The sequence below is a fragment of the Dromiciops gliroides genome, chromosome 3 (genome assembly GCF_019393635.1).
Source record: "Dromiciops gliroides isolate mDroGli1 chromosome 3, mDroGli1.pri, whole genome shotgun sequence".
Lineage (NCBI taxonomy): Eukaryota > Metazoa > Chordata > Mammalia > Microbiotheria > Microbiotheriidae > Dromiciops > Dromiciops gliroides.
Window position 1 is genome coordinate 506,405,168 of NC_057863.1, and position 72,089 is coordinate 506,477,256.

The window sequence follows — 72,089 nt, forward strand, 5'->3', positions numbered from 1 at the left end:
CCTGTTCTTTTGTATTTTTGTTGATTTTGTGAAATATTTCCCAATTACATTTTTGTGGGACGATGAAGTTTATGACTTGCCCAGGGTCATCCCAATTACATTTTAATCTGGTTCCTATGTATTAAGGAGTGTTGCAGTTTTATGTTTGACACCCCTCCTGTACAGCATAGCAAGAAGATGGGAGGTTGAGTATTTCAAGCTGGTTCTGTATAGTGGACTCTCTCTATTTAGTGAGGCAAAGGGTCAGGAACTAAAGGTCTATTTGGCATGGGCGCAAAACAAGTTCTTTACTGTAACATAAAGACTGTTATCCTACTTGGAGCTCCTTATATAAATAAAATCAAAGATATAGTGAAAAAAGTGAACATTGTGAGCAAACTAATATATAAATGAATGGTTTATTTATTGAATTATTGACTTTAAATTTGTAAGAGAGCCTTAGCAAAATAGTATAGAAAATGTTTTCATTTTCCTGAGTTTCATTTTTTCCAAAAAAAAATTTCCTTATTTCAAAATCTTCAGAATTGGCATATTTCTAGGAACCAGCTAGTTCTAAATTCAGTCTGGCATCTGAGTATCTGATCTGTTTGACTCTTACCTCTAGAACTTTAGAGAGTATGAAAAAAAGACTACTCCATAAGGAAACCTGTTAAATAGCCAAGCTGCTAATAGAGCTCCCTGGTTAAGGGTGAGTTGTTGGGTGGTGGGAGGAAGGGTGACCATGGAACATGGTTGAAAACAACAATGATTTATTCCCAGATGAGCCTGGATCCCTGATGATATAAGACCTTGGGCAAACTGTGAGCTTCTAATAAGGTCCCTGGAAACTATCCATTAGTAATAAAACTCTAATATCCCATCAACTGGCAGTTACAGTGAGATTGAATGATGATATTTTCTACCTTAAAGTTAGAGAGAACCATTAGGTTAAAGTAATAATAAAAATGGCATCCCTTGGAACTCTTAAGGCAGCTAAGAAATCAAAGACCACACTTGTATTGCAAAAGAACAAAAGGAAGCAGAAGAGTCTATGAAGATTATTATTCTTGACTTCATTGCTACATGTTCCAAAGACTCTTTCAATGAAGATGCAGCAGTGGAGGGTGAGTGCCTTAATTCAACTGTCCTGATCCTTTCTACCAAACTCACCACAATGGGGGCCCATTTCTTGATGAAATCTCACTTTCTCATCTTTACTGGCCCATTTCTAACCCCAAGTAGCATAGAACTGGAAATGCATCTGTGGGTAAGAGATAAATATCCAAAGATACTGGGAATCATAGAGGCTTCAATCCCCCAGTCCATTGGATAACTGCTTCAACAGAGAAGGCTCTTGTGTTTTCATTTAATGATTTGGGACAGTAATTGACTATCCCCAATAATCTGATTTCTTTTCTCTGAATAAATGACTGAAGCTATGGCTCCCATCCTAATGGATACCAGTCATCTTTATTTGCTTCTGTGTAGAGTTTCAGGAATGTGAATAAGAGCTAAATAGATGAGGACCCCAATGTGTGGACAAATGGAGAGCTGGCAGTTATCCCTTTCATCCCTGAGCTCTCATTGTTATCAGCAGATTCAACTGTCTGCTTCAATAATATACTCATCGCTTAGGTAGAATAAGGAAAAGTTGAGTGACTTTTCCACCAGTTTGTCCAGATGACCCATCACTATAATACTATGTAATGTAATTCTATGTAATACATGTGAATAATGGTACTGATTCCTTCACCCAGTGATCAGGGACAATGGTCATAGCCCTCCAGGATCAAAATAGTCCTGGATTCCAGGATTTAGAATTGTCCATTCTCTGTAAACATACTTTGTTGGGGAGGGGAGAAATCCTCTCTAATGTACTACTTCTTTTACAATCCCACAGGCCTGCCATCCAGAGAAGGGAAATCACTCTGCAGTGACTGAGTTTATCCTCGCAGGCTTGACAGACCGACCGGAGCTTCAAGTTCCACTTTTCTTCCTGTTCCTAGGGATCTATGTGGTCACCATGGTAGGGAACCTGGGAATGATCATTTTAATTGGACTTAGTTCCCACCTTCACACCCCCATGTACTATTTCCTCAGTTGTTTATCCTTCATTGATCTCTGTCATTCCACTATCATCACCCCCAAAATGCTGGTGAACTTTGTGTCAGAGAAGAACACCATCTCTTACTCCGAGTGCATGGCTCAACTCTATTTTTTCATCACTTTTATTATTTCTGAATGCCATATGTTGGCAGTGATGGCATATGACCGCTTTGTTGCCATCTGTAGACCTCTACTGTATAATGTCATCATGTCCTATCAATTGTGTTCCTGGTTGGTGGGTGGAGTGGGTACAATGGCTGTGGTTGGTGCCACAGTTCACACAGGTTGCATGCTTAGAGTTTACTTCTGCAAGGACAATATCGTTAACAACTTCTTTTGTGATCTTCTTCCCCTCTTTAAGCTCTCCTGCTCTAGCACCTACATCAATGAAGTAGTGCTGCTAGCTTTTAGTTCATTTAACCTTTTTGTCCCAACCCTAATAATTCTTAGCTCATATGTTTTCATCCTCTTCAGCATCCTCCACATTCAGTCCAGTGTAGGCAGGTCTAAAGCTTTCAGCACTTGCAGCTCCCATATCATGGCTGTTTCTTTATTCTTTGGCTCAACTGCATTCATGTATCTGCAGCCTTCTACCAACTCCATGGACCAGGGGAAAGTATCCTCTGTTTTTTATACCATAGTGATCCCCATGCTGAACCCTCTGATTTATAGCCTCAGGAATAAAGATGTCAAGGTTGCACTGAAGAAAATTCTAGAGAAAAGGGTCTTCTCATGAATAGTAGAAAGGTCATTGGTGATGGGTTCAAAGGCTTTTCTGATGCTATTTTCCTTTTAAAGGGATCAGTCATATTGCCTTCTCAAGTGGCAGGATCTACTCACAGGGTCTTCCTCACAATCCCTCTCTCTCTATCTCCCCAACTGCTTGTTTTCCTTCTTATACAAACAAACTTTTATGGGTGAATCACAATTAGAAGCTCTATTAATAATAAATAGGAGTGTCATGTATTAAAGAAATGAGCTACTGGCTAGCACTTCAAGGTACCTCCTCCCCTACAAGGACTGTTGTCTGAATAAAATGAGATAATATTTGTAAAATTATTGCAAACTTTAAAGTCCTATCCTTTCCTGCCCTATATCTATCATCCTCTTAAAAATCCAGAAAAGCAACTGATTACAACACCAAAGGAAAACTGCAGGCTTAGCAGCCACTCTGGTCCTAAAATAACAGTAGTTCATCTGTTTAGCTAGCTCTTTCTCTTATACCACACTGCTGACCAGGGTCTTGTCCCTCTCTTTGGTCTGCTGGTTGTTCTAGAAACCAGGAAGATCTGGGTTCAAGTTCCACTTCTGATCCACACTGGCTGTGTGACTCTAAATTAGTTACTTAACTAGTCAGTGTTCTTGTTAATATTCTAAGTTGCTTAGAAAGTGTTGGCCTGCATTGGGAAAGGGAATTTCCTCACCTTGGAGTTCCTTATATCAATGAAACTACAGGTCTAGTCCCTTTCCTTGTCCCTATTTATTTATGGCATGCTTTAAAAAACAAAAACAACAAACAACAAACAACTTCCCTAAGGCAAGATATATGATTCATTGTGGCAACCAGGTGGTACAGTGGATAGAGCGCTGGCCCTAGAGTCAGGAAGATCTGAATTCAAATCTGATCTCACGCACTTTTACCAATTGTGTGACCTTGGGTGAGTCACTTAACTTGCTTAAGTCACTCTGCCTCAGTTTTCTTAACTGTAGAATGGTGATAAGAATAATACCTAGGGGCAGCTAGGTGGCGCAGTGGATAGAGCACTGGCCCTGGAGTCAGGAGTACCTGAGTTCAAATCCGGCCTCAGACACTTAACACTTACTAGCTGTGTGTGACCCTGGGCAAGTCACTTAACCCCAATTGCCTCACTAAAAAAAAAAAAAAAAAAGAATAAAACCTAACTCCCAGGCTTGTTGTGAGGAGCAAATGAGACAACATTTGTGAAGCACTTAGTATAGTGCCTGGCACATACTGAGAGATATAGAAATACTATTATCATTGTTGTTGTTTTATTTCTAATGTATGTTTCAACTCTTTATTTGTTGTGGTCAGACTTCTTGGTCCCCTTATTTCTTTCAATTACTTTTCAATTCAATCTTTAAAAACCAAAATTTTAGCACTTAGTAGATATAAGGAACTGTTCTAGGATAGAAAAACCATAAACACGCTAGCCCTGGCTCTTAAAGGACCTTGTAGTCTACTTGTGGGAGTGGGGAGTGATGATGATGCAGAAGTCTCATGTACAGAGGGTGGCAAAAAAGAACATCATGGGAGCAAATGGGAGATAGAGACCAGAGGTGTCAAACATACCACATGTGACCTGAAATATTCCCATGTGGCAGGAACCAAGTTAAAATGTAGTTGGGAAATATTTTATGAAATAAATAAAATATAATAAAACAGATAAAATTATAATTTGATACTAAATCAATGCACAACCCATCAGGATCCCTATCTTTGAATTAGTGGCTCCAATCTATTTGATTTTGAAACCATTGATTTAGGTAATATGCTCCAGGAAAATTGGGAGAGAAAACACTTTTGGCTAGAAGAAATAACTGACATATTTATTGTATTTACAGGGTAGTAACTCTCCCAATTATTCTGGGGTCCTCAGGTCTTACCTATAAGCACAAAGTTGATTGAAGTGGCAGGCAAAGGTCACCTTTTTTCTATGTAAATCTAAGAACGACCTGCAGATTTGCTTCAAATCATAGATTCTCTGTTTAAAAATGCCATAGGGGTTCATGCAAAGTCAGTAAATCCCAAACCCCAGGATTGCTGACAACTTCTGGTATATTAAGTTCTAATTTTATAGGAATGAGAAGGGCTATTAGAAGATTTGCATTTTCTTGCACAGATGTCATACACACTATTGTCATCTATATAGAATATATGAAGAGATTCCTGGCAGAATAGCTCTTCTAAAGACATTTCTCACCAATGGAAAGGGTTCTCTGCATGTAATAGCTGTCACTTATGTGGCTGGCTTTTCAGCTAAGAAGAAATGTTATGGGGAGATCTATACCCATGCACATGTAATCCAGCTCCATCTTATTGTGGTTTATGAAGTATGGCAACCAAATCTGGCTCCTGGTTGAAGAAAATCTGTCTTAAGCTGTGTTTCTGAGTATCTCACAGAGGGCATCCTTATTGTTATAATCTGCATTATCATTTTGTTTTCGAAATTATTAGAGAATTTTGAACAGAATGGTAGCATCAACTTTGCTTTTTTTTGTAAAGCCTCAGACACAAGAACTCAAAGAACTTTATTTTAAATTCTAGTCATATATAAGACTTAAAATAAAGAAAAGATTTCCTGAAACTAGCAGGTAACTTTCTGGTATTGTCAAAAATGAGCTCAGCTGTTTTGATAAATCTAGAGGAAGAATATCTTTGTACATGCAACAGCTATGGAAATAGATTTTTCCAGACCCAATAAGGAAATCTAGCTATGATCTTCATCCTGCTGTTTTCTTAGACTATTGATTTTTCATATTTTTTGAGTTCTATTAACCTGCCCTTTCTACCAACTCCATGACCCTCCTGGCTCAAACCTTCCATAGTTGTGCATTGCTATTTCAGCTAAAGTTAAATAAAACAACTTATTTTGAGACCTTCTCTATAGCCCTTGAAATAAATAGTGGCCCAATGAGGAGTTATAAAAGTAGGATTAGCTTTCTTTCTCCCAGAAACATTGTCTATGTTAGTATCATTCAGCTTAACCAGTTATTGAATCTGGTTCCATGATTAGTTGCCCTACTATTGTCTTGCTCTACCATGTGAAGATTCCCTTCTGATTCTGCCCTGAGTGAAATGATGAAGCAGTATATTGGTTTGGGCTGATAAAGGTAGGACTGGATATAGTTCCATTACATAAATGCTCATCAAGGAATTAGGGAATGTGGAAACCTTAATCTCCAAACCATCAAATGACCATGAATCTGTATGGGTATAGGTCTAGCAATGGAAAAGCTGAGTTAAACAGCATATACTCTTTTATAACTTTTGATGTATAATTCAAATTGCTTTCCAGGTTAGTTGTACCCATGCACTGGTCTACCAAGAGAGCCTCAAATTTTCTGTTTTCCCACAGTCCTTCTAACATTTTAATTTTCTGTCATTTTTACAAATTTGATAGGTGTGAAGTAGAAGCTCAACATTTCTTTACTTTGCATTTCTCTAATTAGTAGTGATTTGGAGCATTTTTCACATAGATTTAGATATCCTGGGTTTCTTCTCTTGACAGCTGACCAATTATAACCTCATTTCATTTATCAGTTGGAGAATGGTTATTGTTCATATATATACATATATATATACATACATATATACACATATACATATATATAAACATATACACACATATGTATATATAATATGGTATTACATGTATGTGCATATAGATTCTTATATATCTTAAAATGAGACTTATAACAGAGAAATCTTATACAAAGATTTTCTTTCACACAGTAATCAGTTTTATTGGATTTGATTGTATATAACCTTTTAAATTTTAGATAATCAAACAACCATTTTTTCTTCTGTGATCCTCTCTAAATCTCGGTTGTTCAATAACTTTTCTTAGATTTGATGACCAATATTATTCATATTTCCCTAATTTGTTTATGATATATGACTTTTTATATCCATATAACCTATTCATATGCCATTACTAGACCTATAGCTTAAAAAGACCAAAGAAAAAGAAAGTCTTTATATGTGAAAATATATTTATGGCTTCTCTTTTTGTGATGGCAAAAACTATAAACTAAATAAATGCTTATCACCTGATAAATGGCTGAATAATTTGTAGTTTATGAATATAATGGAATATTATTTTACTATAAGAAATGAGGAAATAGATATTTCAAAGCGGCATAGAAAGACTTAAATGAATTGATGCATAGTGATATGAATAGAACCAGTGGAAATGTACATTATAGGATCAATTTTATAAAATGAACAATTATGAAGACTTTTCTAAACTTATGAATAATTAAATGTGAAGAACCAGAAGAACCGTGTATACAATAATAATAATGTTGTGAAGACAAACAACATTTAAATCTATAAGAACTATGATTCAATGATCCAATGACTATCCAGACAATTGATGAGGAAACATACTATCCACCTACTGACAGAGAAATGATGGTTTAGAGTGCAGAATGACATGCATGTATATACATACATATATACACATCATGTGTACATTTTATATAAATACTATATGTGTATATTGCATATACACATATGCATATACATACTCATGTATTTATATCTAGGCAAAGAGGGAATTTGTTTTGGTTGACAGGGCATGTTTTTACAAGAAATTTCATTTTATTTTTTTTCCCAGTGGGGTAGAAGTGAAAGAAAAAGAGATTTATGTTAATTAAAATGATTTTTAAATGTAGAGCTGAAGGTACTATATGAGGTCAGTGTATTGTTAGATTTGTTTTAGTTTTACTCTGTTACAAGAGAACTCTTATGGGATGGGTATAATCTGCAAATGTTGGTAATGTAAAAATAAAATAAATAAAACTTAAAACCAGAAAAGAACTTGCATGCAATACATATGTGGGTATTGTATATTCCTCTCTCTGAGGAAAGGTGACAGAATATGGTGTGTGAAAGTTAAGAAATGCCCAGACATAGTTCTGAACTTAGGGATTCTTCAGGGACTTAAGCCAATGTTGCATTGGGGGACTTTAGCCCACCTGGTAAATCAAAGAAACATGGTTTATGATCAAGAACTCCATAACCAATATAGAGCCTTCCATGTGTCTTCACCAGACCTCATGAGGGGACTCAGACAATCAAAGGATTTTTTGGTAGCAGGAGATGCAGATCTAGTCATGTCTCTCTCTAAGGCATGATCAAGGCATATTTTTAGGGGAGCTGTCTCTTTTTCATCTGTGCATAAGGCTGGCCTTTTTACAGAAGAATTAATTTCTTCTAGAATTGAACTAACTTTATTTGAATTGAATTATTTAACAAATGAATTCTTCAAATTATAATCCCAGGGATATTGCCATCAATTCCTGGAAAAATTGTACAATACATTACTAAAAGAAATAGTTTCAAAATACTTTTTAAAAATAAAGCCATAGTCACCATGTTCCAAAATGAATTTACTTTTAAAGAAAAATGCATGTGAGATAAACTTTTTTCTTTTGGAAAGGATTTTTAGATAGGTAAGTGTGGGTATTTTCATAAATATAGAATACTTCAATTTACGTGACATTTTATGTTCCTAGTGGTCTCCATGTGGAAAAGGAACAAAATACTGTAACAATTGGAATGATGCCACCTGCTGGAGACTTACTGTAGCAAAGCTCCACCATGAGGAGAAGGCATTTGAGGGCAAGACATCCAGCTCTTTGGCATCAGGAAGTGACGTTTGCTTGTGGGAGGAAGAGGGGGCAATGCTGGCGCTATCACTCCCTTTTTCAGGACTCTGGCTGAGAGTGGAGTAAGAAATGCTCTCTCCCTTTAATAGATAGAAGAATCTAGGTCCTTCTCTCTCTCTTTACCAAATTCTTATTCTCCTTAATAAATGCTTAGAAGTCTAACTTTTGCTAAAGCTTATAATTTATTGGCAACCACTCATTAGATATTTTAGACAGTATAGCTAGAATTTTAGCCCCTTACAATACAGACTAAATGATAACACAATAAGACATGTCCAGACTTGGTAAGATAACTACTAAAGTATGATGATTAATGGATTTATGATTATAAGGCTTTAGTGAAGTTCTGGAGATCTGTATTTGACACTACTCTGTCTAACATTTTATGACTAATATGAAATCATAGATGACATGCTAATGAAATATAAAGTTGACATAAGGCAGTATTGCAGAGCTTATAGGAAAGATGACAGAATTTGCATCCAAAATTATCTGGACAGGCTGAAACAGTAGGCAAATCTAATAAGATGAAATTTACATATACTTTTAGTATGATTTCATTAATATAGGGAACTCTGATAAAGAAACTCCCTCTGCCAGTGCAAATTGGTACCTGATTTAAAACAAAGATTTAGAGATTGCCTAGGGATACTGAGGATTAAGTAAATTGGTTAGTGTGGTATAGCTAAAAGGCAGCCATGGATCGATATCTTCCTGACTACAAACTCTATTGATTATGATACAATGTCCCTCATCTTGTTCTTAACGTGTGTTTAATTTACTATTTATTTGAAATCAATTACACTGAATTAAATTGGATCTTTAAGAAAGGGATTGTTAGCATTAGGCCTAGAACTAAAGTGCTATCTTTCAGAGTCTAACCTAAAACAGAAGATAGAGTAGGGTAGAATTACAGCCCTATTTCCCTATTCCCCCATGGAATTCTGGTAAACAATTGGGGAATTAAATAATTTATAAAAGTAAAGGGAATAGAAAAGTAAACACTTGTGGAATCCTCTTCCCCAGAGAGCTGGATCCCTGATCAGGCCAATCCCTGGGGGACCCTCAGTCTATGTTTTTCCTAATAAAGTGCCTGAAATCTTCAGAATGAGACTAAAACCCTCAGGTCACATCAACTAGCATCTCTATCACAACAAGAAAACTATGGTTTATCTGTTGCATCTGTGGAGGACTCTATATGCAAATTTACAACAAGAGTTAATTATCTCCACCTCAAACTCTCAGAACTGCTTTTAAATTGATTTCCATGTTTTCATTCACTTAGCAGGAAGATGTATACTTGAGATCATCACCAAGGACAAAGTGGATAAAAGTGTATCAAATACAGTACTGGATGGTGAGTATCTGACACAGTTGCCTTGATCTGTCCTTCCAAACCCCTAGACATGGTCTTTTAGAGTTTAGTCAAAAACCACTTTTCTATCCGGTTCATCCATAATTAGACTGGACTAATTTGGAGCTGGTAAGGCATTTCGGTTGAGAATAAATAACGTATAAAATAGAAATTGCAGTAGCTCCAATCCCTTAGTTTAGTAAAATCTATACTAGATGACTTCTTTGCCAACAGCAATTTCACTGAAATACATGGGAAAGCCACAATACCCCTTTAAGATGTTATTATTCTGTCTCTGAAATGGAGAGAACAGCTGTAGTTCCTATAATAACAGAATTTGCTTTCCATTTGCAGACAGAATAGTGTACTACTAGGTGACTGTGCAGAGCATCATCCACATGAATAGGAACTAGAAAGAGATGAGTGACTATAAATAATTGTTGGGGCAGCTAGATGGTGCAGTGGATTAAACACCACCTCTGGATTCAGGAGGACCTGAGTTTAAATTTGGCCTCAGACACTTGACACTTACTAGCTGTGTGACCCTGGGCAAGTCATTTAACCTTCATTGCCCTGGAAAAAAAATAAGAATTGTTGGTGGGTTTTTTTCCTCTTTATCTTTAAAAATGCTTTTTTCTTGTATGGGAGAAGGGGGGAAGAAGGGGGAAACTATGGTCTGAAAAAGAATCAATAAAAATTTATTTTTAAAAAAATTGCTGAAAGGATCTCTCTTTTCCTACAGCCCGTTTCCCTGAGTGATGCATACTCTAACCTACCAGGACACTTTCCATTCTTGTGCTCGGAAGGAAAATCAGTAATGGCTTTATCTTGCATTTAAATGGCCCATAGGATTGTAAGGTAGTAAGAGGCACTAGGTGTCTAGGAGCATAGACTCAATAAAAAATGAAAGTTCTAATTAATAAGTTTTATCAGTTTTGAGAACTGTTTCTGCCTGTGGCTAATCATGAACACATTCTTTAATGTGCTTTTTGCCCCCATCCCCACAGATACCATCCAGAGAATGGCCACAAGAAATTATTCCACAGTGACTGACTTTATCCTCGCAGGATTAACAGACCAGCCAAAGCTCAAGCTGCTCCTCTTTTTCTTATTCCTGTGCATCTATGTGGCCACTGTTGTGGGAAACTTGGGCATGATCACACTGATTGGGTTAAGTTCCCACCTTCACACACCCATGTACTATTTACTCAGTTGTTTGTCCTTCATTGATCTTTGTCACTCCACTGTCATCACTCCCAAAATGCTTGTTAACTTTATGTCAGAGAAGAACGGCATTTCCTACAATGAGTGCATGACTCAACTCTATTTCTTTATCATTTTCATTGTTTGTGAGTGTCATTTGTTGACAGTGATGGCATATGACCGTTATGTTGCTATCTGTAGCCCTCTGTTATATAATGTCATTATGTCCTATCAGGTCTGCTCATGGCTATTGGGTGGAGTGAGCATAATAGGCTTGGTGGCTGCCACTGCTCAGACAGGCTGCATACTCAGATCATTCTTCTGTAAAGACAACATCATCAATCATTACTTCTGCGATCTCAATCCCCTTTTAGAGCTTTCCTGTTATAGTACCTATGCCTGTGAAGTGGTCATACTATTCTTTGGTGTAATTAACATCATCTTCCCAATTCTAACCATCCTTAGTTCTTATTTGTTCATAATTGCCAGCATCCTTCGTATCCAATCAACTGAAGGAAGATTTAAGGCCTTCAGTACCTGTAGTTCCCACATAGTTGCCGTTTCTATCTTCTATGGTTCAGCAGCATTCATGTACCTTCAACCCTCTTCAGTTAGTTCCATGGACCAAGGGAAAGTGTCCTCTGTGTTTTATACTATTCTTGTGCCCATGCTAAACCCTCTGATCTATAGCCTGAGGAATAAAGATGTCAAGGTAGCACTAATAAAAATCTTGGAGAGAAAAAAATTCTGATGAGAAATGTTAGGGTAACAGTGTTACAGATTAGAGGATGCAATGTTAATTTTTGGAGCACTGGGATTCACTGGCATGCCCACTGTGGACATAGTCCCATTTTTATTATTTCCCTCTAATCTTTGGCTACTCTTTCTATCAACACTGCAATGCATTTATGTGGAGGAATGATAATGATTTCTTCTACTCATAGGTAGTAATCTACATCTTGTTCATTGGGTCTGAAAGGCTGTTGATATTTTAAGAATCAAACTGTTGTACAGCTATAACGGCACCCTACACAAAATCATTTTGTAATTCTATTTTATCAGCTCTAGATTTGCTACAATTTCCACATTCTAGGTAGATTGACTCTTAGCTTGGGTCTCAAATTTCCTCTTTCATACCTTGTTGACCAGGAGTTTCAATCACCTTCCTATGTTCTTTAGTAGGAATCCCATTGGAAACACTAACAATATTTATAGCCCTCTATTCCCCCCACTTGTTGAATGTACTTGTACCACAGAAATGGGCACTGAGGCTCTTAGTCACCCATGATCCTTAGTCATTTGTCAACTATGGCATTCTTTTGGTCTTATAACCTTAAGATTCACAGCAATCCAGAGGTACCTTTGTGCACCCTTTGTGTTTTTTCTTCCTGATCAGGATTTTTTAAATATCCAAATAATTTCTGATAAGTTCTCTTACATAACTTTTTTTGGGGGGGGGGTAATGGGGGTTGTGACATGCCATGGGTCACACAGCTAATAAGTGTCAAGTATCTGAGGCCGGATTTGAACTCAGGTACTCCTGAATCCAGGGCCAGTGCTTTATCCACTTCACTACCTAGATGCCCCCTATTACATAACTTTTACTGTAAGTTTACTAGAACTAAATAGGGATTAGGTTATGCAGAAATACACTACTCGAATCTATGGCATATGAAGAGGAGAACAATCATATAGCTCCTATCTCAAGGAAGAAAATAGTGGGGGAATCTCTTCTCAGGCACATGTAACATGAATTGAGCCAGATCTTGCTGCTAAAATTACTTAAATATAGCTCCCCTGTTGCACAAAATTTGAACAGAAAGACAATATAGTTCAGAGGAAAGAGTGCTGGATTAAAATCCCAGCTTGGCCACTTTCAAACTGTATCACTATGAACAAGAAACTTAACCTCTTTGATCCTGTTTCCTCATCTATAAAATCAAGTAGGTAATATTTAAGTTCCAGTCTAACCCCAAATCTTATCTTATACATTGGAGGGAGGGGGTTTCTGGCTGCTACATAGAGAGGAGGTAGTTATTGAACTGAGCAGATGATCCCTTGAAATAACCAAAAGTAATTTTATATTTATGGGAAAATCAGGATATCAAAGGAAGACTTTTTGCTATACTCATGGTGTAAAGATATGAGCATTCTTTAAAAGCGAAAGGAAGAAAGATGCACACAAATTCTATCTTCCTGTTTTCTGGAACTACTCATTACAAACACTGTTAGAGTTGTCACAGTCTTTTGTTTTAATGGGCATTCCTGCTTTATCCCTTATCTTATTGGAAAGACCTCTATTTTATACCCATTATGGATAATACTGCCTTATTTTATGTTACATAGATACTTATTAGGTTAAGGAAAGATCTATTTTATTCCTATATTATGTAATATTTTATAAAGGAATAGTTCTTGTATCTTATCAAAACCTTTCTTTGTATCTTTTGATACTATCTTATGACTTGTTATGTGGTCAACTATGTTCATTGAAACAAATTTGAATTATTGGTATAAATCTTATTTCATCATGGTGTATAATCTTTGTGATGTGTTGTAGCACTCTCCTGATTAATATTTTATTTAAATTTTTGCATCGCTATTCATTAGGGATATTAATCTGTTGCTTCTCTCTCTCTCTCTCAGCTTTCCTCAGTATGGATATCAATACCATATTTTTAAATTAAATGTTATCTAAAATTTACTTGTACATGCATTGGGTCCTAGGGTATTTTTCCCATAGGGAATCTATTTATGACACAATCTGTTTTTTGCCCTAAAAATGAGTTGTCTTTTATTTCTTGTTCTGTTAATCTGGGCATTTAAGATTTTGTAAATATTTAACTTTTGATTTAAATTGTCAATTTACAGTATACATTTGGGCAAAATAGTTCCTAATTAAAAAAAAATCCTCACTGGTTATGAATTGATCTTTTTCATTTTTCATATCATTAATTTAGTTTTTTTTCTTTTTAAATAATTATGTTAGTTAATGGTTTATTTATTTTATTGTCTAAGCTTTTTGTTTTATTTAGTTATCTGAAGATTTTTATTTTCAATTTAGCTAATCTTTTCTTTTATGTTCAGGATTTAAATTTTCATATTTAATTCGAAGGGAGATAATTCATTGGTTTCCCAGTTTGTTTGTTTTTATTTGCAGGCTCTTTCTGTTGTTTATTTCTAAGGATTGCTATGAGGATCAAATGAGATAATATTTGTAAAATGCTAGCACTTTGCCTAGTACATAGTAGGCTTTATATAAATGTTGTTGTTATTACTTATGATAGTGTTTAGAGAAATAAGTTTTCCCCTAAGGATTTGCTTTGACTATATTGTAAAAATTGTGGCATTATGTGTCATTGTTGTAATTATCTCTAATTAAATTCTTTATTGTTTCTATAATTTATTTTTGAGCCACCCATTTTTAGGATAACATTATTTATTCTAATTGATTTTAATTGTTTCTTCAAAAGCCTTTTATTAAATATGTTTATTACATTATAGTCTATAAAAGTAATGTTTAATATTTTGACTTTTCAGCATTTGTAAAGATTTTATGCCCTAAAATGTATGTGGATAATTATCTGTAAAGGTCCCGTGCACAGCTAATATTATATGTATATGTGTGTGTGTGTGTGTGTGTATATAGATAGATAGATAGATAGATAGATAGATAGATTTTATATATAAATATCCATCCATATGCACATGTGTGTATATCTAAATGTACATATGCATATATGTGATATACATTCTATTTTAATTCAATATTCTGTAGCGATCCATCATATCTAGGTCTTCTAAAATTTTATGAAGGCCCATCACTTTTTCCTTGTTTTGGGTTAGATTTTTCTAGGTCTGAGACGAGTAAATTAAGGTCTTATTTTCATGTTGCTAATTCTTCCTATAACCCATTTAACTTTTCCTTTAACCATTTAGATACTATAAATTTTGTTGCACACACACATATAGTATAGAGATTGATTTATTGTCTATGGTACCTTTCAGCAAAGTGATGTTTTCTTATTTGTAGTTCTTAATTGTCTACTTTTTGATCTTCTTTCATCCAACATCATGATAATAATCATATAAAATGAACTGGAGAAGAAAATGGCAAATCATTCTAGCCAAGAAAACCCCAAAATGGGGTCATAGAGAGTCAGACACAACTAAAGTTACTGAACAAAAACAACAAAATATATAATATTGTTGGATTCAAAAAGAATTATTCCAGCTCCCCTAGTCAATCTAATGGAAAGAACATTGGAGTAGAAGCAGCGGAAATGGATTTGAATTGTAGCTTTTAGTATTTTTTAAAAAATGTATAAGGTCTTTATAATCCCTATTAAACTAATGAATATTAGATAGAATGGATGAAAGAGCACTGACTCTGGAATCTTAGGACTGGGACTCACATCCTGCTTGACATTTAATAACTATGTGACATTGAGCAAGTCATTTACCTTCTCTGGGCCACAGTTTCATCTTAAATGTAAAAGTTGAGGGGGCAGCTAGGTAGAACAGTGGATAAAGCACCAGCCCTGGATTCAGGAGGATCTGAGTTCAAATGTGACCTCAGACACTTGACACTTACTAACTTTGTGACCCTGGGCAAGTCACTTAATCCTCAATGCCCTGCAAAAAAAAAATGTAAAAGTTGAACTATGTGAATTTTTATGGCCTTTTGAAGCCCTAATCTATGATTGTATTGTCATATTTATTTTTAATTTGTGTATTTTAAAGCACTATCATTTCTCTTTCAGATAAGAAGTTCCTAGGCTTCACCAGATTGCCAAAGGGGTCTATGACACAAAAGAAATCACTAACTCCTGCTTTATTGTGTCATAGAATTTTGTGAGAAATCATTTGCTACATATTACCTGTGTCACATTGGGAAAATATCTTGAGCTTTCTTAGGCCTTATTTTCCTTACCTATAAAATTAAGAAGTTGGACTACAATGGTTCCTGTTAGCCCTAAATCTATGATTCTATAATTAATCTATTGATAGATCCCATTTCCTGGCAGAATGCCCTAGAAAAATCTTCTGATATTTTCCTTTAATCATGCTGTGCTAATATCTTTGACAATGAGTTCTAGTAGTGGACCAATACATTTCTGAAGATGCTTTTGTAGCAGTACTAGGTCACAATAAGAAGGTTATCCATTAAAGAGTCAAAGTCTGGAAAGTAGACTCCTATCTCCTTAAATTATAATAATAATAAAAAAGATTGTATGTTAACCTGAAAATTAATGAAACAATCAGTATAGGAGAAATAAGGTCTTTAATTTGGGCAAAGGAGCTATAACTTGGAGTATTGCAAAGCAAAAATGCTAGGTATACCCAAAGATGGGGACTAAAGACAAGGTTTATATGGGGTAACAGAAACAAGGGAACTATAAGACTGCTCTTGAGTATAGAAATTACTTAACTACTTAATGTAAATGAACCTTTAACAAAGGGAACTATAAGACTGCCCTGTTAAGTATAGAAGCTAATTAACTCTAAATAGAAACTACTTAATGTAAATGGACCCTTTTATATAATAACCCAGAGTCCAGGGAGTAAGGTGGAAAATCTTTGGGAGGGAATAGTTTGTTTGGGGGAGATCCTTAAGACAATCAAGAGTCTGGAATTGGCAAAGATTAGTTAGCCCCAGACAATTCATTGACCTGAGAATAGGGAATAGGTAAGGATCAGTCAGTTCTCGGTAAATTGTCTTTATCAAAGATGAGCTTTAAAATAATGTGAAATGTAAAAGAATGAAAAACTTTCCCCAAATCCAGAGACTTGATATTAATAATTATGTACTCAAATTTAAAAGAAAGAAAAAAATGAGAGAATTTTTTTTTTAAATTTAGGGAATTAAAGAGCAGGATATTTGGCTCACTATGACACAAATCTTTGTATAAGTAAACATACCTCAAACAAGAAAAATCATGCTCCTGAATGTAGCTCCCACATATGTCCCTAGGTGTTGATGAAGGACATAAGCTGAACTGTCTATCATCTCTCCCTTTACAAGGGCATGGATTTCATTTATTCAATCTACAAGCATTTCTTAAGTGATTAGTATGTACCAAGTACTGTATTAGGCACTAAGGATGAAGATGGACAAAAAGAATCCCTGTCTTCAAGAAACTCATGACACAAGTGTAACATTAACGTCTATAAATGGAACCTAATATTAGAAGGGAAGGCACTAGCAGCTTGCAGGACTGGCAAAGAGCTCAAGCAAAAGTCACTGAAGCTAATTCTTGAAGGAAGTCAAGGGAACAAAAAGGAAGAACTCAAGAAGAAAATTCTAAGCACACCAGGAAAATGACAGTCAGTGGAAAGGCATGAATGTGAGAGATGAAGTAATCTGCTTTTGGAATACCAAGTAGGACAGTATAGTTGGCTCACAGAGTGAATGAAGGGAATAAAGTGTAAGGAGAGTAGAAAGATTGAAAGATACAAGCTGTGAAGGGCTTCAAATGTCAAATGGAAGACTTTATATTTGACCCAAACCATAATAAGGAGTTGGTAGGTTTTATTAATTAAAGGCATGTAATCATTTTTAGAAAAATCACCTTGGCAGCTGAGCAGATGATGAACTGAAATGGGTAGAGACTTGAGGCTGAAGGTCTAATTAAAAGATTATTGAAATCACCCAAATAAGAGATGATGAAGGTCTGAGTAGGGAGAAGGGGATCCAAGAGACTTCATGAAAGTAAAAACAACAGATTGTACATTAGGGCTGAGTAAAGAGTTGAGGATAATTTTTGAGCCTACATGAACTGTTAAGGCTAAAATTCTAGCTAGTCTGTCTAAAATATCTAATGAGTGGTCGCCAATAAATTATAAGCTTTAGCAAGAGTTAGACTTTTAAGCATTTATTAAGAATACGAATTTGGTGAAGAGAGAGAGAAAGGCCTAGATTTTTCTATCTATTAAAGGGAGAGATCATTCCTAGCTCCGCTCTCCACCAGATTCCACAGGAAAAAGAGCGAGTCAGGGTGCCAGCCTCCCCCTTCTTCCTCCCACAAGCAAACGTCTCTTCCTGATGCCAAAGAAAAGATGCATGGTCTTGCCCTCAGAGACCTTCTCCTCATGGTGGAGCTTTCCTACAGTAAGTCTCCAGCAGGTGGTGTCATTCCAACCGTTGTAGTCCCCGCTTTGTTTCTTCAAGAAATGGAGTGTTTCCTTGATGAAACAGTCAAAAATAACAGAATATAATACCCTATGCTAACTAACAATATGTTAATAACAATATAGAAAAAGGAGAGAGGAAAGTTTTGTCCAGAGGGGCAGTTTTTTGTCCTCATGAACTGGTGCTTTAACATTGGCCTGCAAAGGGAGGGCCTCTGCAGAGAATACATGTTATAGATAGTGTATATAATAACAGAAGGAAAAACAAAAAACCAAAACTGTTCATTTAAAGTCTCTGAAAGTCTTTTCTCAGATGTCCTCTGGGTGTAGTCATGGAATGGAAGTCTTTTCAGGGGTTGATGTGTGGATGCTGGTAATCAGACAGGAAAATTTCCTACAAAATTGGACTTAACACAACTTTAAAATAGCTTTGTCAATAATCAAATCAAACAATGAAAGTTCTCAAAAACATGTCTAAGGGAATTCAGAATCTTAGTTGTTACACATGAAACTTATAATAAAACCAAAATTGAAACATTCTTTAAAATTAATATTGTTATAGTCCTCCCTTGTGGAGGGTAAATTGAGAAGACAATTGCTTTGATATTAATTTTTAAAAATAATTTTTCTGATTGTTATAGAACTTAACAGGAAAGAGGAAAAGTGGTTAGCAAAATGAGGAAGTGAAAGACAGCAATACAACCCAGATCCCCACTAAACCTCTTCCTCAAGTATCTAGAAAATTGAACAAATTAAAAATTCTGATTGGTAAAGTAAAAAAAAAAATCACATATAGTATTTTTTCCCAATGTGGTAAAAAAAAAAATTATTTGTGGTAAAGATATATATATCGGAAGTTTTAGCAGAATCATTTGAGAGTTGAGCGTATGCTATAGAACCGGCTTTTGAAGGACCTCCCTTTTGGGGAGGAGACCACAACGAACTTCCGGGAGGCCAGCTTAAAACTGAGGGAGGAACAGAAGTTTGCTGTCTCTGGCTTTTAAACTTAGCTGTGGGGGCACACGTGGGTGAGAGGAAACACGTGGTTGGTGTTCGGCTCTGAGTGTGCTGGTTCTTGGCCTGGCAGGCAGTTTGGGATTTGGTGATTTTTATAAAGGAAAATAGACTAATCTTAGATCTAAGATTATTCATTTGTATTTCTATTTCCCTATTTCCCTAATTGGTATCACCTTTTGTTGTCTAATTAATTTCCAAGCAATAAAAACTAATCCCTCACAGATTAAAGCTCAGAGACTTCTTTTTCTTAGTGGTCCTATGTATATATATATATATATATATATATATATATATATATATATATATATATATATGAAAAGTTAAAAGGGGGAGTTTAATGCTCGTATATCCAATTTTGAATCTCACACCACCAAGGGCATCATAGAGAGACAAAGTAGTCTTCGATCACTATTGTTGAAAATTAAAATATAGTTTTTGTATCTGCCTGTCTCCTATAAACAGATCAGATAAATAATCTTTAATCTCTCCTACAAAATTAATAAACAGATCAGTGAAATTATAATATCTTATAATATCTCCTACAATTTGTTCCCATACCTGTCCTCCTACAAATATAATAACCAGATCAGAGAATATAGTTAAGAACCAAATCAGAAAATTTAATATCTCCTATAAGACAAACCAGATCAGAGACAGACAGAAAAACACACCATAATATCAATTTAATATTTTGTCCCAAGAAGAAATATAACACATGATCATGTCGAGACTCCCCTCCTAAGAAGAGAGCTCAGGGGGACTCCCCATTTCTGAGGGTATCTATGGGTTTTTTTGTCCATGGGTTACAGGGCATTGTCAATTACAGATCAACCCAAAAGCAAATACTGTAACAAGAATGGGTGTAACAGAGGCATCATGGTAAGATTACAGGATTCCAAAAAAGAGTTTAGCAAGGATGAGGATGCTGAGATGTCCCCATAAAATAGGGACTTGATGTCCTTAGGGAAAAGAAGTCAGCAAGACTTTTATCAGCTAGCTATCTGGGTTCAGTTTGGAGTTCAGTTGAAGGACATTTTGCTCCTATTAACGCAGGGTTTCATAAAAATACTTTTGGATAATAAGGTACCTACATCAAACCCAGGTGATTCATATATTCTTATGAACACTATGGACAGGGTCTTGCCAGGAGTGCAGCACATGCAGAGCATCCCAGTGTCCAGAAAGAGAAAGAAGGCTAAGACTAAATACTAGAGCAAAAATCCCCAATACATCAAATCCAATGAACATTTATTAAGCACCTATTATGTGTCAGGCACTATACTAAGTCCTGGAAATATAATTAATACAAAGATTATTGTAAGCTCCTCAAGGAGCTTGGAATCTAAAGAAAGAAAGAACAAACAAAAAGAGGCAGGGAATGAAGGAAGAAAGAGATCCCAAGGGATGCTTGAAATAGCAGTAGGAGGATAGCAACAGGTGCCAGATAGCAGCTCTGTTGTTCACTACACACTTATCAATCATGGATTCAGGGCGGAAAGGAATGGTTGTGAGCATGGGCCCCAGTTGTGTATTGTGCAAGTAACAAGTTTCAGAAGTAAACCAAAGTAATGATCCTCTATTGATAGAAGTAGAGTTGTGACTCAGTTATAGACTGCAGCCCAGCATGGAATTCTGTCTGCAGTGGAATGACCAGGGCAGGAATCCCAGAAAAAAGGTTAGCTTGCAATTCGTTTGTTCTGAATCTGCAGGGCCTCCCACAGAGCTAATGGTGGCTGAGTTCAGGAGCTTGGACACATCTTACAAGAATTCATAGAAAAATTAAAGCAAGAATTTTTAAAAGAGAAAGAATGCCAAATGGCAGCAATAGAAAAGAACTGGGAAGAGAAATGAGAGTTATGGAGGAACAAAGAAATTAGTAACTTAGAACAAGAGATTCAAGACTTTACCAAAGAAAACCACACCTTGAAAATTAGAACTAATGAAATACTAGATTTCCAAGATATTAAAAAATAATAAGATCATCAAAATACTATGAAAAATAGAAGAAAATGTGAAATATCTCATAAGAAATACAGCTGACCTAGAAGGCAGATCAAGGAGATACAATTGAGAATTTGTGGACTACTTACACTTTCTAACTCTCAAAATAAAACATAACTGTGATGTTTTGCTTGTTCTTGTATTTCATTGTTAGTGTTCTCTCCCCAACTCAATAGTTTGAGAAAATAATGGGGTTTTGGGAATCCCAGAGGCCGTCACTTGAGGGCCTGAACCAGAGAGCCTTGCCTGACTTTTCCTAAGGCCAGCCCAGAGTCAGAAGAATTCCAAGGGACATGTAGAATGACTTTGTTGACTACCTACAGGAAATTACCTCACTCAAAACTACACCTACCAGAAAGCTTTTCCCCTCAGAGAGTCTGCCCTCCATACTCTGACATCAGCACATACTGTTCATGGACCACCCTCAAGTCCAATGAACCAATAGATTTGAATGGTGTTAACTTTAAGCAGTGTGTAAGGGCCACCTCTGCTCCTGACCACAGAAAGCTTATGATTCTGACATACTTTTAAGACTCAAGGAGATCAAAGTGACTCTCAGAATTCTCTAACCAGCACCACAATTACTATTTTGCATAGAATAGAGAGCTTCTTGGATGAGATAAAAATGATGTCCTTTTCAGTGTCTCTCAATCTTTTTTCCCCTTGAAAAAGTAATTGGTTTTCTAACCCTAAGTTAGGTGACAATTGAAATGAAAAGCTGAGAAAACCCAGAAGAGAACAAATTGATGGAGTTCTGAGAAAGGGTTGAATGAAAGAAATAGTGAACAAAGGTGTTTGAAAAGAGGTAACTGGGCATCCTTGATCTCAGTCTGGGTTTCTGCACCTTCTGAAGCAGTCTTACTGAGAACTTCTTAGTCTTTGGTGGAGTGAGATGACTGGGATACCTGTAGAGAACATCATATTAGTGGGCTAAGAAGTCTAACTGTGATAAAATGAAGTCAGTTTTACTACTATTGCCTGGAATATTGATTAAAGATAACTCTATCCTTCTGCTGAATAATGGTTTGCTAAGCATACCACTTTCCTTATATGGATGATTAAGTTACAGATGGCTCTAAAGGTAACACCTAAGCTGAGGACTAAGATTGAGTCACAGAAGGAAAATGAAAAAGCTATTTCCTTTTTTCTCCCTCATTTTACGGATAAGAAAACTGAGGCTTGGAAAGTTTGTGTGACTTGTCCAGTTTATAATTGGTAAGTATTTGGGGCAAGATTTGAGATCTTCCTGACTTAGAGTCCAGAAATCTCTCCACTATTTGACACTGTATCTTTTACATATTAGGAGAATGAGGCTCAGAAAGGTTAAGGTCCAGGATCATATATCTAGTAAGTTTTAGAGCAAGGGCAACAATATAATGAAGAATTTTACTGAATAGGGTCCCTCAGGAAAATAAAATGAAGACATGCTACCTGTGTACTATGCCAGAAACATGAGGTGGTATGGATTAGTGGAAAGTACTAAACTCCAGTTCTACTACTACTTACTATTTGAGTAACCTTGGATAGGTCATGTGCTCTTTCTAGATATCAGTTTCATTATCTGTTTGGGTCATTTCCATCTCTAAATGCCATGAGCCCATGGAAACATCCTTAAGAACAATCCAATGGTGCCAAAGGGATTACTTGAATAATAGCTAGTATTATGGTAAGAACCTATGGTAAGGACTGAGCATTTAGTATATGCACTATGATAAGTTCAAGTTGACTCTACACAATAACTCCTATTCAAATCCTTGTATTAATTTCCCTTCCCAAATGTTGAACAGAAAAAATTAAAAGGTTTCTTCTTTATAAAAACAGTAAAAGTACAAATTATGTTGAATTATTGTCATTTCCTTTTTTTTTTTTTTGCAGGGCAATGGGGGTTAAGTGACTTGCCCAGGGTCACACAGCAAGTAAGTGTTAAGTATCTGAGGCCGGATTTGAACTCAGGTACTCCTGAATCCAGGGCTGGTGCTTTATCCACTGTGCCACCTAGCCGCCCCCATCATTTCCTTTTTTAATATAATTACTACCCTGATATATCAGAGGAATGCTAGAGATATAATTTATCTAAAGATCTGAAAAATAGTTGACAATATCTCCCATTCTATAAATGTGGAAAAGATGAATAGATTCTAAGGTGGGAAGGGGGAAAGTACATTTAATTGGTTTCACTAATGGCCAAATTACCCAAATCAAATAGTCATTAATCATTAAAATCTAACTTGAATTAAAGTCTCTGGTGGAGCATTCAAGGGGATCTGACCCTGCTTTTGTGATGTTTAGTTTCTGTTTTAATCAATGAATTATATAAAAGTATAGAAGGCATGTTTTCCAAATCTGCAGATGTTACAAAACAGAAATAAATAACATATTAGATGATAGAGTTAAAATCCAAAAATATCTCAATAGGTGGCAATATTGGGCCAAATCTAATGAAATTTAATTGAATATGGATAAATATAAAATTCTAGACCAAGTTCAAAAATCAAATATTGAAAAGAGATGGTCTAGCTGTGTGACCCTTTGAAAGTCACTTAACCCTCATTGTTCTGCAAAAAAAGAAAAGACATGGTCAGATAGCAATTGATCAGGAAAATCTGAGGACTATAGCAAACTAAACTTAAATATAAGTTAACTATGCAACATGGCATGTAAAAAGAAAAAGCTCATGAATCATTAAGGTACATTAAGATATGTTGTCCAGAATAGGACAAGTAACATTCATTGTACTCTGTCCTAGACATTAGAATCTTAACTGCAGGGGGCAGCTAGGTGGCGCAGTGGATAAAGCACTGGCCCTAGATTCAGGAGGACCTGAGTTCAAATCCAGCCTCAGACACCTGACACTTAGCTAGCTGTGTGACCCTGGGCAAGTCACTTAACCCTCATTGCCCTGCAAAAACAAAAACAAAAAAGAATCTTAACTGCAAATGATTTCATCTGAGAACAATTCATTTAAGTTAGGATAAAGGGAAGGCCAGCAATAAACTCGATGTGCTCAAGGTAAGAACATGCAACCATAATAGCTGATCCCAGACATTCCACATGGCGTTCCATATCCCTATTCAATCATAATACAAACAAAAGAAGGGAGTTAGGGACGGAAAATGGAGAGGAGATGCTTTCCTCCTTTCAGATATGAATATCCAAAAGCTATGGTTCTCATTGTTGTGGTCCTGTCTTTGTGATCTTATAATGTCCTAATGCCCCATAGTATGACTAAAGGCTAAGAGAAAGCACAAGCTCTCAAATATTGGTGGCCTGAGGTGAAGTGTCCTTACCAATGTTGGACCTTAAATCAAAGTCATATTTGTACCGTGTTAGTTATGGATCTGTAGGTTGGGCCATACCTGTGGTATTACCTTCAGTGCTGGGGGACAGATTTTAGAAAAGGGAATTAATAAGCTAGAAATAGTCCAGAAGAGAGTTATCAAAATGGTGAAAGTCCTTGAGGTCTTAGTATGTGAAAATCAGTTGAAATAACTGGGGGGAGGGGGGTCTGTCCTAGGGAAAAGAAAACATAAGTTCACAATTGGCTATTTTTGAAGAACTATTGGCTTTTCAAGATATGTTATATTGTATTACAGTCATTCATTCTTTCACTTATTGATTTATTTGCCACTTTATTTATAATTAGACATGTTTGTATTGGGTCTAGAGACCAGAACAAGGATCATTGGGTAAAAACTGTAAAGAGAAAAGACTGGTCTCTGACCTAAATGAGATCACAAATGATTTAGGGAGAAACGATTAACACCCAGAGAAAAAATGAATATTGCATATTGCACTAATAAGTGCTACATTGAAGATTAAAAATCATACTTGGTAAGGCTTAAATAGTAGGAGATTTCATTGACAGAACAAAAACTGAGGTGTGTCCTGAAGGATGGAAAAATTTAATATTCAGAAAGAAAGCATTCCCAGTAAAAAGAGGAAGGGAAGAATGGCCAAATAAATAATTAGGAATTAAAATTTCCTTCCCTGTTAGCTGTTCTTGAGTTCACTTTACAAGGCTGAGTGTTTAGATCTCAAGGGTATCCAAATGAATGGGGAGGTTTTTGGGTAACCTTGGGTTCAAATGTAAAAATGTATGTGCATACTTATATAAGTACAAATCTTATCTTGTGATAGAATATAAAATCTTTGAAATAAGGAGCTATTTTTTATCTTTGTATTCCTAGTGTCTAGTACAGTGCCTACCACAGAGTTAATTCTTAATCATTACATGTTCATTTATTGAATTTATGAGTTAATGTATATACATGTGTGTGAAAAAATTTATCATTTTGTTACTCTTCAGTCAATTTTAATGACAGATAACACCAGTTTCTTCACTGTGGTTGTGGGTTGTTGTTTTTCCTATTTGTTAAGCAGTAAGACAAAGTGGAAGTAAGCTTAAAGTATAGCATGAAGGACTTTGAGCACAACTCTAAATATCCTTAGACACTGGATCCGCGCATATGTGGAATGGCTTGGCTAGGAAACAGTTCAAATGATAGGACTTGATTCAGCTTCAAAGGGCTAAATTAGATAAGCTCTTGATTTTTCTTCTATAGTTCTTTCTTTCCTTTTAAAATCCCAATATTTAGAATCTACACCAACTCCCCTACTACAGGAAAAGTCATTAAAATTATCAGTCTCTAGACTGTTGGCCTGTATCCCTGTGTACCGGGACCAATAACTTTTATCTATAAAACCAACACTGAAATTAATCCCACAAGGCAAAATTTTCTTGAACCTCTGGGGAAAGGCCATCTCAGGGATTAATTTAAAAGTTATACTTTCTCTAGAATCCTTAGAGGGACTTGATTGAAGCAATACCTGGGAAAAGTTTCTCTGAATTTACATTCAAAACACCCTAGGCTATTTATGTAACTCTCTAAGGAAAGAATCTGTATTGCAGAAAATGAAGGTTATGCATTGAGTGAAAACTATACTCAGGTGTGTACATTATACTTCACAACTGTCTCTAGTGTCTCTTTACCTAGATCTAGAAAATCCACTTAAAGGTAGTCTCATTTAAGATAGTTTTGAATGGGGTGAATGTTAATGAACCACTTGTGTTTGTAGAAGTCATGTTTTGCATTTATAACAAAGGGCACCAATTTAATTAAAGCCCAGGGAATTCAAACCTCTATCTCTACTTGGGAATGCTTGATTACTGAATATAGGTAGGAGAGGAGCTTTTTCTATCATTTCTCACATTCTCTGTTTCACTCAGGTGAGTGATTTTCAGGTTTAGTGGGGAAAGAATTGGCACTTAAAAGTATCCTCAGAGATGCCATAGCTAAGTGTGTTGGAAGGTTCCTCAATTCTATGGACAGGTTAATTGTATCTACTAAAGTCTCTGACCTTGAGGGAAAAATGCAAGAGAGTGTGCTTGAAAAAAATAATGTATACATCATACTGAGACCTTCTCTTGTGCCAGTCTTTCCTATCCCCAGGGGTCCCTATGGTTATTCAATCTGTGAAGTCATTTTATAAGGATGGACACAAGAACAGATAGGGATACAGATGAGTAAACTGAGACTCAGAGTTATAATTTACTGAAGGTCACAAAGTTGGTAAAGTTTGAACCAGAAATAAAAATTAGATATGACATAACCCCTCCCCCAATACACAACTTTGGGCAACTTTGAAACAAACAAATAAAACCCTTTCTTTTGCCAAACCTTTAGCCTTTATTTGTATGACTAATTCATGACAGAGTACCAAAGACCAAGGCTAAGACCACGTTGACACAACAGTAAAAACTAGGGTCAAGGACAAGGAATACACAGCCATACTGAAAGTCTGCAAGTTTGATTAGACAATGTTGAGTCAATATGCCTTTAAATTCTGCCTTTAGATGAGACATTGGTAGGGTCAGCTGAGCAGCACAGTGGATGAAGCATGGGCCCTGAATTCAGGAGGACCTGAGTTCAAATATGGCTTCAGACACTTAATACTTACTAGCTATGTGACCGTGGGCAAGTCACTTAACCCTCATTGCCCTGCAAAAAACAAAAGCAAAAACAAAACAAAACAAAAAGCCAAAACCCTAAGAGCCTCATTCAATGTCACCTTGTGGTATGAAATTAACCTGAGGTGGGCTTCAAGACAATGCCAGAGAAGCACACTATCAGACAGATCTTACCAAGGTAAAAAAGAAAGAAACAAACAAAGAAAAGAAAAGAAAGAAAGAAAGAAGGAAGAAAAAAGAAAGAATAAGTAAATGAATGAATGAATAAATAAATAAGTGAATGTGTGAATAAGTGAATGAATAAATAAATTAATGGACAAAATAAATAGATAAATGAATAAATACATAAATATATAAATACATAAATGAGTGAGTGAGCAAAGATAGATAGATAGATAGATAGATAGATAGATAGATAGATAGATAGATAGATAGATAGATGGATGAGACATTGGTTGCTCTAGTGTTTTGTTTTGGTTTTGTTTTTTTGCAGGGCAATGAGGGTTAAGTGACTTGCCCAGGGTCACACAGCTAGTAAGTGTTCATTTAAGCTAGTAAGATCGGATTTGAACTCAGGTCCTCCTGAATCCAGGGCCAGTGCTTTATCCACTGTGCCACCTAGCTGCCCCGAGTAGCTCTAGTTTTAATATTGTATTTGGTTCCTGGCTTTTCATTATTCCAGGAAAACCCAACCTCTCCTTCCACCCTAGATACTAGAATCTATTACCTTAGATACAAATTTGGACTTCAATATTGCTCTAAATCCTATGAGCTTCTTTACCTGAGATTCCTGGAGCACTAGTGATGATCATAATTATTATTAGTCCATTGCTGGAAATTTGACATTATTCACTAGCTTCCTGACCAGATTGCCTAAAACCAACAGTGGCAGAGATCTAAGACCTTACCCTAACAATTGGAGTAATTCTCATGGTGACTGGCTGTATTGGAAGGTATATTTGGTCCTGTGTGAGAAGTAAACTCCTAACCTAGGCAGCAGATAGAACCATCAGTACTGGAACCTGGTAGAAGCTCAAGTCACCAATGTTTTAATTTTTTTTCAATTTTATTGATATATTTTCTTTTTACATCATCTTCATTTATATCAAAGTCCATCACATTCAGAATGCCAAACAGAACAACAAATAGAAAAAGAAAAAAATAGAAAATGCACTAAGCAACAGTCTAAAGAGGAAGAGGAGTATGTGAGAAATATTGCAGAGGTAAAAATGACATGTCTTAGCAAGAGATTGGATGGAGAAGAGTGAGGATTTTAGAATGACACCTAGATGGTACAAGATGATTCATTGGTGTGTAGGGATGAAACTTATATTGCATTTTCACTTTTCTTATCTAAGAGTTAGAAAGAAATTATACTTTACTGATATTTAACAGGTGGTTTGACACTTGCACTTTTACTCAGTCAATATGTGAAGCTGGTAGATGTGGTATCCTTAGGAAGAATGGAAATTCCACATGGGTAGAGGGATTGACAATTGAAGCTGACCACACTGACTCATTTTCATGGTATTTTACATGTGCCCAAAGTGGATTGACATGGTAATAAGCCCTTCAGTACTGAGCCACATGCAAGCAGCCAGGGCACAGATTCAACAGTAGCTCGTGTGTGTGTGTGTGTGTGTGTATGTGTGTGTGTGTGTGTGTGTTTGATTTCACTCTCCACTGTGAGTTAATTATGTTAGTTTTAACCAAAAACTAACTCTCAAAAAATGGACAACTTATAAAGGATTCCTATAAGTAAACTGCTGTTGAAAGATAATACTACCAATGGGAACACAAGTGAACAAAAGACTGGGAAAGCTGACACTACTCCAACTCCTAAGAAAGATCTCTTTATTAGCTGCAACATGAAGTAAAAACAATGAGGAGCTTATCATACCTATCAAAAGAGTCAAAATATGTAAATTTATCAGTATTATTTGCATTATGGCTACATATCCACTATCCTTAATGTTGAACCTTGACCTAAGTTTACATTGCCCAAAAATTCATATTGCCTAATTCCCATTCCAATGACTTTTTCTCATTCCTCATTTTCCTGTACCTCTTGGAAGCCCCTGACACTTGATTACTCTCTCTTCTTTAATACTATCTTTTTTCTATGTTTTCAGAACACTACTCCTTAGTCTCCTTGCTTCATCCACATCCAGGTCCTGTCTACTAAACATAGGTGTCCCACAGGGTTCTGTTCTGTGCACTCCCCTTTTCTCCCTTTTTATTATTTCTTTTGGTGATCTCATTAACTCCCATCAATTTAATTGCCATATCTCTGCTGATGATTCCCTAATCTACCTATTTTACCCTAACCTGTATGCTGACTTCCAGTCTCACATTTCCAGGCCTGGATGCCTAGTACGCATCTTAAACTCAACCCGTCCAATAGCAAATTCTTATCTTTCCTCATTATTACTGAAGGCACCACTATGTTCCCCATCTCCCAGGCTTGCAATCTTGTTATCAACTGCAACTCCGCCATCTCCCAACCCTCTTATCGCATTCATTGCCAAGTTCTGTCTATTTTACCTTTCTAACATTTTTCAAATATTCCTCCTTCTCTCCTTTGATACTGTCGCTATGTTGGTGCAGGAGGCCCTCATCACCTTATGCTTGGACTATTGCAACAGCCTGCTGGTGGGTCTGCTACAAGCATCTCTCCACTTCACTCTATCCTTCAACTACTAACATGATTTTCCTAAAACACAGGTCCAAACATATCACCCCTCTACTCAACAAATGCCAAGGTATTCAATCTCTTTCATAATTTAGTCTCCCTCCCTCTTCACCTTTTCAATCTTCTTTATCTGACTCTTCACCCCATACTCTTAGATACAAGGACACCAACTTCCTTGATGTTTCATGAACAAGACATTTTATCTCTTGGCTCTGGGTATTCTCTATCTGTCCCCACATCTGGAATGTTCTTCCTTCTTATTTATGTTTCTTGGCTTCCCTGGCTTCCTTCAATTTGGGGGGGGGGGGGCAGGGCAATGAGGGTTAAGTGACTTGCCCAGGGTCACACAGCTAGTAAGTGTCAAGTGTCTGAGGCTGGCTTTGAACTCAGATCCTCCTGAATCCAAGGTCAGCACTTTATCCACTGCTCCACCTAGCTGCCCCTTCCTTCAAATATGAATTTAAATTCCACTTTCCATAGTAAACCTTTCACAATCCTTCTTAATCTGATTGCCTTCCTTTTCATAATTATTACCTATTTATTCTGTATATACCTTGTTTTTATATATTTATTTACCTATTGTCTCCTCCATGGCTTATGAGCTCCTTGAGGACAAAGGACTATCCTTTCATTCTTTTTCGTATTTCCATCACTTAACTGAGGTGCCTCACCTCAATCAAGAGAGAAAGTCTCAGATCTTACCTAAGGAAAAATCTCCCAGTCTCTAGTGTAAGTCACAAGCTAGGGGTTGTTGTTGTTGTTGTTGTTCATTCTCCATTCTCAAAGAGGACTATGACATCAGGGAGATGATGTCCTGACTTGCACTGAATGGGATTTAAGTGAGGCAGGGCTGTGCAAAGTCACTAACCTCACTTTCTTCTCCAGAGTCTTCTGGGTCTAGTAGCAAGATATATATCAGGATGGCTGGAGATGGCCTCAGATGTTTAAGACAATTGGGGTTAAGTGATTTGCCCAGGATCATACAGCTAGTGTCTGAGGTGAGATTTTTAACTCAGGTCCTCCCAACTTAAGGGCAAGTGTTCTATCTACTGTGCCCTACATGCCCCCAAGCTAGGGATAGGAGCATAAGAAAAGTTGCCAGTTTCTCTAAAAGTCAGTTTCTTCCTAGTCTTTCTCTCCCTTCAGGGATCTGAAGAGACTCTGAAATGTTATAACTTCTCTCTTAAAGCTGGAAACCAGATGACAAGGATCTCTCTTTTTCTCTAGCTCCCACTAACTCTGCATCTCACACAAGAGTGAAACATTGAGTAAACAGTCTCCATCAATGAAGATAGTTCCACGCAATTGACTCTTGCAGCCAAGGGATACATACACACACACACACACACACACACACACACACACACATGCACACATTGCACATACAATATACTAATGTAACACCAACTGATGTTCAAATACAACTGATTGGCATGAGGAAAAAAGAAACTCACTATCTAAAACTCAATAAAAACTTTTCTATGATTGGTGGATGGGATTAAAATTAGTTTTATGATTAGGTAAGTGCAGATAATGATGAACTTCTATGTAAAATTCTGTCTTTCTGAGGTTGTTGTGTTTGTTTCCCAGCTATGGGATCCAATGAAACCTAGTGTTGAAATAAACTGAATTTAGAACCAGGCTTTTAAATAACTCTATCCCAAAGTTTCTAAGATTTCCAAAGATAATAAAACATATACGATTATGTTGTTCTCATAAAAATATTGTTTATTTAGTATAATTTATATATTTTATTTAAAGACAAAAAAGGTTTTGTAAATCAGTGAAAACATAATATTCTTACATATTTATTTTATCTTTATCTCATTCTTTTTAACTTCAATTTTATGTATGTTTTATAATGATCTGGGCTCTCTTTTCTCCTCTCTATTATTTCATTTGGTTAGCTCATCAGCTATCATGGATTCTGTTATCATCTCTATGCTGATGAATCTCAACTCTATCCAGTCCTAACCTCTCTCCTGACCCCTGGTCTTATATCAAATTTCTATTGGACGTTTCATACTGGATGTCCCATAGATATATTAAATACATTGTATCCAAGATTTAACTGATTATATTTCTCCCATACCCTCCCTTCTTCCTAACTTTCTTATTATAGTTGAGGGTCCCACCATTCTGCCAATCACCTAGGCTAACAACCTAGGTATTATCATCAATTTCTCATTATCATCCCAATTCTATTGCCCTGTCCTATTGATATTACTTTCATATCTCACATATACATCTCTTCTCTTATGATGTTGTAACTTTCCTGCTGTTGACCCTCATTACCTCATGACAAGACTATTGAAATAACCTTTTAGTTGGTCTCCCTGACTCAATTCTCTTCCACTCCAGTACATATTCCACTCAGTTTTCATAATGATCTTTTTAAAGTTCAGTTATCACCATGTCATTCTTTTTCATTCAATGAACCGAAGTGAGTTCCTATTATCTCCAGGATCAAATAAAATCATCTATTTGCATTAAAAGTCCTTTATGGGGGGCAGCTGGGCGGCACAGTGGATAAAGCACCAGCCCTGGATTCAGGAGTACCTGAGTTCAAATCCGGCCTCAGACACTTGACACTTACTAGCTGTGTGACCCTGGGCAAGTCACTTAACCCCCATTGCCCTGCAAAAACAAAAACAAAAACAAAAACAAAAAGGTCCTTTATGGAGACAGCTAGATGACACAGTGGATAAAGCACCATACCTTGATTCAGGAGTACCTGAGTTCAAATTTGACCTTAGACACGACACTAGCTATGTGACCTTGGTCAAGTCACTTAACCCTCACTGCCCAGGAAAAAAAAGGAAAAAAAAAGAAAGTCCTTTGTAACCTACCCCCTAACTTTCCAGTCTTCTTACACTTTTCCACACTGTTTCCAAATATTTTATGATTCAGTGACATTGACATCCTTGCTGCTTCTTGTACATCATACTCTACATCCTGATTTCATGTGTTTTTACTAACTTACCACATGGCTCTGATTGTCTCCCTCCTCACCTCCAGCTCCTGTTTTCCCTGTTTTTCCTGCAAGATTAAGATATAGTCCACCTTCTATAAGAAGCCTCTCTGATTCCTCTTAGTACAAGTGCCTTCTTTCTAGGAATTATTTCCAATTTATTTCGTATATATCTTATCTGAACATAGTTATTTACAGGTCGGGGCAGCTAGATGGCGCAGTGGATAAAGCACTGGCCCTGGAGTCAGGAGTACCTGAGTTCAAATCCGGCCTCAGACACTTAACACTTACTAGCTGTGTGACCTTGGGCAAGTCACTTAACCCCAATTGCCTCACCAAAAAAAAAAAAAAAAAAAAAAAAAAAAAGAGTTATTTACAGGTTGTCTTTCCCCATTAAATAGTGAGCTCCTCGATAGCAGAGACTACTTTTTCTCTTTCTTTGTATTCCCAACACATAGAACAGTGCCTAGGAGACAATAGGCACTTAATAAATGCTTGGTGACTTACTTGTTGTTAACTTGAATAATATGTTAGTAGAGATCAGTTATCTAATTTATAAATCAATAATTATAGTTATATTGAGGGTACAGGCTCAAAAAATTTCTTACTTTTAAAGGTGCGAGATCAAAAAATGTGGAGACAACTGCTCTAAGTAGTCATTAATATGTATGGTCACATCAGTGAAGATAATTAAATCTCCAGGCATAGAATACATGTATAGGAAGTCCTCCAATTCTTCACATAGTCAAAAATAATTCCCTCAATACTGCCTCCCTGGACTAATATGGGTTTCAGTTTGCAAAATCATTTACATAATTTAACAATGAATTTATCTGATGTCATTGTTCCAGAATGGCTGAAACTACATCCTATTAGGAATCATATCACCAACAAATCTCTAGTTTCCCAGCCTTAAACTCTGGCTAATGCTAAAGCAGTAGCCTTTCTTTCTCCCTCCTCCATTTCTTCCTTTCCAAGAAATAATGTCTTAATTCCCTATCACAAAGGGATACCTATAGTTGAGAAATAGCAAAGATGATAGCTTGCATTTTAAATACTAGTTCACAATCATCAAGAGAAGCTAGTATCTATTTCTGTTGAACTTTAAAGATAGGATTGTGTGTGTGTGTGTATGAATGATTACATTGGGTTTAGAGTCAGGATGAATATACAAGTGTATGGAAGGCACAGCAGGTGTCATATGAATACGTTTTTCTTGCTGAGAAGATCATCTGTTTGCTATGAACTGCTACTCCTGTGCATGTTTTCTGAGCTTGTGAACCATGTTACCAGGTCATCAAGGGGAATGGTGGAAGAAAGAAGACTTTCCACAATATTCCAAGGGAACAATTATGTCTGGATTTTCAAGCACACTCTTAGGGTGATGATCCAGTTGTAGAGCAAGTACTGAATCAGATTTCAGCTAGGCTATCTGATATATCTTCTTATCTCATATTGAACCTTTACCTAAAAGTATCCCCTAACATAGAGATATAACACATAACTATATACTGTAATGTCACAAAAACACCAAGAAAAGAATGAAAGTTCTGTGTTTCTCTGTCTCTGTCTCTCTCTCTGTCTTTCTCCTCTCTGTCTATGACTTTGACTATGACTCTCTATCTCTGTCTGACTGTCTCTTTGGTTTAATTTTTCTTCCATATATATAATAGCACTTTAAGTACTTGAAGCCTCTAAAATTCTCTTTTTCATCAAGCCTGAGCATCTCTATTTCCTTCAAATGATGGTTATAATGTCTTATCTTCAGTACCTCACCATGCTGGTGGCCTTCCTCTGAATATGTTCTAACTTATCAGCCTCCTTCCTTCTTAGGATTTTCTGGCTAGACCTTGACACCAGACCATGAATTTAATCTTGCCAGGACAAGACTTTCATGTCTCTTTGTTGGGTTGCCTAATCTAACTCTCCCCCTCTGCAAACCGCTATGCATTCTTTATCAAGAAATAAAACATGAAGGCATATTCAGCTGTGCCCATGGTTTGTGTTTAAAAGAATATGAGTTTAGATTAAATGCACAGAGCTCCTGACACAATTACCCCCAAAACAACAGTAAAAAGCAAAACACTTTTGAGGAAGGTTAAGATGTTCTGCATAACTGCACAAGTATGATATATTGAATTGCTTGATTTCATAGGGAAGATTGAGAGGGGAGGGAGGAAGAAAAATTTAGAACACAGAATTAGCTCAACAACCTTAATCTCATCGGAGTGGGCTCACGGAGGCAATAACATATGCACCCAATTGGGAGCAGTAATCTATTTAACCCTACAGGAAAGTAGGAGGGGAAGAGAATAAAGAGGAAGGGGTGAAAGATGGGAGAGCAGAATGGGGCAGGGGCAGTCAGAAGCAAAACACTTTTGAGGAGGAATAGGGTAAAAGAAGATAGAAAATAGATTAAATATCATGGGAAGGGAATAGGATGGAGGGAAATGGTTATAATGAGTTACTATAATGGCAAAATGTATGGTACCTACTTTGCTGGGCTATTGTGAAGAAAATTATTTGTCAAGTTTAAGGTACTATATAAAAGTTATGATGAACAAGATGCTATTAGAAAAACCTGGAAAGACCTACATGAATTGAAGCTGAGTGAAATGTACTGTATACAAAATAACAGCAATAGTATAAGATGATCTGTTGGGAAGCACGTGATTATTTTCAGCAATGCAATGATCCAATATAACTCTGAGGGACTTATGAAAATTGCAATACACCTACAGAGAAATAATTGATGCTATCTGAAAACAGATTGAAGCATATATAGAGAGTTCCATTTTGTTTTTATCTGTTTTCTCTCACAGTCTAGCTAATGTAGAGATGTTTTCCATAACTACTAATGTATAACTTATATTGAATTGCTTGAGTTGTTGGTGTGGGGGGTGGGAAGGGAGGGAGGAAGAGAAGTTGGAACACAAAGTTTTTAAAAAATTGATGTCAAAATTTGCTTTTACATGTAATTTGGAAAATAAAATTATAAACAGAGAAAAAAGAATATGCTTTTAAAATGCTCAGTATTATCTTCAGAGTATTAGTAGTTACTACTTTCAAAAAATACTACTCTGTGGTAAAAAATAAATCACAAGCCCTTCCTGAATGGAATGCCCATGTGTTAACCCTTTCCTTTCCCATACACAAGGATAACCACTTATGCTAACAATATACCAAACAAGTACTACTGGGCTGCTATCAACTCCATTATGATGGCTCCAAGTCTCTGCCCTCTTCCTACAATCCTACTTTATATCCACATTATAACCCTCACTCACCACAACCCCAATTCTCCATATTCCTCAGTTAAATGGTGAAGACAAGGCATCCTCTCTAAGTCCTTAACATTTTCCAAGACAGCTAAATTTATACTTGGCCATTCAGAGTCAACCTCTAGCAGCTATGTCTTATCATTGTGGCAGCCAGGAAAAAAATAAACTCCTTTCTTTTCAGATTTTTTATGCTAAGTAATGTAGCTTTTAGAGTTTGGGGATCTATGCTGAGCTCTAGATAAATAATACATACCTATAGGGAGATACCTAATCTTCTCTTTATCCAGTTGATATTCCTGTTAGAGAACAGTTGGTATGCGCAGAGTCCCAGATTAAAGCTGACTTGAGAAGTATCCTTATGAGAATTATGTGCTGAGTTTCCTCATACACTTTTAGGTAACAAAACAATATCTTACATTTTCACAAATAAACTCATTCCCTCCAATGATCCTCTTACCTGAGTAATATTACAGTGTAATGATTACAATTCTTCAGCAAATATTTAATTAATTTTTTTCTTCACTGTGAAGGGGCTTTAGAACACAAAATTTTACAGATCAGTGCTATGTTTCTATGAACCTTGAGGATCTGGGAAGGTGATTGGTGGCTATACAGCTTATTGCAGGGCACAAAGACATGAACAGACTTGGAGTAGTTTACAATACTAAAAGACAAGAAAGTTACCAAGAGAATGAAATGATCATATTAGCAGTATAAGAGAGAATGGATTTCAATCATAAACCCAGTCAATTAATTGGTTGGGTAGATTAAGTACAGACTAAAAGGAAATGGGTCAAGATTGAATGGAATAACATAATAAAATGCAGTCAAAGCTAGAGATAAAACAGAGCAGTTAAGGTACATAAGCAGCTTGTTGCAATGGTGAACATAAATTACACAAGGTGAGGATCCTGGAGAAGTGAAATCTTTAGAGTAGATGGCAGCTATCCCACTTTGCATTTGGCTCATCAAAACAAAGATATGATACTTCCATATTCTTTATTAGTATACCTAATCATTAGGATTGCTCCAAGAGAAGCATTGTAATATATTTGAAAAGAAAAAGGATCATGGAGAGATTTCAGAAAAGAGTTTGTGAGCAGAAAGTCTACATCAGTATAACTTGGCATCTGAGAAAAATAAATGATTTTTCCAAAGGGAACACATTTTACAGAACAAACCACAAGCTTGTTACCCTGGCATTTCTTTTCTTCAGCAGGACATTCTCCTCTCTATGAATTTCTTCATGGCAACTTTGACATCCTTGTTTCTCAGGCTGTAGATCAGAGGGTTCAACATGGGTACAATGATTGTGTAAAACACAGAAGACACTTTCCCCTGTTCCATGGAGCTGACTGAAGAGGGCTGCAGGTACATGAAGGCAGCTGAGCCAAAGAAGATACAAACAGCTGCCATATGGGAGCTGCAGGTGCTGAAAGCCTTGGACCTCCCTTCAGTGGAACGGATGCGGAGGATGCTGGCAATAATGAAGATGTAAGAGCTAAGAATGGTCAGAGTTGGGGCTAGGATATTAAATGCACTGAAGCAAACAACCATCACTTCGTTAATATAGGTGCTGGAACAGGAGAGCTCCAGGAGGGGATTGAGATCACAGAAGTAATGGTTGATGACATTGTCCTTACAGAAGAACACTCTAAGCATGCAGCCTGTGTGAGCTGTGGCACCAACCAAGCCCATCATGTATACACCAGCTACCAACCAAATGCAGACCTGATGGGACATGATAACATTGTATAGCAGGGGGCTACAGATGGCAACGTAACGGTCGTATGCCATAGCTGCCAACATGTGGCACTCAGCAATTACAAAAATGAGGAAGAAATAGAGCTGAGTCATGCACTCATTGTAGGAGATGATATTCTTGTCTGACACAAAATTCACCAACATTTTGGGGGTGATTATGGTGGAATGACAGAGATCAATGAAAGACAAGCTGCTGAGTAAATAGTACATGGGAGTGTGAAGGTGAGAAGTGATGACAATTAGTGCTATCATGCCCAGATTCCCCACAATGGTAACTACATAAATGCTCAAAAATAGTAGTAAGAGGGGAATCTGGAGCTCTGGCATGTGTGTTAGACCTTCAAGGATGAACTTTGTCACTGCAGAGTTATTTCCTCTGTCCATTTGAAAGGGATGTTCTGTGAGAATGGGGAAAAAGCAGCACATAAGAAGAGATCTCCATGATTTTTCAGAGGTTCATAAAGAATGGGAAACTGGGGAGCAGCTAGGTAGAGCAGTGGATAGGAGGATCTGTGTTTAAATCCAGCCTAGATATTTACTACCTATATGAGCCTGGATAAGTCACTTAACCCCAATTGCCAAAAAAAAAAAAAAGAAAAAGAAAGAAAGAAAAGAAAAAATGGAGACTGAACTTAGGAATCTTTGGCTACTATTCAGTATTTCTTTGTTGTTTCTGTACACTCAATGTCTCTAGTGGCCTCATAGGATTATTAAAATGAGCCTTATCTGATTTTCCTCAAGTATTATTGCTAGGGCAACATTAACAATATGAAAAATAATGAACCAGTCACAAAAGGTTATTACTAATAGTTTTTCTTGTGGTCATTATCCTAGCCTTGCCTTTTCTATATCTTGATTATGTCTCTAAAGTACTATTAAAAACTCAGATGACCAGAAATGATGATTTCTGTACTTATATCAGAGATGAGAAAATATTTTTTTGAGATGTTCATTTATTACCTAAGGTCAAAAATTTGAAAAATCCAATGAAACTGTGGTCCTCTCTTTAATGAAGCACTACTGAAAGAAAGAGGGGCTGGAGCCACCTTGACAACCATCGACTCTGAACTTTCCCTCATAGTACACTATTTCCTCACCAACCTCATGTTGAGATCTCTTGCTGACCATGCAGGCCTTTCAGGTTGTATTTCATGAAATTCTAGGCTTCCATGACTTTAGGCTTAGAAGAAGAATATTTACTCACCTGTCAGTTTTGGAACATAGGATTATTTCACCCAGTATTCTAGAAGGTAAATGGCATTGATGAGGGTAGTGGTGACAGTCTTGAAAACTGTCCCTCATGTACCATTTCTATTTTCTGCCTAATTCAGAGTTTGGATCCCACACATTGAACTTCTCTCTGAATTAGAAATCCCAATTTCTGATTTTGGCTTTTTGGGGAGGTTTCACTTCTTATGTAAGGGAGAAAGTGGCACTCATCAATATAAGCAGAGCTGCTGGCTTGTTTGGTATGAGTGTTTTCTCTTAAGACAAGAGAGTCCTGGGATTTGTTTAGACGTACAGCGAAGTCTCTCATCTGTCTCGCTGGGGATACAATATTTCTGATGTCAGTGTTTGCTTTTTAACCTTTTCTTTCTCTTGTTAATAGGTTTGCTTAGACTAAATCTCTGCCTTATGGTCAGGAAGGAAAGGGTTGTAGAAAGTATCAGTTCTCTAGCATAAATATTTCACATGCTCCTTCTTAGATGTATACTATTTGATGAAATTTTGAAGCTACCATGATGTTGGGAGAGAAGGCAAACTTTTTCCCCCTTTTATAGAAAACAGAAACTCCAGAGGAAATGGGAATGCCTATAATGTTATTTTTAGATTCAGTTACTTAAAAAAAACAGGTATCATGTTATTGTGGAAAGACTATGAGTTTTGGAGTAATGAAGGATACGAATATGATTCCTTCTTTTAACATGTACTTTTATGCAAGGGCCAGCTAAATGGTGCAGTGGATAGAGTGCTGCACCGAGAGTCAGGAAGACTCCTCTTTGTGAGTTCATATCTGGCCTCAGACACTTGCTGTGTGACCCTGAGCAAATCACACTTGCTTCACTTGCCTCATTTATAAAATGAGCTGGAGAAGGAAATGGCGAATGACTCCAGTATCATTGCCAAGAAAACTTCAAATGGGGTCATAAAGAATCAGACATGACTGAAATGACTGACCAACATAACATGCAAGCCTATCAAAAAATAAAAACCTCTCTGAGCTCAATTCCCTTATCAATAAAATAGGGATTATAATACACAAGCTTTAATAACATAAATATCAGTTATTATTGTCAAATTCATCAATATATGTACAAATATTATAGACACATATATATGTACTTGCTTATATAACTATTACTTTATATTATTTATGTACTATACATACTTGATTTGCCTATAAAATGATTTCTTAGTATATTACATTTATAAGAATATTTTACCCAAGTAATGCTGCAATACTATGCAATACTATCAAGCATCTATGATTCCATCAGTATGGGTGCTTCTTCCACCTACACAGACTTCTGTGATTTGGTATTTATTTATTTAAAGAGATGGTATGGCCAAAAAAAGTGTCAGCTTTTAGCCAACCTCCTACATAAAGATATAGAATTGGATAATACCTTAAAAGTCAACTAGCCTAATCTCCTCGTTTTGCAGAGGAAGAACATGAGAGTCTATGAGCAGTTAGGTAACTTTCCCAAAGTTACAAAGGCAAGTGATCTTCTAAATTTAGCTAGTCTCTTCAGATAAAAAGCATACAGCTAACTTTTATGCGTATACTCCAGGCCTTTTGAGCTTACCAAAACAAAAAAGAGCTTGTGCTCCTTGGCACTATCTTCTAGAACCCGGAGCTACCCTCCAAACCATGATTCAGATATTGTTGTACAGAGGGAAAAGTGCTGAATTTAGAGTATTGAACTTGATGTGACTATAGCTGAGTTTGAATTTGAGTTCTACCATTTATTACCTATGTAATCTCGAGCAGGTGACTTAATCTTTCTGAGCCTCTGAGTTCATAAGAAATGAAATGGCTTTTCTGTTACTACATTTATTCCCAGCGGTAAAGAGTTGGCCTACTAAATAGAATGCTGTGCCTAGAGTCAGGTAGACCTAAGCTCAAATCCAGCCTTTTACTTATTGTGTGACCCGGAGCAAGTCATGTCACCTCTACCAACATTTTTCTCATCATTTTTCTCTGTAAAATGGGGATAATAATAACTCTCCCCTTCTACAGTTGTAGAGATCAAATGAAAAGTGCCTGGCTAAGTGTAAGAGCTTTAAAAGTACTCATTTCTTTCTGTCCTTTTATACACAATCTATCATGATCCTAAATTAACTAAGCAAAAACTAATTAATTGTGCCCTCCTCTAGATTTCATGTAAACTACCTTTCACACTTTCCACCCAGAGAACTGTTTTCTGTAAATTGAGTGGAGTGGTTGTCAGTCATACCAACCTGCTTTTCAGAATCATCCCTTTAGTTGTGAATAATCACCATGGAAGAATCTTCCAGAGTGGCACATGCCACTTGACAGCTAAAATGTGGGAGTTCTAATGTCCTGAGGACCCAGAACCAATCCTTGCTAATCATTTCTGTTTCTTGTCCTTCCTCAAGCATGTCAAGGAAAAAGATGACCACGCCCTTGGGACTTCTTTTTATGATGATGATGATGAACTTCTGCTTGATATGGTATCCTTGGTATGATATACCAGTACCCCCCTGACTGGGTCTCCACATTGGAAACTTCAGTCCTTTCCATCAAAGCTTACAACTCTTTTCTTAATTGTCTCCTTATATAGTCTTTTACATAGTGGTACAAGCTGAATATATAAACATAAAATCTATGGAAAGAACAGTACTTCCATCCCAATAAGGCTATATTATTTGACTGACTACTTGATACTTGGGTCTGAAACTTTTTAGCTACTCCAATGAATTTATTTATTCTTGGTTTTTAGGTGGCAATGTGGTATAGTGGTACAAGCACTGAACTTGAGATCAGGTATCCTAGGTTTGAATCCTTTTTCAAGAATTTACTATTTTTGTGACCATTGGCAAGTCACTTAACTTCCTATGGTCTCAATTTCACCACTTGTAAAAAATATTTCATGAGTTTTTTGTGATGAAAGTGTTTCACAAATCTTAAATTTATCTGTGTGAAAAATACATGAAATATTTTTGCCTCTAAGTTTGACCCTTATTCCTGTCATCTAGGAAATCAGAAAGTGGTTATATTACTAGATATATAGATTATATATAATCTACATCACTAGATGTAGATTACATGGTTATATCACTAAAGGTCATCAAGGCTCTATGTATAGGATGACTTACAAGGTCATCTTTCAGGTTCTCACATAGGCTCTCATAAAATAATGTTAATAATGCTTCTTTCAATCCCAGATTGATCTCAGTTGTTAACTCATTTAAATAAGATAACAGATTATATAGCTACATATTGTTTGGAATAGAGATATTTCCAATTCTCTGTTTATCTTAAACTTCTGACCACTCCTGATTAGTCATCTCTTCCACCAGTTATAGTCCAACAGAGAATAGCCTCTCTTAATCAACTATGAGAAAGCTACTCATACTTAATTGTGTAACAGAAGTATGATACTGTATGTTTTTACATGACACTAAAATGCTAGTTCATACTAGTCAAGATAGGCTAATATCTCTTTCTGCTGCCCTGGATGTATAATATAATTGGTTAAGATCAAAGTTGTTCATCTTCATCTAGTTAAACTGAAGACACAGCTGCTATACTATGAAAAGACTACTCTTACTGAAAGACTAATATTTTGGTCACAGGATGCTTCTTCCATATTTGTTCTCTAAGCCTCTACCAGGTGCTCAAGGAAGCATGGAAGAAATGGAAGAAATTATTTTCCTGATGATATTCCACTAGAACAATTACATATGGACTGTCAAATATATCTTTAAGATTATAGTATGGGATAGAGTCTCAGATCAAGTATTGTCTCAGAAATGAAGCCAGACTCTTGTCACACATTGAGTCCTTAGCAGAAAATCTATACTTTGCCATAGGAACTCTTCAGTGCCATAGAATTTTTTGGTTCTCTGCCTCCAGCTCTCTCTGTCTCTGTTTCTATCTCTATCTTTGTCTCTATGTCTCTCTTTTTCCCCTATCACACACACACACACACACACACACACATGTCCCTTTGTTGTTAACTCCCTACCTATAACAAGGATCTCTATCAGACTAATTTCTCTTTGGTATTATCAGATAACAGAATTCCTTCAGAAGGCTTACCTTGGCTTAATACTGAATATGTTTAAAATCTAAACCATACACAGGCAAAAAGTTGGGCAGCATAATTACTTATTGGCGAGCAGCAATAGCCCTTTCTCCTCCTCTTTAGGAAGGTGTCTTTTCTAAAGGCATCCTTGCACACTGTTGTAAGAAGATAACAAATATCTAACCTCCCAGGCAATAGCCAGGGCTCTAATTATTTCTTTAACAACAAATATATTTAATAAATTAATTATTTAGACAAGTTCCCCATTTCTTAAGCAAGTAAAATCTTAGGAGATGAGCTAGGCAGTTGGGTTGCTACTTCATACATCTATAAATCCTTTTTTTGGGGGGGGGTATTTTCTATCTGTGCCCTATCAGGAGAAGACAATGGTAACTTTCTATTGGGAGGATACTCCATAATCCCAATCTTGTCCATGTACCATTGGTTTCTGTTCTCATGCCCACATAATTTCTAATAAAAGTCAAAAGATCACAGTATGGGATAGGAATTCAGAGGTAAAATAGTTCCATTGATAGTTTAATCATGAATTCTCTCTTAAAAACTCTGACATTTTATTACCCAACTTCTTTTTTTTTTCCAACCTCTTCTTGAAGACATGTAGTGATGGGAAATTTACCACTACCTTTGTAGAATATTTTGTGATAGTTCCAATTGTCAGAAAAATCTCCCCTTATATCCTATTTAGTCCTTTAGAGTGAAAGAAGATAATCCTCATTTCCTTCAACTAATTTTAATTCTTCCTGTTGTTTGGTATCTGCACCATCCTGTTTCCTCTCTCCTATAATTGCTACAGTTTATCAATATCCTTTAAATGTTCTGATAAGAACACTGTTGATGTGGTCTGCTCAGGGAAGAGTACAGAATGACTTTCACATTCCTTTGTTTGTTTTCTTGGTTCTCCAAATCTTCACTTTACCCCATTTATCCTCATTTATTTTCCATCTGTAAGGAAAATGTGGAGGCAAATTCAGCTGTGATTATTTGTATGAGACTGGATCTTTAAGTGCTTATCATTGTTTGATCTGTTCTAGTATATTCTGTGCTCTGATTATGAATCCCACCTCTAACATCAGAATGACCACCTTGGAAAAGATATACCTTTATTTTGCTGACTCCCATTTTCTCTATTTTCTTGCAATCATGCTTTGGTCTTGTGTTAAAACATTCACCACTTCTGCTCATTCACCTCTTTGTTTCTGGCAGAGGGCACCTATTTAACCTTCTGTTGTAAAATTATTAGGAGTCACTCTTTGAAAATTTCATATTTTCTGAATAATCTGAGGTGACATTTTTCTACTTCAAAGATTTTAGCAGCTACAGATATAGCTATAGTTATATTACATGGGATTGGAAGCAAATACCTGACAATATATAATTTCCAGACAACTTGGGAAGCAAAGATGTAGTTTGTGCAGAGTGTCCCAGCCTAAAGCTGATTTTTTAAAAATCCCTTTATAAGAACTAGGAGCTGGCAGCTTCCTCACACACTATAGGTGGTATGGTACCTGGAGTTGCAAGAGTGATTTAATCCTCTTCAATATCCCAGCTATTTTCTAATAAGTATATAGTTTGATAAATCATGACTTCACAGCTAATATTTGTATTCTTAAATTTAACATCCTCTTTGGGATCTTAGGAAACATAGGATTACTGCAAAACTGAAGAATTTGCCAGAACAATCAGAGGGCAAGGGCAGCTAGGTGGTACAGTGGATAGAGTGTCAGACCTAAAGTCAGGAAGACTCATCTTCCTGAATTCAAATCTGGACTCAGATATTTGCTTTGTGACCCTGATTAAGTGGCTGAACCCTGTTTGTCTCAGTTTCCTCACCTGTAAAATGAGCCACAGAAGAAAATGGCAAACAAATCTAGTATCTTTGCCAAGAACACCCCAAATGGGATCATAAAAAGTCAGACACAACTGAAAAGTGACTGAAGAACAACAAAAATCAGAGCGCAACTGGGGTCTACATGAGTGAAAACAAAGACATCAATCATAGTGGAAGCACTTAATATTCAGTAAACATGAGAAATTTGCCTAAGAGACTAAAGTGTCTGTTCAGGATGATAGGACAAAGGTGCTCTAGGACATAAGCTAATATTTAATGCATTCAGTTAGTGAACCAAGTATATATTGAAAAATCAATATTGGATTAATTGAGATAACCTAATGGAAGAAAGATAAAGTTAGGGAGGGAGCAGAGACAGTACAAATATACAAGGATCCCATTCTAATGGTTAAGGCAAATTATACGCAGCTAAAGCTCTTGAGGAGTAGAAGTCTAATATGTGGCCTAGCAGTTATATCATTCTTAGTTCTAAAATAGTTCTCATTAGCCCATAAAAACAATGAGATATTATTTGATCTGATCATTATTATTGATTCAAGAGAGTCATTATGTTAAAAATGGAGGAAAAAGGATCCTACATTAAGAAAAGATAATAGCAAAAGGGTTTAAGAGAAATGTGCATACCAATGGATTCCAGCATCTGACAAAGAAATATACTTGATCTCACAAAGTGTAAAACAATATCCAGAACAATGTCCAACTTCATCACTGATATTTCTTCACCAAAACATTCTCCTCTCCATGAATTTCCTCATGGCAATCTTGACATCCTTGTTCCGCAGGCTATAGATCAGGGGGTTCAACATAGGGACAAGGATTGAGTAAAAAACGGAAGACACTTTTCCTTGTTCCATGGAGCTGACTGAAGAGGGCTGCAGATACATGAATGCACCAGAACCAAAGAAGAAACCAAATGCTGCCATGTGGGAGCTGCAGGTGCTGAAAGCCTTGGACCTCCCTTCAGTGGAACGGATGCGGAGGATGCTGGCAATAATGAAGATGTAAGAGCTAAGAATGGTCAGAGTTGGGGCTAGGATATTAAATGCACTGAGGCAAACAACCATCACTTCGTTAATATAGGTGCTGGAACAGGAGAGCTCCAGGAGGGGATTGAGATCACAGAAGTAATGGTTGATGACATTGTCCTTACAGAAGAACACTCTAAGCATGCAGCCTGTGTGAGCTGTGGCACCAACCAAGCCCATCATGTATACACCAGCTACCAACCAAATGCAGACCTGATGGGACATGATAACATTGTATAGCAGGGGGCTACAGATGGCAACGTAACGGTCGTATGCCATAGCTGCCAACATGTGGCACTCAGCAATTACAAAAATGAGGAAGAAATAGAGCTGAGTCATGCACTCATTGTAGGAGATGATATTCTTGTCTGACACAAAATTCACCAACATTTTGGGGATGATCACAGTAGAATGACAGAGATCAATGAAAGACAAGCTGCTGAGTAAATAGTACATGGGAGTGTGAAGGTGAGAAGTGATGACAATTAGTGCTATCATGCCCAGGTTTCCTACCATGGTGACCACATAGATGCTCAAGAAGAGCAGTAAGAGGGGAATCTGGAGCACTGGCCAATCTGTTAGTCCTGCAAGGATAAACTCAGTCACTGTGGAATTATTTCCTGTGTCCATTCTTGGGGCCCTGTTAGGGATGGAACAAATCAGCAGATTAGAGAAAGTTCTTTTACCCAGAGGAGTTACAAACAGAAGAGGTGTCTGACTCCGTGGCTCTTCAGGTATGTTTCTGGTTCCTCTGGATATCCAGTAATGTTGGCAGACTCCCAGGTATATGGTGTATTGAAATTCACCTAATATAATGAACTCTCCCCTCTTTTTATTTAATAAAGCTGGTAATGACTCTGCTGTTGTGGCAGGGAGTCCAGTATCTAGTAACATTGAGGGATGGGAATTCAGGGAAAAGGATTAATGCAAGTTGTTCCTCATAGTCTCTGACATGCCCATGTTCTTTTCCAGGGCCTGCTCATGTTTCTAAAATAAACCAACATTTTACTGGCCTTCAAATGGGGCTAGACTCAGTAAGGCCCTATAATTTCTATATTGTTTTAAAAATTAATGAAACATTTTACAAATGGATATTCAATGACTGCTTGAGGTCACAAAGTAAGAACATCAATGGAACTGTGGTTCTCTCTTCTATGAGACGTTCTTGAGAGATGGAAAGAATGGCTCCACCTTGACAACCATTGTTCTCAGCACTTTCTCCCATTGTACTGTGACTATTCACCAGTCCATGTCAGGAGCTACTAAAGACAGTATGGGGTGGAGAGGCCATGTTCCCAGGGCCCTAGGATCCCATTACTGTGGGTTTGTAAGGAGGACAGATTGGTCAGACACTCACCATGCAAGATGCTAACACAGAGGCTCTTCACTAACAATGTCCTAGAGGGAAAATAACGTTGACAAAGTCAATGGTAGCAATCCTTAGCATGATCCCTTATGCTCTAATTAATGCTAAGCATGATTCAGTAAACTCCCCTTATCACAATTTCTGATTGTGGCTTTTTCAAAAGGGTTCACTCCAAATGTAGGGGAGAAAATATCACCCATTAATAACACCAGAAATACATATTTATATGAAATGAATGTTAACTTCTGGGAAGTGAGAGTCTTGAGACCTGGTTAGAAATACTGACAAAGACTCAGGAAGATTCTTACCTCACTTGGGATTTTAACTCTTTTGGGAAGAAACCATTCGTAGTTGTTCCCCAATTGGAAGGTTTAATGGGTTTCATTAAGCTAATAAGTCCTTGATTTATTCTGGCTTATGGTCTAGAGATGAAGGGTCAGAGTGAATTTTAGAGCTCCTAACAAGCGCTGAAAAGGAAATCAATTAGCATCGATTCCTTTAATTTACTGTTAGTTTGGGGCAACTAGATGGTGCAGTGGATAGAGCATCAAATCCGGCCTCAGACACTTAATACTTACTAGCTGTGTGACCCTGGGCAAGTTGCTTAACCCCAATTGCCTCACTAAAAAAAAAAAAAAATTTACTGTTAGTTTGATGATAGGATAAAACTCCTTTCTTTAGGAAAAGCTAGTCCTAACAGCTAAGTCAGACTAACATAGGTAGTCTCCTAAATCTAGGTTACCTATCGGTTTAGTGAATCTGTAGATTGAAAAGATTTTATCATTTACTAGTAAAGAGTTTAGAAGAATAAAATAATCATAATCTCTTTTAGAAAAGGCTAAATTTCCCTTTCTAACAGAAGTGGAGGTTGATCAAAGGCTAAGGTCTCCTTTCTAGCAGAAAGAGGGGTCGGACAGAATCTAAATTCCCCTTTCTGGCAGCTGGAGAAAGGTCAAGAGGTTGAGGTCCTCTTTTCAGTCTTAGTGGATAAGCTCTCTTTTTTTTCTTGAGCTAAAGTCTGAGTCTAAATTGAGTAATGGGATCTTCTAAGGAATAATGGGGGTGTGGGGGGCTGCTAATCACTGATTACAAGTTCCTCTTTCCCAGTACATTTTCTGGTTACAAAAGGCACCACCTGTAAGGAAAGGAACTTCAGATAGGATTAAGAAAGGCTGAGAGATGCTACCTAGTCAGGCAACCTGCCTTGTCAGATTGAATTATGTTCAAAACAAACTTCTGTCATTTTTGAAAATTCCTCTTTTTTGTTAATAAAAATCATCCCTATAAAACACTTAAGGTATCTGACCTCTGAGGAGTCAGATAACCTGATTTTATATGCAAATACTAGCTTTGCAAATTAAATCATAGATAAGTTCATTACTTTGTCCTTAGTTTTCTTTTTATTTTAGATAATGAATTTGAATAGCTTCTCCATATATATATATATATATATATATATATATATATATATATATATATATATATATACAACCTCAAGCTATTATAGAGACAGTATAGGGATAAGGGAGATTCAAACACTTTTGTTTTCATTTTCTTTGCTGGTGAAGCAGAGAGAAACATTAGAGGAAATGTAATTACTTCAAATGCTCATTTTGGTGCTATTTATGGCTTTAATTTGCTTGTGAGACAGCATAATATAGAATGAAAAGAGCTCTAACTCTGGAATCAGGATTGATCTGGGTTTAAACTCATTTCATTTATTGCATATAAAACCATGGTCAACTATAACCTCTCTGAACCTCAATTTACTCCTTAATAAAATAAGAATCATGATATTTATAGTATCAATCAATTGACAAGCAGTTATTAAGCACTTATTTTGTGCCCAGGCACTGTGCTAAGGGGTAGGGATACAAAGACAGGAATGAATAGTTCCTATCCTCAGGGAAATGATTTTTTTGGGGGGGCAGGGCAATGAGCATTAAGTGACTTGCCCAGGGTCACACTACCGGATTTGAACTCAGGTCCTCCTGAATCCAGGGCTGGTGCTTTATCCATTGTGCCACCTACCTACCCCTTTCAGAATGTTTCTAAATGCAAATATATGTATATGCATGTGTGTGTGTGTGTGTGTATATGTGTGTGTGTGATATGCAAATATATGTATATACATATATATATACATTATATATCACAAAGGAAACAATTATTTTGAAAAACAATAATCAAAGGATTTTTTTTAAAGTTCAGACTTGAAACCAGTTTAAGAACACTGAAATAATGAGATTGATTCCATGTATTTTTATTGATTCTATTTATAATTAATTGATTTTTTTCCTATAACTGTCTAAGTCATGATTCTTTGCTCTGAACTTAGTTCAGAAATTCAATTGTCCTGTAATGAGTTAGATTTAGAAATCCAGTTCTCTATTAATCACTGTTCTATTCTTATGTCAAGAAAATCTGTTACCCTTAAAGGATTCAGGTGGACACCAGGAAGTTTGGGCTAATATTATCACACCACCAAGCTATCCTAAAGGGTCTAGTTTACCAGCCAAAAAAGTCTGGTTTTCTATTTCCATCCTTGCAGATGCAGCTGGACTTGAATGATGAATATTTCTTAGTCATAGGAGGGAAGGAGAACTGTCATTCCTGATTTCAATACAATCATCTTTTCTTCCATCTATGATTTTACCTTTCATATTTTCTGTACTCCCCCAAACTAAGAGAGCTATTCCCCTCATTTGGGGTCTTAATTTTGTTGGGGAAGCTGAGATCCCATTTATGGGTAAATTCATTCTTTACTAATAAATTGTGCTTAGAACTTTATGCTTCGGTCTATCTCAATTTTAGCTAATACAACACTTAAGACTAACTTTATTTTACAAATTAGGAAACTAAGACCCAAGAATCATACATATACTTTCTTAGTAAGGAAGCCTATATTCAGACCCAGATTTCTATTGCCTGCCCAGTGCTCTTAAATTATACTCTGAAACATTTTCCCCACTAAATGACATAGTACCTTGACCTATTTCATACAGAAATAAGACTCTAGAGCTAGAAGGGATCTTATGATATCACCCATCTAAGGGATATTAGCATTTAAATAGCTCAAAGCCTCAGGTTTAGAAATTAAGAGGGAAAGGAATGAAGCTGTTCCCAGTCCCTGAAATCACAGACTATTATTCATAAGGTCAAGATGATTTTCAGAGATTGGTCACACATGAGATATATGTAGAAAATTCTGAATGATGAAGAAAAAGGTGGCCTAGAAAATTTCCTTTTTAAGCAAAACAATGAAAAGTTAAGCATCATAGATTGGGACCTGGAAGGAATTTTTAAGATGATATCATATAATCCCTTCATTTTTAGAATTAAAATAACTGCCCCCCAAAGAAGTGGGAGTGACTTGCTTATGTGTACCCAGTTTAAATTGGTAGAAAACTCGGGATTAGAATCTGAATGCCCTCTGAATCTAAACCTGTGCCTTTCTACAATATCATATTGGCTCCTAATTTAAATGCTTAAAAAGATCCTCCACCATTTCTTTCTCTAAGATGCCTATCCCTGAGGTCAAGAGATCCTGGAGGGATTGGTGCATTTTCTAATCAGGTCCCTGAGCTCTAAGATTGTAAAATGAAAATATCTCCCTCCTTCCCTGGGGTCATTAAAGGTAAATTGTCTGATTCTATCTTTTGACCCTAAGAGCTTATAAGACCAAATCCACATGGATTTTTATTTATTTGTTAACTACTGCAAATCTCTGCTGCCAACAAATTTGGAGAACTAGAAAGTGCTAGGGCAGGCCTTCCTTACATGTGAAGTTCAGGCAGAGACTACAGCAATCCTTCCTTTAGAGGGAGCAGGGTAAGTGTCTAGATTCCTCTTTAACTACCATTTACATAAAGGATGCAGTGTTGGGCTTTAGAGTTTGTTGATTTTGATCAATTTTCAGGATGCCAATTGCTTATCAGGACAGAGCAAGGAGATCTTCCCTTGACCCTTTGGGCTTTAAGATTTCACGGCAGTTTAAATCTTCCCTGATTATTAAACCAGCCTATGAGGCAACCACACTTCCTAATTTTCTTGTTCCCAGAGTTTGCTTGACACTTTAGAATCCAAGACTGACTAGGCCAGATGCCTCATTCATTAGCTCCCCTTTCCTTCAGTGGCTTCCACTGAAATTTTATGTTTATTCTGGCAACTGTTGTTCATTTTATTCCTCTGAACCATGCTATGCCTCTATACATCCAAAGCATTAAGAGTGAGTCTTTTAGTATTTGTGGGAAAATACGGACCCCCTCCCTCAAAAGCTGATTGAAGTTGTCTGGGGAACAATTAATGTCTGGGAGGTGAATTTTAGCTGGGAAAAGGTTGCTTACTAATGACTCCTTTCCTCCCCACTCCCCAGCAATCAGGATCCAAGGCTAGTCATGTTGGGGAGGAGCGTAGAGGGCTGCCCCTTTGACTATATTGCATTCTGATTGGCTAGAATTTGGCACCAGTATCTTGGTGCAAATTGTAACTGAGGAAGAAGGGTGGAGCCAGCTAGGTTAAGAGATAAAAGGGTTCCCAAGTCCCATGCTCACCTGCCATTTCCATTAGGGAGCTGGCCCATTCGAACTCGAATATATAAATAAAGACCTTTGATACTTCTCCAACACTGAGTCCCAGAAATTTTTAAATGGGATTTCTCACAATTTGTTTCTCATAGTATTTATTTACAAAAAAAAGTAATTCTCTATTTTGTATTGTTACTATGAATATATGTATCACCTGGATTTGATGGAGCTACCTTATTATCCAAGGGGAGTTTTATAAAACCCTGGATTAAAAGTATTAATAGGAGCAAAATGTCCTTCAACTGAACTCCAAACCTGAACCCAGATAGCTAGCAGAAAAAAGACCCTACCTAGTGACTTCTTTTCCCTCAGCATAGGAAGTCCCTATCTTATGGTAACATCTGAGCTTTCTTATCCTTGCCAAAACCTTTTTGGGAATCCTGTAGTCTTATGATGCTTTTGTATTTCTTCCATACTTGTTATAACTGAAATTGTTAAACTACTTTTTGCTTCTGGGTTGATTTCTGTATCATACTATTGAAACTGATAACACCCTGTAATCAGTGGACTAAAACCATATATACCCTCAGAAATGGGGAGTCCCCTGAGCTTCTCTCTTAGGAGGGAAGTCTCCACATGATCATGTCATGTTATATTTCTTCTTGGGACAATAAAATATTAAATTGATATTATTTTTTTCTGTCTGTCTCTGAACTGTTTTCGTAGGAGGACAGGTATATTTTTCCTGTCTGTCTCTGATTTGTAGGAGAGATTAAGCATTATTTCTCTGATCTGTTTGTAGGAGACAGGCAGATATATCATGTTCTCTGATCTGATTTGTTGTAGGAGATATAAGATGTTGTGGTTTCTCTGATCGGTTTATTAATTTGTAGGAGAGAATAAACATTATTTCTCTGATCTTTTTGTAGGAGACAGGCCGATACAAAAGCTATACTTTAAAATATTCGACAGAAAATTATGTATTTTAACATACCTACAAATTTAGAAATAACACATCAGAAGAAAATAATTAGAAATGAAAATAATGGAAAATTATTTAATCCCAAACTAGAATACTTGCTAATTTATTTTATCTAGTGCCATTTCCCAGATCATTATCTCTTGAGCAGAGTACCCCATGTCATTTGACTAAGGGCATTGAGAGAGCATCATATTATTTTTGGTATTTATATATCTGAACCTTCTAGACTGAAGTCATCAGTTCAATCTAAAATTCAAGGTTTACTCTGAACCAACCAGGAAAACCCTTTTTAAAAATCATTTGCTCTCTAAGTTCTACTTCTCTCCATACTTCTTGCCATAAGGGAAAATTATTACAACAAACAACATAAAACTGGCCAAAATTGTTTTGTTGTTTGTTGTTCAGTCATTTCAATCATATCTGCTTATTGTGACCCAATTTGGGGTTTTCTAGGCTTCTAGGGTTTTCTAGACATTAGAGTGGTTTGTCATTTCCCTCTCCAGCTTGTTTTACAAATGAAGAACTGAGGCAAACAGGGTTATGTGACTTGCTAAGGGTCACACAGCTAATAAGTGTCTGACACCAGTCAGTACTTGACCCATTGTGCCACCAGCCATGCAGAAATTGTTTTATCAATGCATAAAAAAGTAATTCCACCAAACATACATATTGCTCGCTCGCTCTCTCTCTCTCTCTCTCTCTCTCTCTCTCTCTCTCTCTCCCTCCCTCCTTATCTCTCCCCCCTCTGTCAACAATCTCTTTATCATAGTATCTCTAGTACCAAGTTTTTTTTTTCAGAGAAAAAAGAAAAAGATCATTATTAAGTACATTAAGTTTCTCTTTGATATTCTTACTCAATGATCGAGTTCTTGCCTTTGTATGTCCTGTCATCTTATACTGCTTCCTCATTATCCAGGGTTGACCCAGCCTTATTCTCCCCTGGAAGCAAAAACAAAGATAATAAAAATGGAATATTAGTTTTAATTCAGAATCTATATAGTTCAACTGTTCACTTTGTTCTTCTCCTTTGCTCTTTTTTATTGTGAGGCAATGGGGGTTAAGTGACTTGCTCAGGGTCACACAGCTAGTAAGTATCAAGTGTCTGAGGCTGGATTTGAATTCAAGTCTTCCTGAATCCAGGGTCAGTGATTTACCCACTGTACCACCTAGCTGCCTTTACTCTTAACTCTACTCTTGTGTTATATCCAGGAATTAGAATCATATAATATTATCACTGGAAAGGAACTTTAAAATAATTTAAGGGGACAGCTAGGTGGTGCAGTGGATAAAGCACCAGCCTTGCATTCAGGAGGACCTGAGTTCAAATTTGACCTAAGACACTTGACACTTACTAGCTCTATGACACTGGGCAAGTCACTTAACCCTCATTGCCTTGCAAAAATAAATAAATAACTGAATAAAATAATTTAAAATAAACCACTTATTTCATAAATAAAGAAAATGAGTCCCACAGAATACAAGTGGCCTACCCAAGGCTACACAGTTTATTAGTGGTAGGTTCAGAACTGAAAACCAAATCTCCTAACTTTTAACCTATGTATTCCACCATAAGATCATACTTATCTTATGATCTTTTACTTCAAGACCCTCTCTATGAAAGTATAATCATATAAAACAATCTATGTTAATATTAGCTCATGAATTGTTCCCGCGGTATAACCACAGAAAACAATGTCCTTTTATTCTATTTTTTCTTTTCATAAACATTTTTACTTAAAGTTTTGAGGTTCAAATTCTATTCCTCCTTTCCTCCCTCCCCTACTCTCTCCCTGAGACAGTAAGTCAATATAGATTATACATGTGCAATTATGTAAAAAATTACCATATTTAGTCATTTTGTACAAGAAAACTTGAATAAAAGAAAAAATGAAAGAAATAAAGTGAAAAATAGCATGTTTCAGTCTGTGTTCAATCCATGTCAGTTCTTCATTTGGAGGTGGGTAGTATGCTTCATCATTAGTCCTTTGGGATTGTCTTGGATCATTGTTTTGCTGAGAATAGTTAAGTCATTGGCATTTCTTCATCAAACAATATTGCTGTCACTGTGCACAATGTTCTCCTGGTTCTGCTCACTTCACTATACATTGGCTCATATAAGCCTTTCCAGGCATCTCTGAAATCATCCTGTTTGTCCTTATATCACAATAGGATTCCATTGCAACTATATATCGCAGCTTGTTTATCCATTCCCCAATTGATGGGCATTCCTTTGATTTCCAATTCTTAGCCACCATGAAAAGAGCTGCTATAAATATTTTTGTACAAATCAGTCTTTTTCTCTTTTTGGGGATGTCTTTGGGATATAAACCTAGCAGTTATATTGCTGGATCAAAGGGTATACACAGTTCTATAGCCCTTTGGGCATGGTTTCAATTTGCTCTTCAGAATGGTTAGATCAGTTCACAACTCCACCAACAATGGATTAGCTCCCTTAAGATCACAGATTCCCCATGGTACTCAAGATAGTGGTTCACACAGAGTAGATGTTCAATCCATGTTTTGAATCGACCTGTCAATTCAATGACTATCATGTCACAGGGCCAGTGACCCTTATGACCTTCTTTTTTATCTTCATATTCTTTTTATTTTATTTTTTGAATAATAAACATTTTTATTTATAGTTTTGAGTTCCAAATTTTATCCCTCCTTCCCTCCCTCTTCTCCCCCTCCCTGAGGCTGTAAGAAATCAGATGTGGGTTATACATGTGCAATAATATAAAACATTGTCATATTAGTCATTTTGTACAAGAAAACGAATAAAAGAAAAAAATGAAAGAAAGTGAAAAATAGCATGCTTCAGTCTGTGCTCAATCAATATCAGTTCTTTTTTTGGAGGTGGATAGTATGTTTCATCAGTAGTGCTTTGGGATTGTCTTGAATCATTGCATTATTGAGAAGAGTTAAGTCATTCATAATTCATCAAATATTATTGCAGTCTCTCTGTACAATGGTCTTTTGGTTCTGCTCACTTCACTGCTCACATCTGTTCACAAAAGTCTTTCCAGGCCTTTCTGAAATCATCTTGTTTGTCATTTCTTTTTCTTCTTTCTTTTGGCAGGGCAATAAGGGTTAAGTGACTTGCCCAGGGTCACACAGCTAGTGTCAAGTGTCTGAGGTCCGATTTGAACTCAGGTCCTCCTGAATCCAGGGCTGGTGCTTTATCCACTGTGCCACCTAGCTGCTCCCTGGTTGTCATTTCTTATAGCACCATAATATCCCATCACCATCATATACCACAACTTGTTTAGCCAATCCCCAATTGATGAGCATTGCTTTGATTTCCAATTCTTAACCACCACAAAAAATACCTATAAATAGGTCTTTTTCTTTTGGGGGGGGGATGTCTTTGGGATATAAGCCTAGAAGTAGTATTGCTGGATCAAAGGGTATGCACAGTTCTATAGCCCTTTATACTACTTTCAAATTGCTTTCCAGAATGGTTGGATCTTTTTACAACTTCACCAACAGTGGATTAGTGATCCAGTTTTCCCACATCCCCTATGACATCCAATATTTTCCTTTTTTATTATATTTGTCACTCTGTTAGGTGTGAGGTGATACCTCAGAGATATTTAAATTTATGTTTCTCTAATCAATAATGATCTAGAGCATTTTTTCATATGATTATAGATAGATAGCTTTGATTTCTTTGTCTGAAAACTGCCTGTTCATATCCTTTTACCATTTGTCAATTGGGGAAAGATTTGTATTTTTATAAATTTGACCCAGTTCTCTATATGCAGCCTTTATCAGAGATATGTGTGATCTTCTAAAAGGGTCTCATCTAGCCTAGATGCCTGGTCTGTTTCTTTCCCTCCCTCTGCATTAGAAAGTTCTCTCATTTTTTTTTCCTTGCAGTGAATATGGAAGGGCCTATTGAAGAAATAGTTCATCTATTTAATACTTAGCTACTTGGTCAAGGCATACTTCTTTATTGTCTACTAAGAGACCTACAAAGGAGAGATTCATTATAGCCTCAAAATGTATGGATACTATTGCAAAAGAAATTCTGAGAGACAAAGTTCCAAGTATGATTCATTTATTAGCAAGGCTAGCAATTGTCAATAAATGGGGTCAAACTCCTCTCAGTGACCAAAAACCCCATGAGTTACTAATGATAGGATCTTTTACAGTGATTAACAAGATACCAGAACAAAACCTGGAGAAACATAGGTCTGTTTTCTTCTGATTGGATAGATGTTTCAATGAGGAGGCGGGATATGTCATCTCAGGGCCTCCCCATTTCATCATTGGAAGATGAGATCAGTTTTCAGGTGATGTAAGTAGTCTTCAAGTTATGGTATTAGTTTGTAGTCATGGGAATTGACATTATACTTTTTCAATTGATTAGATTGACCTTTAGTACAACAGTTTTAAATTGATGAGATTGACCTTTGTGTTAATCAAGTTTCTCTGGAAAGTGGGTGATCAGGTGAAGTTACAAGAGAGGGGCTACAATGTAAAGTTGGATTTATAAGTCACAGGAGTAGAATTGTGACCTGAGTGAATTTTCAAGAGTGAGGAATTTAGACATACACATCAAAGAAGAAAATTAAATCTATGCTATATTTATTAAGTCTTAACAAAATAGAATTAAAAATCAATTTTCAGTTTCTCAATACTATGTGCAAACTTTCTCTGATTTGCCTGATCAAGGGAAAAGACTTTTATAGTCTTGGGGAAGCAAAGTCCTTTAAAGGGAGATAGTGCACGATAGATGTAGATGAATCTAAAAAAAAACTGAAATATGAATTAATGTAGATAACATCAGTGGAAATATTTCAGTTGAATTATGGAAGCTTAGATGCCCTGTAAAGTTTATTGGGATATTCAGGGAAAAAGCAAATTAATGGATAACTGATTACAAGTTGTACAAGGAAGCTACACAATTCTTTACATGTTCTTCCCTAAGGCTGCAATCTATTTCATAGTCCTTCAGGAAATTGATGTCAAAATTTCCCATTGACCTTTTTTAATGACATCAAGTTCACATAACAGGACACATAACAAAATAAAGCATACTTAGAGCCTGATGCCACAAGTCTGTACTTTATGCTTCATCATACTGTTTATCTTTGTCAGGTTCTTATTTATCATCAATGAAGCTAACATCTCCAATTCAATTTAAATTTAATGCCACAAGTTTCTCTCATGTGACTATTCTTTGCAAGACAATGGTAGGCACTAGGAATAATACAATGAAAAAATGAGAACAATTCCTTTCTCAAGGACTTAATTGTCTATGTGGGGAAAAAACACAGTATGTTCTCAATAAGTTAAAACAAGCAAAAAAATGCAAAGTTACTTTAGTGGAGGAAATATGAACAACTCAGGAAATAAAGATATCTTATAGAGGTGGCATTTGAATGAAATCTTGAAGAGAGAGAGAGAGAGAGAGAGAGAGAGAGCTTGAAAGAGAAAAACATAGAGAGATGCAGAGATAGAAAATAAAAGGGAAAACTTCTAAAGACAGGAGAAGATGGAAACAAGGATGCAAATAGAAAGATTGGCTTTCTAAAGGATAAAGGCCATCTCTTTTTCAAAATTATGAGATAATGGCAGATGATGTTGAGAGTATTTGAAGCATAAAATTATAGAGAGATAGGACCTCACTACAGATGACCATTATTTTCTCAATAAGTTCTTGGTTGAGATGAGAGGAAGAGGAGGTAGCATAAGTGGCTGAAGGAAACAAGCAGTGTGAAAAATGTAATAGAAGCTCAATCAGTGAAGAGTGAGAGGATTAGTATGAAACAGTAAGGGCTCCCCCCAAATTAGATTACATAAAATGATAGTAGACTAAGCTATCAGGTATGTAACATCTTCTAATTAAATTCAGCAACAAGCAAATCAACAAGAAACAGGTAAGTTTGGGGGTAACCCAGGTTCCATGTTTCCAAAAAGATGACATTGGAAATCAGGATAGAGTAGAGCATAAAATTGAGCTAAGAACTATAAGGGCAATATTGGAAGAGGAGGAAAATAAAGTCAGAGAAGAAACAATGAATTGGAAGAGCAGAAAGTGATGAAGTGACTTAGGTAAAAATAAAAACAACATGTATTGAGGTAAGGGAGAGATGAAAGGATAAAAAAAATATAATTTGAGATAAGGATTTCATAATTTTGGATCATGGAAGTTGAAGAGTTATAGGTAATAATGAAATCAAGTATATCAAGTATCTTTAAGTGTGGCTAAGGAGGAGTGATGGTCCAAACATGGGAACTGAGAAGGCTGATGAAATAGAAAGCCATAGTGTTTAAAGAGACATTAACATATATGGTGAAGGTCAAAAGTCTGAATGTCAAGGTAGGGGTGGAAATGAAGATTGTAAATCAGGTGATGAATGCCTTGAAAAAGTAGAATTACCTTGGGGTCAGCAGATAATATTAAAAAGGATCTTGATCTGAGTGATATTAATGAAAACAGAGCATCAAAGGCGGAAAGATACCTATTTCATAGGCAGAAAAAGGATTTGGAAGTAGCAGTAAAGAACAAGGAATTTGCCTGCTGCTTCTTCTGTCCAGGTGAGTTGGCAGAGCATTAAAAAAATCAATTTCATTATTAGAGAAGGTATTCAGTTTGTAGTAATATCCTCTAGGCCAGGTTTCTGTGTGTTCAGGTCAATCTTTTGAAGTGGCTATGCTGGGTAGTGACTCACAGTAATGAGTGGAAAGGGAAGTTCTGCCAGCTGACACTAAAAATTACCTGAGGCTTTTCTGTAATTATTCCCTCACTGCCCTTCCTGAATCCCAACCTTATCAAAAATAAACAAAGAAGTGTGACTGCCCTTTCTTTTCTTTCCACATATTCTGACACTCTTGTTATCGGACCATATTCCAAACCTATGTTTTCATTATCTTCCATTATCTGCCCTTGCTTCCATCTTTTGTATATGTTTTTTTTTAAAATCAACATTGGTTGCTGAGGCCCTGGTAGGATCACATCAATCTCTCTAGACAATTCAGCTTTCCCCATTTCTTTATCACAACTCTTTCTTAGTGGCCTTAGAATTTCAGTGTAGAGAATTTGCCATTATCCCTGAATTGTTGATTTCCTTAGAATTTTAGATCATTCTATGTGTCCTTTATGTGAAACCTTTAAAAAAGTCTATTATCTTCAAATCTAAGATACCTTTTTTACTATATCTGACTTTATCATATCAATATGATGGAATAGCCACTTTCTTAGGGAATTCCTATAATTTCAACCCCTCCAACCAGTTCCTGCCTGTTGGAAAGAATTATATCAGAATAGAATTTCTCCTTGCTGATTCTATCTCTGTGATTCTCTGAATTCTAAACTTGATAAGCATTTTATTTTCCATGGGTGTCAGAATAAAATAAGGGGATCTGTGATTCATATGCACATAAAGAATTAGAGAATCTGACTGAAATATGGAAGTAAGACAGCACTTTGTATAGCTAAGATTTTTCTTTCAATATAGCATCCTTTATCTCAGGTCTTCCATGGTATCTTAGAGGTATAGCGATAGTCTTTGATCTGGGGAAACTCACACTATCAAGAGAATCCTGAATGCTATCTTGCCCATTTACTTTTCCTATGGACAAGGTGAGATAATTTCTAACATGACTCTTCTCTTCCATCCCTACAGATCTCTCTAGAGAAGAATGACTACAGGAAATTACTCCACAGAGATTGAGTTTGTTCTTGTGGGATTAACAAATAAGCCAGAGCTCCAGTTTCCTTTGTTCTTCTTATTCCTGTGTATCTATGTCATCACTGTGGTGGGGAATGTGGGCATGATCCTCTTAATTGTTGCCAGCCCTCCACTCCATATGCCCATGTACTATTTCCTCAGTAGTTTGTCCTTTGTAGATTTCTGCTACTCCTCTGCCATTGCCCCTAAAATGTTGGTGAATTTCTTAGGGAAGAAGAATACTATCCCTTATTTTGAATGTATGGCCCAGCTTTTTTTCTTTGTGGTCTTTGTTGTTGCAGAAGGATACCTTCTGACAGTGATGGCTTATGATCGCTATGTTGCTATTTGTAATCCACTGCTTTATAATATGATAATGTCCTATCAGGTCTGCTCTTTGATGGTGGCGGCTGCCTTCACTTTGGGCTTTATTTCAGCCATAACCCATACAAGCTTCATGATGAAACTTTCCTTCTGCAAATCCCACATCATCACCCATTACTTTTGTGATGTACTTCCCCTACTCAACCTCTCCTGCTCAAGCACTCAAATCAATGAGTTACTGCTTCATGTCATTGCTGGATTTAATACCTTAGTGCCCACCTTGGCAGTTCTTATTTCTTATGCTTTCATATTTTCCAGCATCCTCCGCATCCGCTCTACAGGAGGAAGATCCAAAGCCTTTGGCACTTGTAGCTCCCACCTCATGGCTGTGGTTATCTTTTTTGGGTCAATCACATTCATGTATTTCAAAGCACCTTCTAGTAAGTCTTTGGAACAAGAGAAGATTTCTTCAGTATTTTATACAATTGGGATTCCTATGCTCAATCCCTTAATCTACAGTCTGAGGAATAAAGATGTAAAGAAAGCACTGAGGAAACTTCTTAGAGGAAGAGAGTTTTAAGAAATGGTATTATTTAAGACAATATGAGGATGGAAAGGTGGACTCTTTGAGTTTGTATTTCCGTATTTTCCTATAATAATGACTTCTCTTTTGATATGACTTGAATTTTCTCAAGTTCAATAAACCAATAGATTTGAATGATGCTAGCCAATTAGCTTGAAGCAGTGTGTAAGGGCCACCTCTCCTCTGGAGCACAACAAGTTTATGCTCTCACACTTGCTCTCTTGGCCTGGGACTCAGAGGAGGCAGCCATGCATCTCTCTCTCTCTCTCTCTCTCTCTCTCTCTCTCTCTCTCTCTCTCTCTCTCCCTCCCTCCCTCCCTCTCTCTGTCTCTGTCTCTGTCTCTTCTATCCTAGGTAAGTGGGGCTTCTGAACTTTCAGAGCCCCACATAATCTCTTTACTAATATTTAATATGCTTTAATAAATGCTTAATGCCCAAAACTGGTGCTATAGCCTCTAATTTATAAGTAGCAATATATTAGAAATTCCAGCTAAGTTCTCTGAAACTTGGGACAGAGATAAGCACCCCCATAAATTTTCTAATAACACACCTCCTTGGAAGCACTAAAACCTCGCAGATATCTTGACCTAGTTGTGAAAGCAGCAAAATATAAGTCAAAAGATTGAGCCAGATACCCCATCCTAACCACTCAAAGTGTGCAAAATCCAACTCTAATATAAAGCCCACAGTCAAGAAATAGACTGGAAAATGAGCAAGCAAAAATAACAACAAAAATAACTTGACTATAAAAAGCTTTTAGGGTGATAGGGTGAAACTCAAGGCACAAACTCAGAAGAAGACAATGGTATGAAAAATCTCTACAAGCAAAACCTCACAGAAAATGCAGATTGGATACAAGTCCAATAAGTATTCCTAAAAGAGTTTTAAAAAATGAAAAAAGAAGAGAAAAACAAGGGTGGGGGGAATCAGGGCAGCTAGGTGGTACAGTGGATAAAGCACCAGCCCTGGATTTAGGAGGACCTGCGTTCAAATCTGGCCTCAGACACTTGGCACTTACAAGCTGTGTGACGCTGGGCAAGTCACTAACTTCAATGACCCACAAAAAAAAAGAAAGAAAAGAAAAAAAGAGCAAAAATAATTTTCAAAAAATAAAAAGAATGGTAAAGTAAAAATGGGGGAGAAAGTGAACAGAAGACAAGAAATTATGGACATTACTAACTTCATGAAAGGGGCCCAAAAGTACCGAAGAAAATACTTAAAAATCAGAATTGGATAAATATAAAAGAGGTGCATATGCTACAAAATACAAGATTTTCTTCTGATACCTCATCATACTATAAAAGTAATGATAAGGCATTGTCCCTTGGATGAGATATTTAAATAGAATGCATCCCTACAGGTCTCAGCTTATATAATCTGTCATTCTACTTATATTGAAAGACATTTCAGATGTATAGGACTCCAGAGCTTGTGAACCACTGGCATATTTCTCAAGGACCCAAGGTTAGCTTTAAAGAATAATGAAGTAAACACATAAGAGTAGGACGTTAGTGTAGGGCTTGAAAAAATGAGATTCTGACTACAAGCAAGAGGTACATTTGGCAAGAATGAAGAATTATACCTAGCTTTCCCTAATCACATTCCCCTTCTAGAAAAAAAAAAACACAGAATCTTGAGATTGTGATGGCTCCCTGTCTTGAATAGTGTAGGATAACTTTTCTAGAGAGTACTTGTTTTTTTTTTAATGGATTAATTAATAGGTTGAAGTATGGGTAGGAAAAAGTGGAGTACTCTTGACAACTAGAGATATACTACGAAATATGATGATTGTATAACTATAGTATACAGGAGAAGCCTAAAGTAGAGTCCTTAAATGACTTGACAGTGGCAGCTGATGTAGCCAGTCCTTGAGCCCCTGACTAAAACTACAGTAGATTTGGAAGAAATCTCTAGCGCATCTAGACTGGGCCACCTCCTGCTGAATCACTGACAGCTATTAGAAAAGGTCACCAGTAGGGTGATGTAGAAAATAGGATTTAATACCATATGAAGAGGTGAAGTGGGCCATTTCTATATACTTGGAACTGAGAAGGACTACAAACAGAAGGAAGTGGATGATGAAACACAACCTAAAAAATGATCTTATGATCCTAAATAAAATACAAATACTAAAGAATATTGTAGGAGTTCTGGGGGCAGAGCCAAGATGGCAGAGAGAAGCTAGGAACTTGCCTGAGCTTTCCTGTATTTCCCTCAAAAACAACATTAAATCAAGCCTCTAAACAGATTCTGGAACTATAGAACCTACAAAAAGACAGAGAGACACAAACCTGCTACTTGAGATAATTTAGAAGACTTCAGGAAAGGTCTGTCTCACCTATGTGAAAGGGGAGGGCAGTTCAGCACTACTAGTCTCAGCTGGCAGTTCAGCTCAGCAAAGCTCGGCTCAGTGGGCAGTTCACTCAGCACAGGTCAGCTAAGTGGGCAGCTTGACACTGCTGCAACTCGACACAGCTGAGAATGGGGCAGCTGAGACCACTAAGAAGCTTGCAACAGTGAACCCTGTGCCCCAGGAGCAAACTTTAACTTTATAAGTTTAAAAATAGTCTACAACATGAGCAAGAAACAAAAAAGGACCCTTACCATTGACAACTTATAGGGTGAAAGGGAAGACCAAAACTCAAACTCAGATGAGTTGGTCAAAATGCCTACAAGTGAAGACTCAAGTGGGAAGATGATCTTGTCTCAAGACCAAAAAGCCTTCTTTGAAGAGCTAAAGAATATTATAGGAAGAAATATTACACAGTACCTCTATATAAATGACTGAAACTATATAGTTTTCATGACCGGGGTAGGGGGATTATTCACTGGTAGATAGTTATCTTATGGACTCTAACATTGGCTCTATTTGTTTTCATTAATATGTAAGTTGACCTTTTCCTTCTTTGACATTTGTAAGCCATTAGAGGTAGAGGGTCCAGAATGAAAGATGTGAAAATCCTGCTGCCTTATTTATATGTTAGGACATGTTCAGAAGAGATGGATCAGGATAACAGAGATACCAAAGCCCTGACCAGGTGAAGACTGGTGGAAGGAACTGAGTATGTTTAGATAGATAAGGAGACTTGGGGAAGGGTGGTGGTGGGAGAGGGTGGAAGGAAGGGAATATGATCAACATTAAAGCCATCTTCAAATATATGAAAAAGCTAATATATGGGAGAAGAGTTGGTTGTCTTCAGAGAATACAAATAGAAACAATTGGTGAAATCACAAAAATTAAAAATCAAAGCAGATTTAGACTCCAGGTAAAGGAAAATTTACTTATAATCCAAGCTATCCTAAAATGTAACTGACTGCCTCAGGAAGTCAGGCTTCCGAATCAGTGGAGGTCTTGAAGTGGAAGCTGATTGTCAACTTGCTTGGGTTGTTGTAAAGATTACATGACCTCTGAGATCTATTCCAATTCTGAGAGTTTTTAATTCTATGAAGTAGTAAATGTTCCATTAGTTTGTTATTCACGTGTTCTTTCCAACTTTCACTATTAAATTTCTATTCCTGTGTATTCTTTTTCATTTGAGCAATTTGCTTTTAGGAGTATACATCTATAACTGCTTATCTCTTTTTACCCTCAAATACAACATATATCTGGATGCTTAAGAATGGATTATAGTTTTATATATGCACTTTATCAACCCAAAATTCAGAGGGTAGAAAGCTATGTTTCTTTAGGTAGTCTGCCTGGCAACTAGTAGGGAAATTGTATTTTATAGATTTTATTTTGTGGAGGAGTGAGGGAGAAAGTGAGAGAGAAAGAGAACTAAAGGATGAAGAGAGAGTGGAAGGGAAAAAAATTAGAAGGCAAGCAGTGTAATATCAGTTTTACATGTGAAATGATGCAAAACATTTCCATATTAGTCATATTGGGAAAGAAAAGCAAGACAAATTTAAAAACTGAAAAATCATGTTTCAGTCTTCATTAGTTGTCTCTCTGGAAGTGGATAGTATTTTTCTTCGTGAATCCTTTAGAATTGTCTTGGATCATTTTATTGATCAGAATAGTTGAATAATTTATACTTCATCACTATACAATATTATTGTCCCTATATACCATGTTACTCCACATAAGTCTTCACAGGTTTTTTTAAACAATCTCACTCATCACTTCTTATAGCGCAATAGTATTCCATCACAATTATATACTACAATGTGTTCAGTTCTCACTCTAGTGATGGACATCACCTCAATTTCCAGTTTTTGCCACTACAAAAAGAGCTTCTATAAATATTATATATGTATATATTTCCTTTTCCTTTTTCTTTGATCTCTTTGGGATGCAGACCTTGTAGTATTATTGCTGAGTCGAAAGGAATGCAGTTTTACAGCCCTTTAGACATGGTGCCAAATTGTTTTCCAGGATGGTTGGACTAGTTCATAACTCTACCAACAGTGCAGTAGTGCCCCAGTGTTTCCATATTCCCTCCAGCATTTATCATTTTCCTTTTCTGTGGTGTTAGTCCATCTGAGAGGGGTGAGGTAGAACTTGCATTTGTCTAATCAAGAGTGATTTGGAGCATTTTTTCATATGACTATAGATATCTTTGATTTCTTTTCCTGTAAAATACCTATTCATATCGTTTGACCATTTATGAATTAGAAAATGACATTTTTAATAAATTTGACTCAGGTAATATATGTTTGATAAATGAGACTATTAAAAGAGAAATTTACTGTAATCCCCTCTCCCCAGTTTCCTGTTTCCCTTACATTTTACTTGCATTAGTGTGGCTTGTGCAAAAACTTTTAAATTTCTTGGACTCAAAATTATCCATTTCACTTTCCATGATTCTTTCTGTGTCTAGTTTGGTCATAAATTCTTTCCTTATCCATAAATCCAATGAATAAAGTTTTCCATGCTCCTTTCATTTGCTTATGATATCATCTTTTATGTGTAAATCGTGTAGTCATTTTGACCTTATCTTGGTATATGGCACAAAATGTTGGTCTATACCTAGTTTCTGTCAAACTGCTTTCCAATTTTGCAGCAATTGTCAAATTCGGAGTTTTTGTCCCAGAAGGTTGGATCTTTGTGTTTATCAAACACTTGATTATCATGCTCATTTGCTACACTGTATTGTGTACTTAATCTATTCCATTTATCCACCACTCTTCTTCTTAGCCAGTAACAGATTGGTTTTATGGTTTCCACTTTTTAATATAGTTTGAAATCTATTACTGCTAGGCCACTGCTTTCCTTCACTTGTTTTTTTTCTTAATTCCCTTGACATTCTTGACTGCTCTTTCAAATGAATTTTATTATATTTTCTTGCTCTATAAAATAATTCTTTGGCAGTTTGATTGGTATAGTGCTGAATGAGTAAATTAATTTAGATGGATTTGTCATTTTCATTAAATTGGTTTGGTCTGGTTGTTGTTGTTCAGTTGTTCAATTATGTCTGATTCTTTATGACCCTATGTGAGGGATTCTTGGCAAAGATAATAGACTGTTTTGTCATTTCCTTATCCAATGGCTTAAGGCAAACAGTTCAAGTGACTTGCCCATGGTCACATAGCCAATGTGGTCTGAACGCAGATTTGAATTTATGTTTTCCTGTCTCAAAGCCCAACTCTCTATCTACTGAGTCACCTAGCTGTTTCAATGCTTGGCCTACCCATGAACAATTATTTTTTCTCCAGTTGTTTAAATAATGTCTTTATTCATGTGAAAAGTGTTTTGTAGTTGTAATTATATAGTCACTGGGTTTGTCTTGGCAGGTAGACTTCCAAGTATTTTATTTTATCTGCAGTGATTTCTCTTTCTATCTCTTTCTCTCTTCCTATGGGGTTTTGTTGGAAATATATAGAAATGCTGATGATTAATGTGAGTTTATTTTATATTCTGCAACTTTGCTAAAGTTGCTAATTGTTTCAACTGGTTTTTATTTCATTCTCTAAGAATACGATCACATCATCCGCAAAGAGTGATAGTTTTGTTTCAACATTGTCTATTTTAATTCCCTCATTTTGTTGTTCTTTTCTTATTGCCATAGCTAGTATTTTCAGTGCAATATTGAATAATAATGGGGATAATGGTCAATCTTGTTTCACTCTTGACCTTATGGGGCAGGCATCTAGTTTATCCCTATCACAGCTAATGCTTTCTGATAGTTTTACATACATACCACTTATCATTTCCCCACCTGGATCACTGCGCCTTGTCATAGTGGAGGGGCTTTAATAGCTCAATAAAACTATGAATTATACCATGCAGCGTTACCTAAAACAGAGAGATCATAGTGGAGAGTTCTGAGAAAAGGTAATCTACTGGAGAAGGAAATGGCAAATCACTCCAGCTTTTTTTCTAAGAAAATCCCACGGACTGTTTTAACATAATAAGAGATATGGCAGAGAAATGAGCCCCACAGGTTGGATGGTGTCTAACACACTGGTGGGGAAGAATAGAGGACAGCTATAAGTTGCTTCAGAAAGAATGAAGCAGCTAGGACAAAGACAAGAGGAAACTCAGCTATGGATGTATCTGGTGATAAAAGGAAAGTGTGATGCTATAAAGATCAATACTGCATAGGAATCTGAAATGTAAGATCTATGAACCAAAGTAAGCTGAATGTGATCAAACAGGAGATGGAAAGATTAAACATCAACATCTTTCACATTAGTGAACTTAAATGGATGGAAATGGGGCAGATTAATTCAGGTGATTATTGCATGGCTCTATTGTCAGTGACAATTTGTCACTTGATTCTGAGATCAATCAGAGGATTGGGAAAGCTACTTCAAACATGTCTAAGCTTGCCAAGCATGTCTGGGCAAACAGTAAACTAACAAGATGAACCAAATTTGCCATCTATAGAGCATGCGTCCTGAGTACCTTACTGTATGGCAGTGAAACATGGACTACATATACTAGACAAGAGAAGAAGCTTAACAGCTTCCACATGTGCTTCCTTTGGCTCATCCTTGGTATATCTTGGTCAGATAGGATCACCAACACATAAGTGCTCCAATGCGCACAACTTCCAAGCATCTACACACTATTGAAACAAAGACAGCTGCGCTGACTCAGTCATGTGCACTGCATGCAAGACGGGCCCATTCCTAAAGACCTATTCTATGGCGAGTTAGCCCCAGGCCAAAGACCTGCTGGACGCCCCCAGCTTCACTACAGAGATGTATGCAAGCCAGACTTGAGGGCTCTGGGAATAGACACCAGCAGCTGGGAGGAGATGGCCAAGGACCACGCCTGATGGACTTCAGTACTCAGGAGCAGCTTGCACGTAGCTGTCCCAAAGATTATCCTTAATATTCAACAAGATAGGATTCAACAATATGTGAACTGAGAATTACCAGAAGAACAGGCTGGTTTTCAAAGAGGCAGAGGAACAAGAGACTAAATTGCCAACAATTGCTGAATCATGGAAAAGGCAAGGGAGTTTCAGAAAAAATATCTACTTCTGCTTTATTAACTACCTTAAAGCCTCTGACTGTGTGGATCAACACAAAATTTGGCAACAACTGATTGGTTTAAGATTGGTAAAGGAGTATGACAACGCTGTTATATTGTCACCTTATTTATTTAACATATGCAGATTTTGTGATGCAAAATTCCAGGTTAGAAGAATCAAAAGCCAAAATTAAGATTGCTGGGAGAAATATCAACAATATCAGATATGCAGATGATACCACAATGAGGGCAGAAAGTGTAGAAGAATTGAAAAGTCTCTTGATGAAGATGAAAGAGGAGAGTATCAAAGTTGGCTTGAAGCTTACTATTCTTTAAAAAATGAAGATCTTGGCAGTTGGTCCCATCCGTTCCTGGCAAATAGAGAGAGAGAGAGAGAAAATGGAAACGGTGTCAGATTTTATATTTCTGGATTCAAAAATCTCTGCAGATGGTGACTGTAGCCATGAAATTAAAAGATGCTTGATCATTAGAAGAAAAGTTATAACAAATATGGACAGCATATTTAAAAACAGAGATATCACTTTGCTGGCAAAGTGTGTATAGTCAAGGCCATGATTTTTCTAGTTGTAATGTATGGCTTTGATAGTTGAACTCTATGGAATGCTGAATGCCACAGAATCAATGCTTTTGAATTGTGGTGCTGGAGAAGACTTTTGAGAGTCACTTAGGCAGCAAGGCTGTCAAATCAACCAATACTTAAAGAAATCAACTCAGACTACTCATTGGAAGGATGACTACTGAAGCCAAAGCTTAACTATTTTAGTCACGTTGTGAGAAGACTGAAATTCATTGGAAAAGACCTTAATATTGGGAAAGATTGACGGCAAATGGAGAAGGGGATAGCAGAAAATAAGATAGATGGATAATGTCATGAAAGCAATATTTGGACAGACTTTGGGAGATAGTGGAGGATAGAAGGGCCTGGAGTGCTATGGTCTGTGGGGTCATGAAGAGTCAGACTTGACTGAATGAACAATAATGCTTATCATTTTAAGGAAAGCTCCATGTATTCCTATATTTTCAAAAGGAATGAGTTGTATTTTGTTAAAGACTTTACCTGCATCTATTGATTAAATCAGATTTGATATTGATAGGATCAATTATACTTGTTGTTTTTTATATTATTGAACCACTTCTGCTTTCTTGGTATAAATCCTACCTGGTTATAGTTTCTGATCTTTGTGAGGTACTTGCTCCAATCTCCTTGCTAGTATTTTATTTAAAAGCTTTGCACAGTAGTAATTAGGAAAATTGGTCTGTAGTTTTCTTTATCTGTTTTTGCTCTTTCTAGTTTAGGTATCAGTACAATATCTGTGTCAGAAGAGTAACTTGGTATGACTACTTCTAGGCCTATTTTTCCAAACAGTTTACATAGTATTGAGATTGTTTGTTCTTTAAATATTCAGCAGATCAACTAATTCCAATATTAAATGATTATTTGAAATAATAGGCAAAGAAAGTATCTTGCCAAACTAACTCCTTTTTTTTTCTGGGCAATGAAGGTTAGGTGACTTGCCCAGGGTCACACAGCTAGTAAGTGTCAAGTGTCTGAGGCCAGATTCGAACTTAGTTCCTCCTGAATCCAGGGGCACCTAGCTGCCCCAGCAAACTCCCTTTATGAACCAAATATGATACGAAACCTAAACGAGGAAGAGTCAAAACAGAGAAAGAAAATTATGGACCAATTTAATTAATAAATATAAATACGAAATCCTAAATAAAATACTAGGTAAAAGATTACAATAATACATTACAAAGATTATAAATTATGACCAAGGGGTATGTTTTTTTAATCATAAAAGTACCAAGTGGGATTTACATCAAGAATGTAGGGATGATTAAACATAAAGAAAACTATTAACATTAATACATCTGTAATAAAAGAAAAAATCATATGATTATATCAACAGATGCAGAAAAAATTTTGATAAAATACAACATTCATTTATGGTAAAAAAAAAAAAACTCGAAAGTATAGGTAAAAATGGATTTTTCCTTAAATTGATTTTTTAAAAAAGCATTTACCTAAAACCACCAGAAAGCATTATTTGTAATGGGGCTAAACTAGAAGCCTTCCAAGTAAGATAAGGTATGAAATAAGGATGTCCACTGTTTCCAAAATTATTCAATATTTTATTTGTAATCCCAGCAATAGAGAAGAAAAAGAAATAGAAGGTATCAAAATAGGGAATGAAGTAATAAAGCTATCTCTTTTGCAGACAATATGATGATATAATTGAAAAATCCCAAAGACTCAACAAAAAAGTTAGTTGAAACAATAATTTTAGCACAGTAGCAGGAAATAAAGTATATCCACTTCAATCATCAGCATTCCTAAATAACACAAACTAAACCCAGAAGGAAGAGATAGTAAGAAATGTTCCATTTAAAACAAATAGACAGTATAAAATACCTGGGACCATACCTAACAAAACCCAGAAATTATAGAAACAGAATTATAAGAACATTTATACAAATAAATTCAGATTAAAATAATTTGAGAAATATTCATTGCTCATGGATAGACAGGGACAATATAATAAAAATGACAATTTTACCTAAGCTAATTTATATAACCAATGTCATACTAATTAAATCACCAAAAAATACTTTGCTGAGGTAGAAAAATAGAATAACAAAATTCATTTAGAGGGACAAAAGGTCAAAAATTTAAATGAAATTAATGAAAAAATGTCAAGAAAGGATATTTAGAAATATCACATTTTGAGCTATATTATAAGGCAGTAATCATTAGTTATATTATAAGGCAGTAAAGTTTAGAAAACTATCTAGTACCAGCTAAGAAATAGAAAGGGAGATCAATGGAATGAAGTAGACATACAAATTACAGCAGCAAATATAGTAACTTTGTATTTGATAAATGCAAAGACAAATTTGGGCATGAGAATTCAATTTTTTTCATTGTTGGTAAAAGCTAAAAACAGTATCACAGAAATTGGGCATAGACCAATGCTTTACACCATTATACCAAGAAAAGATCAAAATGGATATTTGACCTAGATATAAAGAGAGATATTACAAGAAAATTTGAAGAATACAGAACATATTAACTACCAGACTTAGTGATATGTGAATAATTTATGAATCAATAAGAGATAACAGAGTGATAATTTTGATG

At 36.4% G+C, this 72,089-nt stretch overlaps 5 protein-coding genes across 6 annotated transcripts in view; 3 read left to right on the forward strand and 2 right to left on the reverse strand.

Moving 5' to 3' along the window:
* The window catches only part of LOC122749782 (olfactory receptor 150-like), a 9,901-nt gene extending 7,080 nt beyond the window's left edge, over positions 1-2,821 (forward strand). For both annotated transcript variants that reach the window (XM_043996304.1, XM_043996305.1), the window contains exon 2: positions 1,898-2,821. In XM_043996304.1, coding sequence (XP_043852239.1) covers positions 1,898-2,821 — 924 coding nt within the window. The remainder of the gene's footprint in view (positions 1-1,897) is intronic.
* Positions 2,822-10,853: 8,032 nt separating this feature from the next.
* LOC122749783 (olfactory receptor 150-like) lies at positions 10,854-11,807 on the forward strand. The gene has a single exon (XM_043996306.1). The coding sequence runs from the start codon at positions 10,875-10,877 to the stop codon at positions 11,805-11,807; it is 933 nt and encodes a 310-aa protein (XP_043852241.1). The 5' UTR covers positions 10,854-10,874.
* Positions 11,808-37,329: 25,522 nt separating this feature from the next.
* LOC122751669 (olfactory receptor 8G1-like) lies at positions 37,330-38,292 on the reverse strand. Its single transcript, XM_043998801.1, has one exon. The coding sequence runs from the start codon at positions 38,263-38,265 to the stop codon at positions 37,330-37,332; it is 936 nt and encodes a 311-aa protein (XP_043854736.1). The 5' UTR covers positions 38,266-38,292.
* A 7,451-nt stretch (positions 38,293-45,743) lies between these two features.
* On the reverse strand, positions 45,744-46,679 carry LOC122751690 (olfactory receptor 8G1-like). The gene has a single exon (XM_043998831.1). The coding sequence runs from the start codon at positions 46,677-46,679 to the stop codon at positions 45,744-45,746; it is 936 nt and encodes a 311-aa protein (XP_043854766.1).
* A 13,894-nt stretch (positions 46,680-60,573) lies between these two features.
* Positions 60,574-61,506, forward strand: LOC122749215 (olfactory receptor 8D1-like). The gene has a single exon (XM_043995465.1). The coding sequence runs from the start codon at positions 60,574-60,576 to the stop codon at positions 61,504-61,506; it is 933 nt and encodes a 310-aa protein (XP_043851400.1).
* The last annotated feature ends 10,583 nt before the right edge of the window (positions 61,507-72,089 follow it).

Coding starts and splice junctions, on each gene's coding strand:
- LOC122751669 (XM_043998801.1), bottom strand. CDS start 38,265: ATGGACAGAGGAAATAACTCTGCAGTGACAAAGTTCATCCTTGAAGGT.
- LOC122749215 (XM_043995465.1), top strand. CDS start 60,574: ATGACTACAGGAAATTACTCCACAGAGATTGAGTTTGTTCTTGTGGGA.
- LOC122749783 (XM_043996306.1), top strand. CDS start 10,875: ATGGCCACAAGAAATTATTCCACAGTGACTGACTTTATCCTCGCAGGA.
- LOC122751690 (XM_043998831.1), bottom strand. CDS start 46,679: ATGGACACAGGAAATAATTCCACAGTGACTGAGTTTATCCTTGCAGGA.